This window comes from Amborella trichopoda, chromosome 6 (genome assembly GCF_054954075.1).
Source record: "Amborella trichopoda isolate Santa Cruz 75 chromosome 6, AtrichopodaSantaCruz75HAP2 v2.0, whole genome shotgun sequence".
In the NCBI taxonomy this organism is placed as follows: Eukaryota; Viridiplantae; Streptophyta; class Magnoliopsida; order Amborellales; family Amborellaceae; genus Amborella; species Amborella trichopoda.
The window spans coordinates 11696998-11759632 of record NC_142341.1 but is presented as its reverse complement, the minus strand read 5'-3'; the positions used below and the strand labels follow the sequence as shown (position 1 = coordinate 11759632).

Below are 62635 nucleotides of genomic sequence, written 5' to 3'. Positions count from 1 at the left end.
TTTAAAATTTGATATAGTTTATCTCTAGAAAATTTTATATATTTTTTCTCTCTAAAACTTCAATTTTGTGATAGTTTCTCTCTCCAAAATTTTTAAGATAGTTTCACTATCTAAAATTTGATATAATTTCTATTTTTAAAATTTTAATATATTTTATCTTTCTCAAATTCAAAATTCGAGATAGTTTATTTCTAAACTCAAAATTCAAGGTAGTTTCTCTATCTAAAAAATGAGATATTTCTCTCTCTAATTTTTTTTGGCCATATATCTTTCTAAAATTTATAATAGTTTCTCTCTCAAAGTTTAAGAATAATTTCTCTCTCTACAATTTTAATAATACTTTCTCTCTCTAAAACTTAAGATTTGATATAGTTTCTCTCTCTAAATTTTTTTGAGATGGTTTTTATTTCTAAAACTTTTTAGGTACTTTCTCTAAAATTTGATAGAGTTTCTCTCTCTAAAAATTAAAATATAAAATTGTTCCTCTCTCTAAAATTTGTGAAATAGTATCTCTAAAAAATTGAGTTAGTTTCTGTCTCTAAAAATTGAAATGTACTTTCTCTCTCTAAAATATGGTATTTTATCTCTAAAACTTAAAATTTGAGATAGTTTCCCTCTTTAAAATTTTAAGATAGTTTATCTCTTTAAAACATTTTGGTAATTTCTCTCTCTAAAATTTTAACATACTTTCTCTCTCAATTAAAATTTTCTCTCTCTAAAATGTTGAGATTGTTCTATCTCTATAAAAATTTGGTACTTTTTCTCTCTAAAAAGTTAACATACTTTCTCTCTCTAAAGTTTCAACATACTTTCTCTCACTAAAATATTCATACCTACCAAATGCCTCCTATGTTTCGGGTCCAATGAGTGAAATCTATGGGCTTTGGAAATATAAAAAAACAAGTTTTTGGTGTGAAAATAAAATCATAGAAAAATAGGTCTTATTTCCATGATTTTGATTTTCCTGATTTTAAGTTTTCTAGTCATTAAAAAATCCAAACAATCGATTTTGACAATATCCTAAGAATCCATGCTTTAAAATATATATACACAGTCCCTAAGAGAACTTATGAAGGACACTATTGGAGGTGTTATTACGAAATGGGCTCGCTTTTGACTAAAATTAAAGGTACACTCTGTCCGTCCGGTATCGCGATACCAGACAGCTGCTCCTGTTAAGTTTAAGTTCTGGTATTTACGATACTGAATAGGCGTTTTGGGTGCTTCACATAAAACGTTTTACATGATCTTTCCTTGAACAACCACACGTAGACCATGAAGTTGGGGTTTGAGATTGATTGAATCTGCTAGAGAGAGTGGTTTTGAATTGATCAAAATGGAGAGAGACCAGTAGAAATGGATGGAATAAGAGATTCCTGTGAAGAAACCCCCTTTGTACATCAAGATCACGCTTAGAGCTCTTTCTCATCTCTCTAAAATGGGAATGATTGAGGTCCCAGGTCATCTAGCAAACCCACCCATAAAAAAAATAGGGAAAATTATCCGTTATAGTTTTCGTTATTACAAAACTACATGTCATAACCAAATTTTAAAAAAGAAGAAGATAATTTTATCTTTTTTTGGTTGTTGAACAACCAAATTCAATGGATTTTCGGTGTTCAACAACCGAAATCAAGCCAATTTCGAAATCAAGCCAATTCCGATTTTTCATCAGAAAATTCAAAAATTTTCTGGTGGTTGAAGAACCGAAAATTTAATTCTTTAAGAACCGAAATTATTTTATCTTTTTTCAGTTGTCGAACAACCAAATTCAATAGATTTTTGGTTGTTCAAGAACCGAAATCAAGCCACTTTTGAAATCAAGCCAATTCCGGTTTTTCATCAGAAAATTCAAACTTTCGGGTGGTTGAAGAACCGAAAATTTAATTCTTTAAGAACCAAAATTTTCGCATAGGTACTTCCTTTTCAACAATCGAATTCAATGGATTTTCGGTTGTTTAACAACCGAAGCTTTACTCGTCTTTTCTCTTTAAACTCTTTTCAATGTTTATCCAGTCATTGTAGAGAGAATGAATAAACATAAGAGAGAGTTTAAACCTAAAGTATAGAGAAAAAACGGATAAATATCGGAGAGAGAATGAATAAACATTTAAACCTACATAAGAGAGAGAACGGATAAAGGTTAAACCCATATAAAGAGATAATAGATAAATATAGAGGAGACTTGAGAGTTTAAAGGATAAGGAAGAATTTAAACCCACCTGGGTGGGTTTAAACTCTTCCTTTCCCTTTAAACTCTCTTCTATGTTTATCCATTCTCACTCTATACTTTAGATTGGATGGGTTTAAAGTCTTCTCTATAGAGTTTAAAGGGAAAAGACGGGTAAAGAGTGGGTGAAGAAGGGTATAGAGGATTTAGGTTATTGAACAACCGAAAATTCATTTAATTTGGTTGTTCAACAACCGAAAAACGGGGAGTACCTATGAAAAAAATTTCCGTTATTCAACAACAGAAAATTTTGAATTTTTGGTTTTTCAAAAACCGAAATTGGCTTGATTTCGGCTATTGAACAATAGTAAAATCCATTGAATTTTGTTGTTGAAATTATCTTTTTAAAAATTATATATTTTTTAAAATTTTCGTTATGACATGAAAAAAAACGGACAGATAGGTAATAACAAAAACTATAACAGATATGTACGTAATCTTTTCTTCACTCCGATCGACCTTCCTCTCTCTAAATAGGACGGATATGTATGTGATCCTCTCTCCACTCAGATCGACCTTCCTCTCTTTAAATAGGATCCGAATTAGACTGGATGATTTTCAATATAACTCGGCTAGCTCTTATCCAAATCACTATTTTTAAAACATTAATAGAGACTGTCCAATTTTAGATGGTGAGATCCAAGTGTTCAAGAACTCATTATCCATATATCTTGAAAATAATCATCTAGTATTTTCAGGTACTCCCAAAATTTCAAATAAAAATACTCCTCCTAGGTAGGTCTTATGCTTGAGGGAGTAAGTGTACAATATTGCTCCTACATGAGCATAATAGATATGTGCTCAAAAAAAAGGAGTCCATTGCGACAACGGGATATAGAAAGGATTTGTAAAAAGGGAAAATTTATACGTACTTTTAATTTTTTTTCACCCATTTATCCAGCATAAAGATTTAAAATATTTTGCTCGATAAATTCTCTATCTCTTCTACCTTCAAACCCCTTAGACCTATTTGACCATATCTTGTTAACCTAAACAATGGCAGAAATGATGCCCTTTTGACCCACCATTTTTTTTCTCTCTTAACCTCCTCGTCCTCTCTCTCCCAAAACACTGTCGCGCTCTCTCTTTTTCTCAAAACATTATCTCTCTCTCTCTCTAAACATTATCTCTCTCTCTCTCTCTGCACTTTTTCCTCATCTTTCCATCGAGAAAGGCATACTCTCTCTCTGCACTTTTTCCTCATCTTTCCATCGAGAAAGGCATATCAAATGTCCAAAAAAGAGGGAACCTTTTTTTCTTGGGACTCAACAGTTGATTTTTCAGAGTTTTCTTTATGCGAAATTTATGTCCATTGAGTAAGGATTTCAATCTAAACTTTGGCCCTTTGCAGATTGATATTGAGCCTCTTTGATTGCTCTAATCTTCAACATTAACTTAAAAATTGGAAAGCCCATCAGTTTTCGGTGAAATTCCCATTGTTTATCTGTTTCTCCAACAAAAGTATAAGATATTTAAGAAGAAACGCATTCTGCTGCTGAGTTTCTTCGCTGCGTAGAGATGTGGTTTAAAAAGAGAGAGATTTTTCGCTTAGAGATGGGATTTAGAGAGAGAGAGGCAGGGAGAGAGAGACAATGTTTTGAGAGAGAGATGGAGAGCTTAATGGAGAAAAAAAGGGTTGTTAAAAAGGTGTTATTTCTCTCATTGTTTGGGTTAATGGCACATGGTCGAAGAAATCTATTAGGTTAAATGATAGAAAAGATAAAGACCTCATACCGTCAGAAATAGTTATAATCTTAAAGACTTCATACTATTATAATATTGAAATAGTTATAATCTTTGAATCTCTTGAAAAATGGGTTCCAAAAGTGGGGGGTAAAGAAAATTTTTCCCTTGTATAAATCCTTATTTCCTTATTTTAAGGAAGTTGATATATTCCATTGCTAAACCTAAAATATTGTGAAGGGAAACGTTTATATAGAGCCGATGCTCTAAACAATCAAATTGGAGCCTACCTCAAAAATGTCACTAGTAGAGGTTGTTTTGATGCTCAAATATCCTCAAATTGATCATCTTGACATCAAAATGGATAGACATGAGAAAAAAATGGATATCAAGTTTTGGAAATAATGTATTTTGTAACGTATATTTGAACCGTCAATTTTCAAGATTTTCAAGTTTTCATAGATATGTTGATCTACACTATTTTTGAAGCTTTAAACTTTATAAATAAAGATGAAAATATATTCTAAGGCTATCACAAATATTTTCAGTATTGAAACCACATTTCTTGACACTATTTGAAAGCAGGCTCTAATTTGATTGTTTAGAGGCTAGGCTCTATACCAACCGTACTGAGCTTGTAATCCCTTTTATTTTTCATGCTTGTATGGTGTTTTTTAGATTAGTGGAACAGAACTTTGCTTTCCCCGTAAACTTGCCAAATCACTTCTTATTAGTGGCAGAGATTTGTGCTTCCCCTTGGAAGTAAGACTTGCCAAACCATAAAACTTTGTCTCGCCTCTTTTCCTTGGTTTTATCCTCTACACTCGTAATTTTTATTTTATAGGTTAATAAAAATATTCATCATTCTAGAGTTGGCCTTTTGCAAAAGAAGTAGATGTACAGAATGATCAGGCGGGAACATCCCCTATATACTTAACTATTTTAATGACATCAAATAATTTCGCATAAAATATCTCTCTCCCTCTCTCTCTCTCTCTCACGCCGGTGTTGCTATATTGAGTGATTAAAATGCCGGTCTCAATTAGTCCGGCAGGAAACTCTTCTAAAATAATGGTTAAGGGTAGCAATGAGTCGCGTCGGGGTCTAAAAAAAATTATGGGACCCAAACCCAGGTTCAAAGTTATCAGACCCGGATTCAAAGTTATTAGACCTTGACTCAAACTCGAGTAGACCGGGATCCAGATCCGGACCTGAATCCGATCGTCCGGTTTTGGATCCATTTGCCACCCCTAATAACGGTTTACAAATGGTTTTAGTTGAGCTAATTAATCAAGGGTGTGGGTTGCATAAGTTGTCAACCATAAACAATTTAAGGAAGGGGAACCTCCAAATCTAATCGAAAGATGTAATTTTGGTGTCGAAAATTTTAATAAAGACCTAAAAATCTATTCAGAACTAATTGTGGAATTTAAAACTCAAAAAATATCGCAGATCGAGCATGTTACACAGACTTAAAACTCTTGAAAATCGATGGTCTAGCTAATGTTTTACAAGGTGTACATTTTAAGACTTAAAATTCTTTTTTTTCGTAGCGAGGCCAATAAAGATCAACTTGTGGGGTTTTCAGCATCATAACGGCCTTTTTTAAAAGATTTTTGAATTGTGCCTTACTTCTACAGTGCTAAGTTATCTTACATAAAATTTCTCCAATAATTAATGGGCAAGCGTTCTATACTTCCCCTATAGCCTAAAACTTCTACACTTCCCCTTACCCAACCGTCCATGCTAAAGGGACAACTTAGATGGCCCCTATCACAATGTCACCTTCTATACTATTTTTTATTTATTTATTTTTATATAGAACATTTTGACACCAAAATTTGAGCGTCTAATCCTCTCTTGAACTCGCACCTATCAAAAATATAAAACAAATATTCTCAATGAAATAAAATGACTAAAATGCCCCCAAAAATTTTACGGGTATTTTGATCATTGTATTTAATCAAAAATATTTTTTGATATTTTATTTAGGTATGCCCCATTGAGGTGATGATACATACCAGATTTCATATTCATATAGTTAGTAAAAAAATTTAAAGATAAAATACTTTGAGGTGTTAGATCTAGATTAAATGGTTAGTGGCTCACTTGAGCTAAATTGGGTGGCTGGATGAAGGAGGAAGTATATATCTTTTATGCTATAGGGGAAGTATAGAAATATTTCCCATAATTAATGAAAAAATTTTATATAAAGTTGCAACTTTAAAATGTAGAATTACATATACACCTAAAAAATCCATCGGAGAATGTTGTTTTAATGTTGAAAAATCCTCTAATAGATCATCTTGACATAAAAAAAAAAAGAAGATTATGAATATAAAAAATAATGCATCTTGCAACACATTATCTATACAGTTCATTTTCAAGATTTCCATACGTTTATAGATCTATTGGATTTTAACTATTTTTTATAATTAAATATGGAAATAGATTTTTAGTTAATCTTGAGAATTTTTTATATCAAATTATAATAAAATTTGAAGGTGTGCTTTGATTGGATTGTTTAAGGTTGCAACCTCGTAAAAACCATCTGATCTAACGTAAAATCTGACAATCACTACTTATAATCAAATTCTTGTCAACATCTAACCAAATAAATCTTTTTCTCACTAGGTTCATTGGAATGGGGGGAGTGGGCCCTTGAGAGAGATGGTAACTTCACCAGAATTTTCTCTCACAAACTGAGTGCCAAAAAGATATGCCATCCCACCTATCGCTTTGATGGGTGGGGTGCTGTCGAGCTTTCCATTCTATTTTTTGGTACCCCCAAAAAGATATGCCATCCCACCTATTGCTTTGATGGGTGGGGTGCTGTCTAGCCTTCCATTCTATTTTTGGGACCCCTCTCTCTCTCTTTTAGACAGGTCCATGCCTGCTCACCGTCACTTATCTCCATTAGGGGTGGCAATGGACCCAGAAGGACTTGAGGGGTAGATTCGATCTGCATCTGGGTATGGGTTAAAAACTAAATTGGTGGATCAGATTTGGGACCAAATTTGAGTCCGATAATATTTTTCAGGTCCTAATATATGAAAAATATTTTAATGTTGTTAAATACATAGATATTTTAATTTTTGGGTTGGGTCTGATTGGATCCAGTTCAGGGTCCCATATCATGTTTTTGGGTCCAAGACTGAGTCCGGCCGAACTTGGACTTGACCCAACCTATTGCCACCTCTAATCTCCATTGCCAGTTATGCAACAAACTTTTATTGTTACTACAAAGTAAATAAATTACTTTTATAGAAGGAGATCATAATCATTTTTGTCTGTCGGATTTTAAATCAGGTGGCTGTGAGTGTGTCTTTGAGTAGATACAAAGTTCAAAAAGAAATTTCTCAAACATTGTGACATACCCCAAGCCATCTAATTTGGCTTTTAATGACTATAAAACAATGACCTCCTTGTAACAACTCATAGTATACAATCCCGTATCAAAAGCCATTTTTTGGAAAAGCAATAAAAATAAATACATAGATTTTTGACGGCTTCATTTATTTGTTTTCCAAGAAGCACTAGTGCCTAAATTTAAAAATTTCAGCGTTTGTGGATGCTATTGTTCTGTAAAACGTATTTTATGCAAAATAAAAAATAAAAATAAAACAATTTAATTTTCTTAGACGAAGTAAAGTTGTTTTTAATGTTTTTATACTTCCATGTTTTGAATGTATTATAAGTCCATGTGTTATAAACCATAACACTCCTGCTCTTCCTACTTCATGCCTTTTTCTTAAAAAAATGAGATTATCTACAAAGAGACTATTTATCTTTTATACACGGAAGTTGTAAGAGTGTCATTGAATAGTAAACGAAAGACCCATGTGATCTCTTACCATGGAATAAATTTTTTTTTTTTTTTTATAGATGTATATTCACCCTTTTTGTTTTGACAAAAGATCACTTACAGGTGATCTTATTACAATAAGATAAAATTCAAAATAAATTCAACATAATAATAAAACCAATATTTTAAAACTTGATGCCATTGAAACAACTATGCATTATACTTGAGAATAAAAGAAAAGATTGTAAAAAATAAAGGAATAGTACTAGAGATTATCTCAATCGGGCTTATTACACCGCACACCGAGTCACCACCATCGAATGACTCGGGATCAACGGTCTAGCTTCAATCTCGAACCGAAAAAACAAATTTCGACCAAACTGTTTATGCACCCCTTTTAGATCTCAAGCTCAGAACCTAACCCCAAAATTAATTTCAGCATATCCCACGTTACCCAACCCTTAGGATCTATAGGATGAGAGGGAAAGGTTGGAGCCTAGGGTTGGCTAGAGAAGAGAGAGATAGTTGTGGGAGAGATAGAGAGAAGAGGTGTAGAGAACAGGGGGGAGGGGCATACACTCCTATTTATAATGCAAAATTAGGTTTAGGATTTCCCATAGTTTGCCTCTTTTGTTGAGATTAAATGTGAACCGTTGATCAGGGTGATTTGTGGAGTGAGAGATCTGAGCCATCAACATTATGGAAGATGCATAGACCATTAACCCCTTTTTCTTAATCATTTTCCCATCAATTGAAATTAAATAAACTATATCTAATTAGAATATCTTTCATTCCATAAAATAGCACAATCCTACTCACATTTTCCATAAGATTCTTTCAACCATATCAAGTCGATCTTCTCTTTAATATATTGTCAACACATTTCCTATTTACCTTTGACCACATGCAATACTTTATTATTACCAAAACTTGAGAGAAAAGAATCCAAAGTTGGTGGGGCATGCCACCCATGGGAGGCACATGTAGGCCCACCTTCTAGATGCACGGTGGGCCCATGTGCACAATGGGCCCTTGTGATATTTTTCATATATTTTAAAATCAATAAAATAATTTTTAAAATATTATATAAATTTTATACTATTGTAAAATTAATATCTTTAATTTTATAAATAAAATTATAAATAAAATATCAAATGATTAATAAAAAATCAAATAATAATTATAAAATAATTTCTATTATAAAACAAACATAATTAAAATAATTTGATGGGAAATGGATCCATATGGCTTAGGAATTTAATCAACAATCATGGGGGCACTCCACCTTCAATTGTGGACTACAGACCACACTTGCTTTATTGAACCGATCCAATGTTTCTCATGACCCACAGTCCAAGCAATGACTCATTAATGGGTCACCAAAGTCTGACCGATGAGCCAAGGGGTCGCAATCCCAGTATGTGGATTACAGGTCCTCCCCTAGAGCTGAGTCAAGGTCACATAAACTTGATGCGACCACAGCTCTATAGTGCATAAGAGTATCTCTCACACATACATACGCTTCACCCTAAAAGGTGGCTTACTTGTTTTCCCGAACGATCTATTGATATGCATGCCATGTGATGGATCATAGATGAGGCTTTAGCCACCGAGTCTATAAGCCACGATGACACACAAGGGTCACACAGTCCCTCGACTCACTCATCCGGGTATAAGCTCCGACCTCATCAAGGATAGCCCATCAGAACCCTTCTCGATTTATTCTTTATGCCCAAGTAACATGAGTTTTTTTCTAACCGACTAGCCTAGATCGTCACGCACAGATCAGTATCTACAAGTATTGTTTACATAGTATGGTCCACGAGGGACCACACTCTCATTTGGTTTATATTCCACTACATCAAATGTTTTTATCACACACTCATAAGGCCTTTAAAGGCCACATAAACCCAACATCTCTCACTTGGCCTTTGAAGGTCTTACATTCTCTCTTCTTCATTTTCTCTCATCCCCATCTTTCTTATATGTCTTACAAAAATATTAGGGGCAACCCCTTTAGTCAGAGCGTCTGCAATCATCAGATATGTAGGTATGTAATTCATCTCGATCTATTTCAATCTCACCTCATTTATCAAGTGATAAAAATATGGTTTGATATGCTTGGAATTATTGTGAAACCGATGCTCCTTAAAAACGCAAATTGCCGTCGTGTTGTTGTAGAAAATCCACACTGCCTCAACGTATAGGATGAAAGTTGAGCTGATTAAGAAACTTGTTAATTCATACGGCCTCCTTGACCGCTAGACAACATGCTACATATTCAGCTTCCATGGTGGATAACGCAACTATATCCTGTTTCTTTGACTTCCAAGAAACTGTACCGCTTCCAAGCATAAATACATATCCAGATGTAGATTTTGTATCATCTGGATCCGCGAGATAGCTTGCATCTGAATATCCCTCTATTGTTATTTAAGTTCCCCCTTTGTATGTACGCGCATCGTTCATGATCCATTTTAAATATCTGAGGATTCTCTTCACTGCTTTCCAATGCTCCTCTTCAGGATTGATTCGAAGACGACTAACAGAGCTCATGACGAAAGACAAGTTAGGCATTGTTCTCGTCATGGTGTGCATAAGGGACCCAACTGCGCTCCTATAAAGCACTATCTCCATGGTCCTTTTGTCAATATCTTCGGTAAAACACATTTTATTGCTCAGCTTCGTCTTTTTATCTATTGGGGTAGACATAAGCTTACACATACTCATATCAAACTTTTCCAGTATCCTCTTACAGTAGGTTGCCTGGGAAAGTTGGATAGTCTTCTCTCTCGTATTTCTTATTATCTTGATGCCCAACACATATGAAGCTTCTCTAAAATCCTTTATATTGAAGTGTTGTGCAAGAAAATTTTTCATCTGTAGTATTAGGGCAATTGAGCTACTAACAATTAGCATATCATCCAAATATAATGAAATGAAAACCACATCACTCTCACTGACCTTTTGATATATACAGTGATCCTCATTATTTGCAAAGAATCTTGTAAGGGCAAGGGTCTCTTAAAATTTTATGTACCATTGATGTGATGCTTGTTTTAAGTCGTAGAGGAATTTATTAAGTTTACACACTAGTTTCTCCTGTCAATTTTCCTCAAATCCCTTGGATTGGGTCATGTAAATTTCTCTCTCTAAATTACCATTTAGAAGGCTGTTTTGACATCCTTCTGATGGACATCAAAATCAAAATGGGCTGCTATGACTATTAGGATTCAGATGGATGGAAATTTGGCAACATGGGAAAATATCTCCTCATAATCTATCCATTCTTTTTTAGTGAAACCTTTAATAACCAGCCTAGTTTTGTATTTTTCTATTTTCCCTTCTGAGTTTAACTTTTTCTTGAAAATTCACTTACAACCAATGACTTTACGTTTCCGAGGTAGAGGTACTAAATCCCACACATGGTTTTGGTTAATAGAGGCATATTCATCTTTCATAGCTTTTACCCAGTATTCCCTTTCAAGAAAGGACAAGGCTTCATGGTAATTTTTAAGTTCAGAATCTGGATCCTCCCCAACTCTTTCAAAATGTTCCCCTAGGTAGACGAATTGTTTTAGGTATTGGGGAGATCTACTGATTCGGTTACTTCGTTTTGGTTTGGGTTTAGGTTGATTTTCTTTAGGGAGTTCGGGTTTAGGCTGAGATCGATTGGAAGTTTCAAGTTCTCGAATCACATCCTTGTTTCTAGCCTCCTCAAAGAAGTCAGTTTGTTTTTTACTCAACCTTGCTTCTAGGAATTCTTCCTCAAAGAAGTGAGTATCGCAATTCTTAATGACTGCTCCTGTTTCAATGTTGTAGAATCGATACCCCTTACCATGATCTGAGTAACCCAATGAAAATGGACTTGACAGTTTTGGGTTGAAGTTTGGTCCTATTTTGGTGTGGGATGAGGACATGGGCTGAGCAACCCCAAACTCTAAGGTGATCAAGAGAGGGAGTACGACCTGTGAATATGTCGTGAGGAGTAAGTAGGGCAGCTTTTATGGGAGTCCGATGAAGGATATAACATGCTGTTAACATGGCTTCTCCTCAAAAGTCTAAAGAAAGACTCGCATGCCCCATCATACCCCTTACCATTTCAACTAAGGTCTTATTCCGTCTCTTAGCTACACCATTTTGTTCGAGAGTATAAGGCATGGTCTACTGATGGATGATTTCGCTTTCAACATAAAGTTCTTTAAAAAAGTCAGATGAATATTCCCCCCCTCTATCGGTTCTAAGGACTTTAATTCTCATATTAGTGTGATTCTCTACGTCGGCTTTATATACTTTGAATTTTTTTAGGGCTTCAAATTTTGTGTGAATTAGATATGCATGGTCATATCGCGAGTGATCATCTATAAAAGTGATGAAATATCTCGTACCGCTTTTGGTAGCCACATTCATGAGTCCACATATGTCACTATGAATGATTTCTAAAATGCTAACAGCTCTTTTTGCCCTGGTGGTATTTCTCCGTATTTTTTCTTATTAATTTTCCTTGCACATAAGACTTGTACACTTTTGATAAATTTCCTTTATAATTTTGAAGAATTTCTTTCTTTTTCAATCTTTCCAATCGTTTGAAATTAATGTGTCATAACCTCATATGCCATAGGGTAGCATCTAATTCATTAAGAGACGAAACATAAGCAATGTTATCTTTTATTTCAATAGTAAATAACTCGTCTACAAGACGTCTAGCCATGATAACATCTTTCTCCTTCTTGACCACTACTTTCTCCCCAATGAAAGTGGTCATGAATCCAGCTATATACATCTTAAGAACCGAAATCAAGCACTTCCTCATATCAGGAGCATAAAGTACTTGTTTTAGAATCATGGTGCTCCCACTCTTCAATTTCAGCTCGAAATCTCCAACTCTAAATACATCAGTTTTTCGATTTCCTCCCATATAGATATGTTGTTGTCTTGGTCCCATGGGAGTAAAAGAACATAAACCTTCATTGGTGTTTGTGACATAAACTGTATCCCCCAAATCATGACACCAAAAAGCTCCCATGAGGTCAGCTAGTATAGTCTCAAATACCACATAAGCCAATTCCTTGTTGGTCCCTCCAGATTTGTTGAACCGACATTTATTGGTTAGGGGTCTAATAGTCAACTAAGTAGTAAATAAATGGCGTTTAAAAAAAAATGCTATAATCTAAATAGTAAATAAAATGTCGTTTTTTCAGTAGTAAATAAATGGTGTTTAAAAAAAAATGCACTACTAAGTAGTAGATGAATGGCGGGGGTTTAAAATAGCGTTTAAGAAAATGCCTAGGCGACGGGATTCGAACCACGAATCATATGGAATCTTCTCGTCAAAGCTAACCAACTTACCATTGTAACGTAACTAATACAAATTCGAAGTTATGTTTTATTTAACATTTAAAATATTAATAATCACCAAAACCGCCCAAAACCGGAACTGGCCATGAACTGGTTCCGATCTAACCGGGAGGTTAGTGGTTAGATCAACCGGTTTTGCAAACACGGGGTCTAGGGTATGAGACCCTGCCAATGGGTTGGCCCAAAGGCCTAGGGGCGTATGGAGGCATCTGGGTCATTTGGGACCCGTCCCTCCATTCCCTCTAATCTTCCCACATGGCCACCTTCTCGGTCACAATAGTAATCTCTAGGACTTACGATGGGCTGCTCTGGAAGTTCACTGTTTTTTATGGCTCAAACTCAGGTTGCATAAAGGATCGTTTTTGGGAGGAACTGGAAGGGGTTGTAGCCTTAGCCCCACCAACATGGTGTGTGGGGGATGACTTCAATGTTACCAAGTGGTCCTTCAAACGCAACTCTAACCCTTAGGTCTCTCAAAGTATGCTAGACTTCTTTGACTTTATCTCCAAGAACAACGCTATTGACATTCCCATCAAGGGAGCCAACATTACTTAGTTGCAATTACTGAAAGCTTCCCTCAAAACCTGGAATAGTCAGCTACTACGCAACTTTAGAGCATAGAAAGAACCCTACTTCAGTCCATACAAGATTGGGACTAAAGGAAAACATGAGCTTCTCCCTAGTAGAAAGACTCTAGATATATCAACCTAAATTTCTTGACCAGCAACCCCTTAAAAAGAAAGACAAAGATCTAAAGTCAAATGGTTGAAATCGGGTGATCATAACACCACTTTCTTCCACAAAATGGCAAACTGTAGAAGGCAAGATAGCACTATTACCCAAATCAAAGTCGGAGAGCATTTCCTTGACCAACCCCCTCTCAAGGAAGACTCAAAACAACTCTTTTCAGTAAATCCGGGGCCCAAGCCCATGATGAGCGATCCATCATTTCATCCAATACCTCCCGAGTATGCAACTTGGCTTGCAAGAGCTTTCTTCAAAGAGGAAATCCTTAAGGTCGTCATTGAGGTCTGGCAGGATCGTGCCCCAAGGCCTTATGGTTATCCTGTAGCCCTCTTCAAAACCATCTGGGAGTCCATCTGACCTGATATGCTTTCCTTCTTTGATGTGTTGCACTCCAGAGGGGTCATCCATGATGCTATCTTCGTCGCCCTCATACCAAAAGTAGAAGGGGCCAAGGAACTCAAGGATTTTAGACCTATTAATGATCAATAGCTCCTACAAGATGAAATCATTTCCGGACTCAAGGAAGTACTTGGTTGGGTCAGTGTTCGAAAAGTCAGTCATGTAGAAACATCCGAGTAGTTTCTACTTAGCCGAGTTACTTGGGCTCGGGCCCTTGCCGAACCCAAGTTGTCCTAAGTTGGAGGTCCAACTCGAGGATCTTAAAAAAAAATAAAAAAATAAAAAAAATACTAAAACAATAAGAAACATATTTGTAACATGTTTATTTACATTTTCTATCATTTTGGCAAAGATTCGAAAGTGTTTTGGCCATGAATACTTATTTTTACATTTTTCCATCTTTTTTGGAAAATTTTGAAAATATCCAGTCACAAACTCATTTTTTAAAATCCATTTTTTCGCTACTTTATTAACCATTCAATTTTACTTTGAATATATTGTTCCTATTTTTTGCGATTTTTTTGTTTTTTGTTTTTTAAATAATCTTCAGGTGCTATAGTATTCGGCCCTACTCGGGCTGAGTTACTCGGACTCGGGAGACTACTCAACTGGGTATGGGCTGAGTAGTGGGCCCAAGTCAACTTTTCCAACGCTAGGTTGGGTCATATCCCCTCACCAAGGGGCTTTCATCAAGGATCGTCAAATCCTTGATGGAGCCCTAGCTGTCCACGAATGCATTCATTATAGATATCTCTCAAAGGTGCCAGGAGTACTTATAAAGTTAGATTGGGAGAAGACAAACGACCATGTCCACTAGGCCATTCTCGACTAAACTCTTCTTAGAATGGAATTTGGTACTTGCTGGAGGACCTGGGTCCAAAGTTGCATCTCCAACCCCTTTTTCTGTCATAATTAATGGCACTCACAAAGCTTTCTTCCCCTCTAGGGGTCTCAAACAAGGAGAACCCCTCTCCCCCTTCCTTTTTGCTATTATACCAAAAGTCTTCAGCAAATTTATCTCTAGGACGTACCATCACAACTTGCTGGAAGGCTTCAAGTTAGGGAACCAAGGCACTACAATCTCCCATCTCCCATACGCTGATGACACCCCTCCTTTGTGGAGCAACCACTAAGTAAGGGTTGACTCCCTCATCTTGTTCCTTAAACGCTTTGAGTTGGCCACTGGCTTCAGGATAAACATGGCCAAAGGTAGGATGTACGGGGTGTCCACAGAAGCCCTAACCATTAGCAACCTTGCCGGCCGGTGGGGATGAGAAGTTGATTCCATACCTTCCACCTATCTAGGCCTGCCTCTCTGCTTCGGCAAGTGAAAACAAAGCCTTAGGAGCCACATCGTGGACAAATTCGACAAGAAGCTAGCAGGTTGACAAGGACGATTCCTCTCCTCGAAGGGTAGAATCACCCTCATCAAGGAAACCCTCTCCAACGTCCCCATCTTCCAAATATCTCTGTTCCTGATGCCCTTTGTGGTTCCCAACTGCTCGAATTGCTCATGCGAAACTTCTTTTGATCTGGTGAGGTGGGGGGCTAGGGTTTCATTGTCTCAAAAGGAACAATATTGCCCTCCTATTGGAGACATAAGAAAACCACTTGTGGCAGGAGGTCTTCCGCCATAAATACCGTCTCGATTCCTCGAGCTGGCTACCATCTTTTAGGGCAGGCAGCCGACCTTCTGGAGCATGGAGACCCATACTTCGCAGCCTCAACTTCTTCAAAGAGGACATCGGATTCCATCCCCGGATAGGTAACCAAGTTAAGTTCTAGTCAGATCTCTGGATTTGCAACAAATCCCCACACAAACTCTTCCCTAAGATTATGCTCCTCGTTTGGAATCGCCAGGGCATTGTCCCAGAGCACTTTGAAAATTTGGGAGCCTCAATAATTTGGAACCCCAACTTTAGGAGGCCTCTAACTGACAGTGAAGTGGGTTATTTCCTTTCTATATCATCTCTCCTTCAAACTACTTTCCTCCCCCTCCAATGTGAGGATAGGACAATGTCGTCCCATGCCGCCTCAGGCCTCTTCTCTATCTTCTTTTACCGCAAGCTCCAAATGCCAACCCTTCCTACCTCTCCCATTTCCATCACTTCGAGTGCATGGCTTCCTTGTATTCCACTTAAATCCAAGTATTCAATTGGATTGCCCAGTTGAAAAGAACCTTGACTGTGGACCAGCTCCAAAGAAGGGGAATGCCCATTCCAAACAGATGTGTGATGTTCAAAGCAAACGAAGAATCCAACTCCCACCTCTTCATTCACCGCAATGTGACGAGGAAACTCTGGGGAGACCTACTACAATGCTTTAACTGTTCCTGGGTTACCCTGAGATCTGTTCCACATCTATTCAACTTCTCAATCTTGCGCCCATGGTCGAAACTGGGATCCTACTTTGGCAGACCTTAATAGCAACCACGCAATGGGTAATTTGGACAGAAAAAAACATGATTTTTCTAGGAGACAAGGCTACGATAGATGCATTGAAAGACCGGATTGTGAACCTGCTCATTTGTGGGCCACAAACCACAAATGCTGTGAGAACTTCTCCTCCTTGGACTCCCACCTCAATTGGCAGCCCAAGTTGCATCTCCACCCCACCTGCATCCCGCGCTCATCCCTCTCGAGGCCGCCCAAATCTGGACAAACCAAACTGAACTTCGAAGATTGCTCTCTAGGAAAACCTTGGCCCAACTGGGATTGTGGGCATCTTCCAGGACCACAAAGGATGGACACTCTATTCCTTCTCCAAGTTCTTCAGCCATGACAACTCCAACACAACAAAATGCTCTTTTCCTTCTTGAAGGCCTCAAGAAATTCGATCCCAGTTGAAGCACCACACTACTCATTGAGGGTGACTCAAAAATGTCATCGCTTAGGGTTCCAGGTCCTTGGACTTACCCTTGGAGACTGGCGCACAATTTTTACGAAATAGTCCATATTTGGAGGGCTAAGCATGCCTCATTGAAGCATATATGGCATGAGGCCTGCAGATGAACTTGCTAAACTAGGAGGAAGTCAGGATGACCCACTCGGAACCATTTTGGCACCTTTTTGAGCTCCTGGTTCCATTTTTTGTGCTATGTAACTGGATGTAAAGTTTTTGTGATTTTCCTTTGCTGTTTTGTATGGCCCACCTTTCAGTGGGGCTTTTGTATTTCGCACCCAGTTTGTGGGGTGCCATTTTTTGTAAGTTATATACTTTACATTTGAATACAAACTTTAACAGAGAACTAAAAAAATAAGAAAACCATATCCAACATGGGATCCCCACTATTGAAACTGGATATGGCTTGTACATAGTTGCAGGAACCTTGGGGGTAAGGCGACAATCCCACCTTAGGAACTCGATCCTGCAGTTCCTCTAAGGGATCTTAGAGGGAGCTGGATTTAGAGAAATAGGGAAAACACTCCCTATAAATTGGGATCTTAGTCTATATGCTTGTAGGTTCCCTCCAAGGACCTATACTATTAACTGAAATATTGGTCCTCTCCTTGGTATTATAGATTTAATTATTTAGAATATGTTAAATTATAGTGCATATCACGGCATGCCATACTAGAATTATGGTATCAAAAAACTACAATTTAATATCATAGTAAGCCAATTTCTGATATTATTAAACTGTTTGTCTAGGAAAATAGAATGCTATAACTATGGCATTTGCAATAACTAAGGTGTACGATAATGGATCGAGCGGGTATGGCTCAATCCTAATTTTATCATACACTATTAAGTATTAACTAATCTCATTTTATGTATGGTGGAGCTTAGATCCCTCCAATCCAGTGACACGGGATCTTGCTCCCAATTATCCTAGGATCTAGCTCCTTAACTTGTTGAATGTACAGATATTGATCCTAATCCTAGGGAGCCTCCACCCTATAGCAGTTTGGTATTTCCCCGACCGAACCCGTTCCTGCCTCCAAAAACTATGGGTTTGTTGTTCCACACAAAGTCCTCCATTGTCCCGCAAATAGAGCTATGGATCATCTCCAACAACAATGGTAGGGCCCAATGGTGGAAACTGGCAACCTATATGATTGTGTAACACTAGGTCCTACAAGATCATAAGTTTCTACCAATCAAGATTTATGCCTTTCAAAGGGATTCATACTGGAACCAACATTGTGTCCTCTCTTGCATATTTTACCGTCATCACACTTCTATTCATAGGTCCTCCTTTTTCTTCTCATGATACTAAGGCATAAAACAAATCAATGTTCATGCACAGAAATTTATGATACAATCGCTTTCCTAACCCTTTGCCTCCAACACTAAACGAGTCAAAGAGAAGAAAATGTTTTCATCACCAGGCTCCTATCCAGAAGAATTCCATTTCAAAAAACATCTAATACTGGCACCCTAACAGAGACCTAATTAGGGAGGTAGAGCAGCTAGAGTGGCTGTAGCAGCATCTTGTAATTCTAGCCATCATGGGATTAGTTTATCATTGAGTGAGGAACTTCTTCCTCAAAGAATAGGCATAAGATCCATTATATCATACACCATGGAAGGTCATTATTTTCACGCTCTGGGTTTTTTACATCATTTTTTAACAAGAAAATATAGAATAATAAATCCACCACCTCTGAGCCTCTTTTTTGTTAAAAGTACATGCATAAACTTAGAAGTGTTGATGTTCTTATGCCTCAAAGACGGATATTATCTTCCAATTCTAATGGACGAGTCCACAGCTTCTGTATTTTGAATCCAAGTACAAGATGGTTTTCTAAAGACAACCTAATAGCCAGAGGCCTCAATTTCTAAGGCTGTCATATTCCAAAATACCAGGAGAAAATAAGACAAACCATCTAATTAGCAAATAGATGATGAATAAGAACTGAGGCCAAAAACCCCAAATAAGCTTAAACTTGAAAAACACTGAATAGTCATAGATGCCAACGCCCCAAACTGATGGAGTAAGACCAATATCATAGAATCCAGAATGCTGACTGGCTAATGACGTAAATAAGCCAGTCAACAAATTTCATCCAAAAAAAAAGTAGTTCTTCTCAATAGACAAATAGCTAAAAGGAACAAAATTGGAGAAATCATAACGCTATGCATTTACATCCATTTCTTTTTCATGAATTATTTTGTTTAAGTAATAAAAATAAAGAAAAACAAAATGACCCCGGAATACATGAGGATGATTAAAAAGCCTTACAATCTCTAATCAAGAAAGACAGCATTTCTATCAATGACAGTATGGAAGACCATCATTACGTCATGATTGCAGAGTTTGGTTAGCCATAGTAACTCTGAGTTTTAACCTGGAAGTTCAAAGGGCAACCCATAACAGGATTACTGATGCAGGTTTTGAATTACCATTCCTTGTAGTAAATATTTTAAAGTTAGAGCATGCTTTTTCATTAGCCTTTATTATCACAACCCATATATAAGGATGTTTCTAATACTTCTTTTTATGATCCCTCATCAAAACATTGGAACTCTCTTTTGGATAACACAGAATCATATTGAGAATTTTTAGGTTCTTTAGGAAATTTCAACCCCAAAGGTTGTCGATGGTGGATGAAGAAATTTTTTGTAGAACTATATCAATAAATACTTCGTTGTATAGTATATTGAACTTTTGCTATAGCCCCAAAGAATATACCAACATCTCTGGGATGTAAAAAACTAAAGGAATAAAATCAGCTACTTTTCTCAAATTTTTACTTGCTTTTTTTTTTTTGATAATGTTAACCTTTAATATATAAGAGAGAGGAAGAGAACAAACAAAAAGCAGAATCAAAATCCTCTTTTAAGAGGTTATAGTGAGGCACAACAACCTAGGAAAACAGGTTGTTGATTCGCAAAACACGAGAAAAGGCCAAAAAACCAAAACAAAAAGATCTAAACGTTAGCATCGCCACTGCTTCTTTTGTCAGGGACGCAACGTCTTGATTTCCTTCCCTCCAAGTATGCATCCACACGACAGACATATTCCTGCAAAGATTATCAACCTCGTCAAAGACTTGTGCCAAAGACGAAGGAGGGGGGGAGGAAGACAGACTATGTGCCCAGGTAATGGTGTTCTTGGAATCACCCTCCACTACAAGCGAATATAGTTGAAGGGGTTGTATGAGTTTTTAGCCTTCCAAGAGAGCTAGTGCTTCAGCCTCCATGGAGCCGTTGGCTAATGTGTTTAGATGTTGTAGCCACAATAGTACCGAGGTAGTCTCTGAGGATTGCTCCTATCCCTGACGGGCTGGGGTTGCCAAGAGAGCACCCGTCAAAATTGAGTTTTACGATGCTCGGACAAGGGGGTTTCCATCTGTAAGCCCTTTGCAAATGCAGTTGATGGAGTTGAAGAATATTTGTCCAGTCTTGGCTGAAAGTCGAGGAAACAACTCCTTTGAAACACTGATGATTGGTCGCCCAAAAGATTATCATGGACTTAAGCTTGTTGAAAACTTTGTAGCAAGTTGAAAATTCACCCCTGAAAATTCTGTTGATGCGCTCAAGCAAGATGGCCCACAAAGCTGCAGCCACCATAGATTTCCAAAGGAGAATTCCAGCCTTGTGCCAAAGGTAATGTTGGATGGAGGTGAGGATGGAAGTCACCTCTTCTAGTAGCACCCATTGCACGTTAAACAATTTGAGGATGGAGACCCAAATGTTAAAGGCAAATGGGCCATGCAGTTGTAGATGGTCATTGGTCTCTTTAGCTTCGAGTCACACAACGCATCGATTAGGAATCGGGATCCCTCTTCTTTGCAATTGATCTACAGTGAGGATTCTCTGGGAGAGGGCCAACCACATGAAGATCTTGATTTTGGGTGGGGCGAAAGTTTTCCAGGCTTTGGCTGCAACAGCGTTAGGAGCTAGAGGGAAAGTTGGTGGGAGAGAAAGACTGTGACAGAAAGAGGAGACAGAGAAGGTTCCGTTGGGGACGGAGACCAAATAATTCGATCTTGACCTGAGAGGGAGAGGAAGCAAGATTGAAGTTCTGCCAAGAAGGTGGCAAAGTTTCCAATCTCTAGGTCCGTGAGAGCCGTTCTCAAGACTAGGTTCCAAGAGCGGGATGAACCTGCCAAAAGCATTTCTTGGGCTACCATAGTCTCTTGATTTCATGCTAGAGAAAAAAGATCAGGAAGTCTATCCCTAAGAGGAGTATGGCCCAGCCAAAGGTCGTGCCAAAAAAGGATGCGGTTTCCTTCTCTCAAGTGAAATCTTATGCGAGATTTGAAGGCAAAGAAAGCTGAGCAATAGACCTCCAAATACTAGATGACCTGTGATTATGTTAGATCTGACAGCCAAGGAGAGTTCGGGAGATGGTATTTGTGTCTAGGGATGTCAATCCATAGCTGGTTGTTTAAACTAGACAATCTCCAACACCATTGCCCAGCAGCGCCATATTTTGAGTTCTGAGATTCTTAATTCCCAGCCCTCCCCTTTTCTTGGTCTGATGAAGTTTATCCTACGCAATCAACTGGAATTTATTACTTGAATCATCTCCCGACCAAAAACATTTCCTCATCAATTGTTCGATTTTGGAGCTAACCGCAACGGGCATGTGGAAAATAGACATTTGGTATACCGGGATATTGGCGAGAGTGGCTTTAATTAATAATCTTCTTCAAAAAGATAATAATCTTCTTCAAAAAGAGAGGAAACGCCCTTTCCAGCTGGTTAGTGTACGATCAACTTTGTCTACTATGTGGGACCAAAGGCTTTGTTTAGGTTTGCCTATGCATAAAGGTAGGCCGAGGTGCTTAAATGACAGAGTCTCTACCCGACAGCCCCAGCTGATGGCGAAGTCCGAGAGGGTGGTAGAGTCAACATTGACCCCCATCATCTTGGTTTTATCAAGGTTGACTTTGAAGCCAATTGCAAAGTCGAAACACCTAAGGAATAGAAAAAGGTTTCTAGTTTCATCGTGGTTAGCATTGTAAAAGACCAAAGTGTCGTCTACATATTGTAAATGGGTAACCATGGGGGCTCGAGGACCAACTAAGAAGCCATGCAGGCGTCCTGCCGAACACATTCTTGAAATTGATCTACTAAAACCTCAGCTGCTATAGCGAAGAGGAAGGGAGAAAGGGGATCTCCCTGTCTAGTAGAAGGGAAGTAACCTTTGGGGGTTCCATTAATGATGATTGAGAAGTAGGGATGGGAGTAACACGCTCTCATCCAAGTCCTTCACCTAATACCAAAACCCATCCTAGATTGAGATTCTTCTAGTTGGTCCCAGTCTACATGATCGTAGGCCTTTTCCCAGTCGAGTTTGGTTACAACACCAGTCTTGTGTGGATGATTCATGTACCACAAGTGCCCCATCCAGGATACTTATGGTTTAGATACAAGAATTAATGTTATTTATTTTTCTATTGCATTCATTTGGCTGGCTTGACTACTTGGACAACAGTAAAACTGGATTGGCATGAACCACATTAGAAACTCTCCACTTCATAACCAGTTCAGTCCTGCTAAAACTGACAACTTTTTGTACTGGGAAAGAAATGGTGGTGCCATATATCACACGTGTATGTGTATTATTTGACCATCAATATAATTCAATGACCAGAAAGTTTTTAAACAAGCCATCTCCTAGGCCTAGTTGACTTGAGAAATCATATGCCATTCAACCATAGAGGTGAAATTAATTCATGTATAGATCAGCTAGTATCCTAAAAGGAAAAATTAACTAATCATAGGCTTTTAAAATAACTGCCTCAGCTGAACACTAAAACTAACAGTGAATATAGCATTAAAAAGCTGATTGAGAAACATCAGTATGTTAAAAGTAAACCAGTCCAAAAATAATTGTGCATCTAAGCCTATCATGAAATTTATATCCTCCACAAAAATTTGCAAGCTAGTCATGTAATTCCTTCTAGCATGAACAATGGCTTTGAACCTTCTAGAAGATGTCATCATTTATGATATTCAGCTACAACATGTTTTCCCCCTATGAGTTCAACGATATATAGCATGTCATCATGGATGATATCCAGCCACAACATGGTTTCCCCGAATGAGATCAATTATATAGAGCCAAATATTTAATATCTCAGAGGAACTAATCAGTGGGAACAATATATATATATATATATATATATATATATATATATATATATATAAAGTAATGATCCTATGAGACAGTCCCACACCCATGTGTGTAGGACCCCAATGGATCACCATTAAATTGGTACAGATCTCTAAAAAAATCAAGTCTCACACCCATGTGATAACCTTTCTAGATATCTGTGCCAAATTTAATGGTGATCCTTTGGGGTCCTACGCACACGGGTGTGGCAAGGTCTCATAGGATCATTACTCTCATATATATATATATATATATATATATATATATATATAAAGTTACAAATGCGCTAGCAGCAACTTTTCTATTTTGTCAACAATGAGGACAACTGACTTTGATGAAGCCCAATTACACTGGCATTCATAATGACCTTAAACAGTAAATCTTAAAGCATGATTTAGGTCCATGGACTAGTGATGTTCCTAGCATTTCAACCCCAACACAAAATAACCATATAGGAAGCTTTACATGTATTACTTAGAACCAGTCAATCACTAAGTACATCCGGCCCTTGAGCCCAGATCATAGATCATCTTAATAGCCTCCCCTATGCACTGGATCATGGTAACTCGTCTCAGAATTCTCAGGAGTAAGAGGCATATCTCTTGGGCTCGGTGTCGAGGGTTCTCTCCTTTCAGGCTGGAACGAATCCCTTCTATCCATAGGCATTGGCTCCCTATTTCTTAAAGGAGGTCCTGCCCTTTGGTAAGGTTCTTGCATTGTTTCCCTGCGCCTATCATATCTTGGCCTTGGCCTATTTCTAGTTGGCTGCCTCTCGCTGTAACGATATTGAGGCCTGTGAATGACCTTACCATCTACAAATAAATCCCCTGGAGAAATTCAAAGAAAGAAAAGGGGGGAAAGGATAACCATTTAGTACACTGGCATAAAAGCTTAATCACAAGTGAATTTAGAAATGAATTTATTAGAGAGAAAACTAACCTCCATAGATAACCATTTAGTACACTGGCATAAAAGCTTAATCACAAGTGAATTTAGAAATGAATTTATTAGAGAGAAAACTAACCTCCATAATCCTTATTTGGCACATCAAGATAGGAATCAGGCAGAACCCATAGAACACCAGGTAGTCCTGATAAAGAAAATTTATGTAAAACTTTGAACAAAATAATATAAGAATTCTATCAAACCACTCAATTTCTCAGATACGACGTAAATGCTTAGAAACACAGGAAGCATCAAAGGGAGAAGTAAACCACCTTAGGAAACATCGAATGTAGAAACAATGACATATTTCATTTATAGTTTATTATTTTTAAATCGCCATAGTTTCTCAACCATTTCTTACCGTAATCATGAAAACAGAAAATGCAGACTCACTGTTTCCATATATGTGGAGGTTTTGGGGGTCGGTTTGAACGCTCTATGTGAAAAACAATCTATTCTGAAACATGATGAAGTCCATATCTAAACGGCAGAGAAGTACCTTAAAAAGTTAGAAAATAACTCATTAGTCAAACCTTTAACTTTGTAGGAGAGCTCCTCAGAGATCAGCGCGCCGAAGCCCGTGTATGTGGTCGTACAAACAGAGTATATCTTCTTCTTTGCTTCCTCCTCACTAACGAATTAAGTAAAAGAGCAAATTAAGCTAAAAAACAATACGAGAGAGAGAGAGAGAGAGAGAGAGAGAAAGAGAGACTCCCCCAAAAACCCAATTTAAATTAGAAGCAATCATGTGTGAGAGTGTGAGAGAGAAAGAGAGGGAAAAAGTTAACTTGGATTACAGATAGAGAACCAAAAACCCAATTTGCATTAGAGGAGAGAGAGAGTACCAAAAACTCAGTTTGCATTAGAGAGAGAGTACCAAAAACTCAGTTTGCATGAGAGAGAGAGTACCAAAAATCCAATTTGCATTAGAGGAGAGAGTACCAAAAACTCAGTTTGCATGAGAGAGAGAGTACCAAAAATCCAATTTGCATTAGAGGAGAGAGAGTATCAAAAACCCAGTTTGCATTAGAGGAGAGAGAGTACCAAAAACCCAATTTGCATTAGAGGAGAGAGAGAACAAAAACACAAGTTTCAATAGAGAGAGTATCACCTTCCAACTACAGCAGCAAGAGTTTTAACATAAGCAGCGATCATTTCATCCTCAGATGGTTTAGGGTCCTCAGGAAACTCCATAACAATGAGCCAGTGCTCATAGTCACAACCATCCAACATAATGGTCTCTTTAGGGGGCCTGTTACTCCAGTTGGGTGATGGATCATTAAGAGGAGAATAACCAGAACCCGAGGAGCTCAACCTCATGGGGATTCTCCACAACGAGAAAGGAAGAACTGTGGAAGAGGAGCGAAGAGTAAAATGAAGGCCATGGGAGAGAGAGGAGCGTGAGGACGAAGAGACAGAAAGGGTCATTGAGTGGGAGAAGGACCGGGAGATTATGGAGCCCAAGCATCGCCTGGCACTAGAAGCCATGAGAGAGAGATAGAGATGGTGACGGGTTCTAATGGGGGAGAGAGAGTTCGGCGATAGGGGGCTGAATGAGGGTTGGCGCGGCTGAAGGAAGCGAGAGAGAGGGGTTTAGGCGGGGGTTTTCTGGTGGCGGAACGAGACCAGTTTTAGAGAGAGAGAGGAAGATGGGGGCAATGGGCACGTCCGGTTTCGGTCGATAGAGCCGGACCCATCTCGAGTCGGAAATTTCAACCCGGACTCCACCTGATTCCAATTTGACTTCTCGTGCTGATCAACTACATTTTTTTACATCATCAAAACATCCTTTGTCAAAGGATTCTAGGCTCTAAACAACCATCTACTTTCAAATATCATCAAAACATCCTTTGTCAAAGGATTCTAGGCTCTAAACAACCATCTACTTTCAAATAGTATCGACAAATGTAGTTTTAATATTGAAAATCTTGGTGATAGTTTTAAAATATATTTTTATATTTATTTTAAAGTTTAAAGTTTTAAAAATAGTGTAGATCGACATATCTATGAAAACTTATAAATCTAAAAAATTGACCGTCCATAAATGTGTTACAAAATACATTATTTACAAGACTTGAAATTCATTTTTTTTCGTGACTATGCATCTTGAGTCGAGATGGTCGATTTGAATATATTTGAACATCAAAACAACCACTTCTAGTGAAATTTTTGGGTAGGCTCAAATTTATTTGTTTAGAGCCTCGGCTCTATATAAACTTTTTTTAAATGCACTTTATTTCTACATTTTTAAGGTGTCAACTTTATAAAAAATTTTGGCTAAATTAATTTTTGAAAAAATTTCACCATTCACCCTAATTTGGTGTACTTTGAAAATTGGAACATTTATGATGACATTAACTTTGTCACTTTCCTACCTTTTAACCCCTCAACAGTTTTTACCCGCCCTAAACAAATTCTACAAGGATGTGTATGCCCATCCCCCTCGTGCCCAATCTACCCTAAACCCATCCTCTCTCTTCCTCCCCCCCTCTGCACCATACTCCTCTATCTCTCTCTCTACCCCACACACCTTCTCGGCCCCCAGTTTGAATTCTATGCCATACCTCTTTGCTACCCCAACCCCCCTTTTCTCTCTCTCGCCTCTCCCCCCAATTTGAGTTCTGCATCATACCCCTCTCTCTCTCTCTACCCATTATCTCTCTCTCTCGATATTTAATTGTTAGATGGATAGACATTGCTCTTCTAATCTCTCTCTCTAGACACAAATGTGGTGCCTATATCTTATAAAGAATAGTGACAACCATCTTCTTCGACATCACCCTTTGAAATGCTTTCATGTACAAGTAGTATTTTCTCTCTCTAAAATGAATTTAGCTAAAAGTACAGTCTCTCTCTTTAAGAGTAATTTAGCTCTCTGATTGTGAGAAAGGAGAATAGACGTAGGTGATGTGCCATATCAGGGCCTTCAAACTTTGACATGTGCTCAATTAAATCGCTGAAAGTGATGAGCTCATCTGGTTGCAACATATTTTACTAAGATGTATCCTCACTTTCTCTCTCTAGATTCCCTATTGATTATAAACATCCCAAACCCCACTTCCACTATTCACTATTGGTTGAGGCCTTGAAATAATAGTGGAGGTCGAGCCTAGACGCCTGAACCCAATAATAGTGGATGATTTCTCTCTATAATGAATAGGTTTGGGGTTCAAAACCAAGTTGCTCAATAAAAACCGGATTTGTTTAGGGCTCAAACCAAGTTGCTCAATAAAAACCGGATTCGTTTAGGGCAGAGCTCAAATTGAGGAGGAGAGAGAGAGAAATAAGTGGAGGTATGGCCTAAAGCTCAAATTGGGGAGAGACGAGAGAGGGGATGGATCTGGGGTAGAGAGATGGATGTGTCTGTCATTATAAGATTTGTTTAGGACAAACAAGTTCAAAATGATCTGGTTTAGAAAGGTATATAGATGAAAACTGGGTATTAAATTAGTTCTTATTTAGAAAACTTAGACGCAAAAATTGGAAAAAACGAGGGTACTGAAAATTAGGTATGAATATATTATTTTGGATTTGGTCTAAAAGAGTGAAAATATCAGAAAGGTATAGATGATATAAAATAAAGCTATAATTGATGCGATTGTGCAATGTAATGATTTTTTTAAGAGGATAACAAGAGAGTTATTGAACAATAATTTTAGGCCTTTCCTTGGTTGCATTGGGGTCCTATTTGACAAACTATTTTGTTTTTCAAATTTGTATTATACTCACCAATATGGTATGTTGAGTCATGAAGCAAAACATACAATCATTTTATGAGGAGTATACAATGAATTAACAACACTAAACACAACAATTACATCGAAAAATAGCAAGAACTACAATCCGAGGTATAGGATTGTTGAAAAAAAAAAAACAGTATTGAATTGCAATTTACAAAAATCAAATACGAAACAAAGTCTATCCACATTGTTGTGTTTTGCACACCAATGAATAAACAAAAAACTTAAATGTAATTAAACTTATTTATACAAGGAGAAAGTTCTGTATAGATTTCTTATACCATGTAATTTGTATAAACAAACATAAATATTTGAACCTTAATCTCCGGCTACCTAAATTTTTCAGTTGTCACTAAATCAGTCAAATGGCGCTCTTGATTTAAATAAATAAATAAAATATTTTTTAATAGTGGCTCGTCCTTTTCTCCTCCTTTTTTGGTGTCGATTTAGTTCCACTTTTGGTAAGCTTATCTCAAATCTAAAATTTAAAATTTTCAAATAAATAAAGCTAAGAGAAGGTTTTTAATATTCAATTTCTTAGAAAGTCTTTCTGAAAAAGATGAAATAAGCGTTTATGTCTGTACCATGAGAAATGCAATTTCAAGAACTTTTAAATACACGGATGTGAGCTTGAAGTGCAAGAGTGTGGCTCAAGTGCCATTTGCACACAAATCACATGCTCTGCCCAGGTCTTCTTTCCCTTATTTCTATGACTACAGAGGAATAAAGTGTCTACATAAACTTAACTCTCTCTTAATTTTTCAATGTAGGACTAAAATCCACTACTCTACAATAAAAATTGCTTTTCCAAGGCTACAATCTTCAAGATATTATTTTGAAATAAAACATCATATTTTTCTAAAGCAAAACTACTTTTAAAAAAAAACAAAGAGCAGTTGCATGAATCATTTTTCAAAGTTTGGTTAACATCAATAAAATCGAATGGTATCCTTACCCTATTGTCCACCAAGAAAGTTAACTTTGTTGAGTGAAAACGTTACTCAATTCTGAATACTTATTTACCTATGGTTCATACTGAACATGGGAAAACTTAGAAGATTCTTCTCCCTAAAAATGACAGTAAGGGCTTGGAGCTACAAACACATACTAGGCACATGCATAGCATGAGAGGGGAATGAATGCATGCCTCATGTAAATGTTCATATCGCCTCTAAAGTCCATAATGAATGATGGATTTTGGATCCAAATTTTTAAGTGATTCATAATCTAGGACATAGTGATCTTGAATATTAAAAATAAATAAATAAACTTGCAAAATTTGGAAGTATTTTGCCTATTTGGGTGCCTGTTTCTTAACATCCATCTTTAAGATGAACACTCGCTCACAAAACACTTTTCTGTTTTAAAATAACTCAGAATAGCTTTTATACAACCTCAGTAATGAAACAAAAGACTCGGGCCTCATACCAGCAGAAAAGGAGGAGAAAAAGAGAAAAGGAACACCAATCAATAACTCAACTCCTAAATTGATAATATAGAAGGTTTTTCCGCGCCAAGTTTTCTGAACCTAGATTTCTACCATGATAAGAGTGTGAAACAATGTTATATACTATGAAATGAGATTTAATTCTCATGTACTATGAAATGAGATTTATTTCTCATGTACAAACTACAAGGTATATGGGGGTGCTCAAGAGAAGGTGACCCCTCCACAAATACTATGTACACGTGAACTCATAATGCAAAAATATAAAGAGCATGTACAACAGAACAAACCTTGTGATAAATTCTAACCATTAAGCTCCAGTTACATAGATTCGCTGCGGTGTTGATGTCTAGAATTAATTTTTGCGAGCTGGATTAGCACTCATTGCCCGTTTCAGAAGCGACTTGTACTCCTGGCTTCTCGACCATTGATCTATTTCACGAGCACGTAAGACTGGCAAGGGGTGGGATAACTGTCTTGTCTGAGCATTCCTGGAATTTAAGAAAAACAAAACCAAATAATCATGCTGACATTTTTCAATAGACTTTTCATAAAACAGCCATATCTCAGGTAATGTTTCAGAAACTTGGCTTTGAAATTTGTTCACTTTTTGTTCACAAAGAAGGAGAGCATGTTTACAAGATAGGATCTCAACCAAAATCGAGCTTAAATCTGAAAACTGGAACTCCAACCACAACAACAATCAAATTAAAGGTTCGGTTAACAGGTGCAATATCTCACCTTATATACCAGCCAATTGGACTTGAGGAAGCCTCATCATAAGAGCGAGCTTGCTCAAGAAATGCATCCACGTTCAGTTGATCTGCCAAGGATGGGCAGCCTCCCGCAAGTTTCATCAGAACAGAGATGACCACCTCTTGATAGAACACGACATAGATACAATAAAAATTAGAGAATGACAGCCAAGGATATTCAAAAAGAAGCAACAAGATTTATCACCATTTCAAAAGAAATTGTTTTTCTTTTCTGTTTATTCCCCTTTTCCAAAAGTTGAAAGGTTTGCTTTGAAAGTGTTAACATTCATGGCAGCCGTCCCAATATTTGGCTTGAATAATATGCCCATTGAAACCCTGAAATAATTGAATAACCCTTCAGAATATGAACCCACCCTCCAAATAAGATGGGGCAGAAATAGCCACATGAAATGGCCAGAATGTCTTATCTCTTCAATGCACAGATAACCCAGAATGAGAAAAAAAGGAGGGGGGGGGAAGAACCTCTTCAATGCTGGTGAGACATCAAAAAAAAAAAACCAGGGAACCTCTTCAATGCTGGTAAGACATCATTCTCAATGTCAGTCACTGGATTCTATCATAAGATGGAAAAAAACCCCACAACATATGTTGGGAGCAGTATGATTTTTGCCAAAATAACCAACAATCCAACTTCCTGATTCCTGAACTTGTACAAGGAAGGAAAACCTCTCTTCTCTCTAACCAAATGAAAAAAGAGAAAATAAAAGAACGACTGTGAAACACCCCCTCTGATTCATAAAAAAATCACAGAAACCTTAATTTAATATTAAAAAGTTCTGGAATATTTTGGAAAACTAGACATCACATGCAATTTCTTGAAGAGCAATGATGTGCATTTGAGTTCATTCTTATATATGGCATTTTTTATAAATATAAAAAGAAAAATTTGTTTTGCATGAATCCTTAAAAACTTATAGGATAGTGCCTTCATCATAGGAACCTTATGTTGCACCACTGTGATATAGATATCAATGGTGACCCCCAGCCCTTCCAGGAATTCTGTCCCAAGCCATTTGTCAAGGATTCACATATCACATTTCCAAACAAGTTGTCTTTTAGCAGGTTTTATTCCTTTTAAAACAACTCCATTCCTACACATTATCATTAATTTATGAAAATAAGACATCTTCAATGCTCTTTTAGTTGTTTCATTTACTTCTCAAACCTGTAGGACAAGTTGCATCCCAGCCCGAAATATCCACATTAAAAAACCTACCATAACTTTTTGGATAAAGGACCCAAAAACCCCAATAATCCCAATAGAGCACCAAAACATCACATCTTTCTTAACATTAACAAATGGGATGTCCAACATCTCTTTCTACTGGGGGGGTCAAAAGTGCAGTTGACAATGAAAAGCTGCCCCTAATGTCATATGAACATGGTTCTTTTTAGCAAACAACTCCCTCACATGTGGACACACGGGCATACCAATTTTCTAATTAGTAATATTTATAGATTAAATGCTACATCCACTCCTTTATATATTAACCACGGATCACACAATAATAATAATTTTGAACAAGCCAAAATTTAAGATAACTTATTTTGTACAGCCAGTTCAATGAAAAGACCCACAAAATACTAAAAACATTAATAACCTACTTTTATCCTTATTGAATGTGAATGTACATATTTTCTGAATAAGAAACTTCTGCGAGAAGACATTTGACCAGCCAAGACAATAGTCCCCATCAATCTGTGCACTCACATGCATAATGAAATCAATCTATGGTTTGAAGGTAATATTTTGGACCAAGCATGCACGTACTGACATTCCATGAATCACCACTAACATAGCTTGTTCCTGGTAGAGCAGCATCGTTTACAAACTTACCCATGGGTTTTGTTGAGCCCACCCCACTGAGTTGACATGGGAATAGCCTTAGTCAAACCTTCAAAGTATATGGGGCAATGACTAAGTAAATATGATATAAACTATTGGGATAATGATCTGAAGATGATGATGATACTATTGGGAAAATATATTACGACCCATGTAATTTGGGGAATACTATGGCCATAGGGGTCATCATCATCGCACTACTGGCTTGAACAGTGACCGTAGAGTGTCCCACCAAACATGTCATTAATTCAAAGTGCACAAACCCCCAATTATTATCTAAATAGGGTCCGTATCTAAAGAGAAACGTGGCTGCACACATACATCAAAAATGCCTAAATACCTAGTAAAATAAAGATTACTGGACAAGCCAATAGATCCCCACGATAAGATTTAAACTTCCAGTATATTTGGCTCAAAGAAAGGCAGTTTCAAAATTCTTCAGAGTCGATTGAGAATTATTTGGGAATTATTAGGGATTGTTATTCTTAGATTTTTTTTAGGATGGAAAATTACAACCAGATTGCAAATACAAATAAACATTTCATGCGTGTATGTTATTTCCTAAGGATACTTATCCAAATGGAAGGGCAAAATTCAACAATCTTTTCCATTCACTGAAATTAACGTTTGATAGTTAATCCTATGGGGAGCTCATGTCAGAGGGTGGTGCAGTACTCTACACTACAGTCACGCATTATGAAAATGGGCTAGAAAGGTGAGTACATCTGCATTTAACATTAGAGGCAGCTTTAACTCCGTCAAAACCACCTTATTGAACCATAGAATGAAAGTATATACTTGCTTGAAGTATTTTAGGAGAATGGATTACTTTTGTTCAAGGAAACTTTTGTGCTTTGGTCTTTTCAAATAAAATTCTAAGAATGGGCTTTCAAAGTTGGGTACCTTTGGATTTTGGGTAACAAGGAGAGCAGCTCTATCACAAGTAAGCTCGGCAGCTCTAACCCATCGAAACAACTGTTCCTCCATACTCCGAGCAATCAATACACCTAAACCTGAATCAGGCATCATTAGCCCCAGAATATTGTCAAATTCAATTCTATTCAAGGCAATCAGAAAAATGGAATCCAGCTCCATATCCAAGTTTTTCTTAAGAACTTACAAACGTACCAGGCAGAGAATTGGCACCCAATGTCAAAATGTTGGCAAATGTAAGCCACACACCATGATCACATTTTAAATGACCTAGCTCGTGGGCCAGAACAGCCTGTATGTTATAATTCAAATTATATCTCAAGAAATATTGTTGGGTAAGGGACAAATTGTTGGGTAAGGGACAAAAATGTCAAGCATTGGAAAAACCATTAAACTTCACTCGACATCAAAGAGCAAAAACTGAACTTGTAATTTTTTAATTGGAAAGGACTATAGGCTAATAAAATTAACTTAAAATAAATCTATGCGTAAAATGCCAAGCCACTAAAAGGTTACACGTTTCTGTTTTCCCTAGTAACTGTAACATTGCTGCTTGCAGCGATTGGGACTCCAAATTTAGAAACAGAAGAACACAAAATGTAATTAGGATCACAACCACCCAATTTATCAATAAGCATGTCACTCATACAACAGAGCAAGGTGCCAAGGTGGTACTCAACACCTTGTTAAGAACATAAACTCCTATTCAAAGATCTCAAAAGAATGTTCCTTATTTGAATATTTGTTACTCAAAACAAATACAATTTAATTAGAGCACACTTCATTAATTTACTTTGTTCCTTTAGCTATGATGTATGTCCTAAAAGCATCATGTAAGTTGCCAGAACTGCACTCTCTTACGCGTTCTACAAAAAGTTTCTGAACTAAAGCAATTAAATTTTTTCCTCTACATTCCATCTGATTGTTTGCCCCAAATGGGTAACAAATTCAGCCTGAACCATACAAATGCTAAAAAGGGCTTTTGTATTTAATCAATAGTTATGGGAAGAGTTCGAGGAGCTTAAATTACCTGTTTCATTTACATCAAACTGTATGCAGGCTTGTAAACCCTTGATTTGGGTCTCAAACTTATACGAACTTTTAGAGAGACAAATGATACAAAAAGAACAAATGCTCCTATACCTGTGTATGATGCAAGCATGCTGGCCCAATCTCACTCTCTTGGGTCTAGACTTCAAATCGAGTCTGGCAGCTCTGGCTACAAGATCTTCTCGCCCTACGTATGCCATTGACATCCCTGGAGTTTCAAAGTGTATGTAAGCACTCTTAGCTCCACAGGCAGTCAAAGTATCTTGAAAAATCTCACGCACAAGTTCTCACTCCAGCCTCTCAATTCAGTTCTCAGGTTCAGTCCTCCTGCTCTTCCATAAATGTGCATTTATATAAAGGTTTTTTGATGATAAGACGAATAGGTGAGATATTTGTCCAAACCAGTCGGTTAGGGTCCTCCTCTCTCACTACACTGGTCATAGGAGACGTATCAAGCACATTAGGATTGAAACAACCCAACTGAATAGGATTCACCCCGAGAATAATCTCAGGTCAGTTATTTTCTGCCTGCAGCAGCGGCCAAGCCTAGAGGCGAGAATCCTCTATTTTGTGGGCAATGTCGCTTTCAGATGTTAGTGTCTTTTGATCTGAATTTTTGTGTGTAGAGGACTCGAAGTGGAATCCTTTCACTCAAACATCAGGTCAAATGATCAGAAAGATATTCCTCATCAAAGTTGACCTCTCACTACTCCTAGCTTTCTGCTGTATGTCGACTATCACAGCTTTGATTGACCAGAATCCAGGGTATGATAAACCCTAGAATGAAGACTATCTCACAGAGGATCACATGAGGAATCCTTCAGCAAACTTTCAAGCGAAAACTCCTTATAGCACCAGAGATCTCGTCACTTCACTCATCACCAGCAGCCAGACTGCTATGTGGTAGGAGCGCTTTCCTCTGTCAAATTCATGAGGAACAACCTTCTCATTGTTAATAGGGAGTTAAATGAGGAATCCTCCCTCCATATTTCATATGAAAACTCCTTATAAATTAGGAGAAATCTCAATTTGATTGATCAAAGGTCTCCTTATGTGATGAATACGTGCATGGCAGCCAGTGGGTATGAGCCTCTGGACACCTTTGAGAGTAGGAAAAGAACAAATCATCTCCAAAGATCTATGATTTTGGAAGAAAGCTTGTCATGCCTTAGATTAAATCCCCAGCAAGTTTCATGCCAATCTGAAGTGTTTGAAGGGGGACCGGCTGCTAAGCTATCATCTAGTGAATGGTGACTCTGAATGCATAAAGTGACATCCAAATGTTTTGAAATTTGGATGGTAGGCTTATAATGGCTCAAGAGGGTAATCCGCAAAGTTTCACTCTATTCCAGTAGCAAATTAGTAGGATCCTTGTGGCGCACAGTGACTCATGGAGAGGCATCACATCTCATCTAAATTTATTCAAATTCTGCCAATGGGTTTATGCTGCCGTATGACTGAGATATCCAAGATTTGATCTTATTTTGAGGTCATGTAATATGGTTGGCAAGTGACTGGCCATTAGGGCGTATCTGACGAACGATCTCCAGGCTTGCGTACTATACCCAACCTGTCATGATGATGTAAATATTATTCCAATTTAAATATCCAATAAATGGCCAATTGCACTTTTTTTATGATCTTTCTTATTGTTCCTTAGAAAAGCCCATAGAAATCATTGGTCATGGTTTCTATCAATTAATGCACAAGGTTCAAACCTTGCCTTACCAAAATTTTCACAAGGCTGCCTCTAAGCAGTGCCCGTGTAACTTATAGCTCAATACCTACCCATTGCCTGAATTTCATAGTTACCTCTTGTAGTTAAGCTTCTCTTAATGATAATTTATACGTCATTCAACAGAAATCAAGAGGTAATGAAGTTGCAATTCCACGAAAAGAAGAATTGATGTATTGGTGAATTAGTAGAAACTTGAAATATGGAATATTGATGGGAACATGCCACAAATGAAAATAATGGCCTTACAATTAAATTAAATGCTGACCTATGATACCCATGCTCAGCGTAGCTGTCTCAACAAGATATGAAACTACTACCAGCACAGAATACTCTTAAGCTAGTAGCAAATATGGACCGGTATATGTATTCCTTGAAAGTAGGGACATCTCCCCTAATAAGGAAGAGAACAGCCTTTGGGCTTAACTACCACTAAATATGTATAAATATATATTACATAAATATGAAAATATAATATAAACAATCTTTTAAATTATGCATGATGATATTATACATTTAACGTTACAACAACAAAAGTTAAATACATAACCATCATCGTCTCCGAGGCTTATCGCAACTAATTGGGGTGAGATCTGATACAGTGCATCACTTATAGGGTACGCTCTAGCATGGGTATACAACATAGGTTCACGATTCACCACAAACAGTGGCAAAGTTTTACGATAGTTGACTAACCTAACCCTCCTCCCTTATCTGGGCTTGGGACTGGCATGACCGGCTTAGGACCGGCCATAGTGGAGTTAGTTAAATACATAATATGATATTTTTAAAATAGAATATTAATAATATATTAATATATACATTGATATTCATTGAAGAAACAAGCCAAAAAATACAAAATTGGTCCAACAAAGGAACGTTATGACCTACGGCTAGTTCAGATACATCATTCAACATTCTTCTCATCAAAAAACCTACAAACTTTTTCATGTTGAATTTAGATATCTTAATGTTTTATTTGTTATGTACATGGTTTTGTTTGATTGCATAGGAAGAGAGAGGCAACAAGAGATATCCCTCCCCCCCCCCCCCAAAGAGAAAAAACGCACTAAATCCAAGTTCCCCATTTCTATCTTATCTCCCTCTAAGAGAGACTTAGATGAGAGAGAGAGAGAGAGAGATTATGATTGTAGTGACTCTTAAGGGCCCCACGCCCATCAAAGAAACCTGCATGGGCCTCATGCCCATCATGGAAACCTACATGTGGTAACGATATGTATAATCATCATCATCAGAGCCTCAACCCAACTATTCGTAGTCGGCTACACAAATCATGTTTCGTCATTCCGCTCTATCAAAGGCCACACCCTCAATTAGACCATAGAAGGCAATCTGTTCTCAATACTTCCATCCATATTCTTTTAAGCATCCCCCTTATCCCTTTAGAACCTTCCACTTGAACCAAATCACCCTCCTAACCGGTGTTGTTCTAGGTTGACACTACACATAACCTGATCACCAAAGTCTACTTTCCCTCATCTTATTGCCTATTGGAGCCACCCCTAAGTTTCCTCTGATATATTTATTCCGAATGCTATCTTTTCTTGTCTTATCTCTTGTCTTATCACTCATCCATCTCAACATCCTCATCTCAACTATACTCATTCTATGCATATGTTGTTTCTTGACCCCCCCAATATTCCATCCCATAAAGCATGACTGACAGCCATCCTGTAGAACTTCACCTTCAGTTTCACTGGTATGCGATGATCAAATAAAGACTCCGGAAGCACATCTTCATGTAGTCTACCTAACTCTAATTCTATGTGTGATGTCAGCCTCAATCTCTCTATTCTCACTGATTATCGACCCAAGATATCTAAAATAATCACTTTTTGGCCATCAATCTTAACAAATTCGTCGTTTCTACTCCTATTATTACTAAACTTATATTTTATATATCCTATCTTAGATCGACTAATTTTAATATCTTTATAATAATCACATATCTAATAATCCAGCCAAGAAACATGTGGAATCTACTGAGAAAAATTGAATGTGAACACCTGAAAAAAGAACAAGGGAAAATATGATATAAATGATCAACCCCAACTCGTTGACTCATCAGGTACTTCTTTTAGTTCTACCCCAATAAATTCTCAATTCAATTTATGTATTGTTGCAAGAAAAGAAAAAAAGATACTTCCCACCCGATCAGCAAGTTTGTTTCTTATGCTTCACTTTTAACTTCCTTTCATTCATATCTTTGATCTACTTCCTCTATTATTACTCCAACCAAAGTTGCAAATGCATTGGTTCATCCAAAATAGAAAACAACCATGAATGAGGAAATGATTGCCTTAGAGAAGCAGGGAACTTGGGATGTGATGGCCAAAAGAACAACATGTCGTAGGAAGTAAGCGGGTGCATACCCTGAAGCATAAACTAGATGGTTCGATTGAGAGATGCAAAGCTTATTTGGTTTATATCAGGTAGATTGTAAGGAGCTTTTGCTCTTGTAGCAAAATTGAAATCAGTAGGGGTACTTTTATCTATTGTAGTAAACAAGAAATGGCCACTCCACCAATTAGATGTGAATTTAAATGTAAAGAATGTGTATCTTAATAGCAACCTGCAAGAGGAACTGTTTATGGCAACTGGGGTTTTATTCTCAAGGGGAGAAAGGGAAGGTCTGCAAGTTTAGGAAAGCTATCTATGGACTAAAACAACCACCTCAGGTTTGAGTCAAAAAATTTAGTATGGCAATATGTTGGTTAGAATTTCATGAAAGTGTTTCTAATCATTTTATATGCATTAATAGAGATTATTGTTCCACCACAATACTGATAGTGTATGTAGATAATACAATAGTCACAGGAAATAATGATCACGAAATTAAAAAAGTGAAGATTTCTTGGGAATATATTTGACATAAGGATCTTGGAGTATTAAAATACTTCCTTGGAATAGAGATGGCTAAGTCTAAACAAGGATTTTTTCTTGTCTCAAAGCAAACATATTTTGATCTCCTCAATGACACAAGAATGCCTGGAGCCAAACAAGTAAAATCTCATATAGAGGTTAATCACAAACTGTATCATCAGCATGCAGAGCCTCTGAGTAACCTTGGTGTCTATCAGAGATTAGTGAATAGACTTATTTATTTGACTGTCATGCGACCAGACATTGCATATACTATAAGCATGGCAAGTCAGTTTACACATGCACCATGCTCCCATCAACGTTGTTTATCGCGTTTTACGATGTTTAATATCTACTCTAGGGAGAGAGCTACTTTATACCAGTTAGTCAACTTGACGTACAAAGTTTTTGTGATGCAGATTGGTCCAGGTGCTCTCTTTATCGACGATCTACCAGTGGCTACTTTATGACAGCGGGTGGTAATTTAGTCACCTGGAAGAGTAAAAAATAGAGTATTCAACTAAGTATTGAGCAATCACAAGTGCTACATGTGAAATAACTTGGCCCCGTTCTCTTCTTTAAGCGATGGGTGTTAATGCATCATCTAATGTTCCTCTACATTATGATAATCAAGTGGCATTTATATTGCCTCAAATCCGATATTTCATGAAATAACCAAGCATATTGAGGTCGACTATCACTTCATCAAAGAAAAGATCGTTGCAAAGACAATATATACTTCATTTGTTCACTCCGAGAATAAATTGGCAGACATACTTACCAAGGCCTCTAATCGAGTCCGACTAAATGTCACTTTAGGCAAGATGGCATCTATGATATATATGCTCCAGCTTGAGGGGAGCGTATTGACTGTTATGGGCCCCATGCCCATTAAAAAAACTTGCATGGGCCTCATGGCCATTATGGGAAACCTGCATGTGGCGATAATGTATATAATATTCTACTATATATGGACTTTCCTGATGTACAAGTTATCATATTTGGGTGATTTTTCTACTACCATATTTGGGTGATTTCTTGTTATAATAGTTATGCATAATGCATGTGACTCCTATACATGTTGACCTACCCATATTGTAACTCCCATGGGGATCTATGTGTATATATAGGGCACATCACCCTATGATTTGTATATGGTGGAAAAGACATCCATATTTACTTTATGTTGTGCTTGAATATTCCTTTCTCTATCTTCTCTCTCAATATTAACAATAATCAAGTTAATGCATTAGTTTAGTGTTGTTCAAGAGAATTCCAACACCAGATAAACCAGTATTCCATTGATGACAAGGCAAAGGAAGATGGAACCTCCAAGGCCAACACCTCCTAAAGATCTACTAGGGCTCTCGAACTGAGCTTGATGTGTTATTTGTGGGATACAAGAAGTTGTGGAATTAATCAATGAATATGATGGAGCACCATGAACTAGTTGGATGATGTGGTTAGCCTGCAACCAATAGCTATTTAGGGTTTGATCATGTGAACAACCCAATTTCTTGACAAAGATTGCTTCTTTCCCCTAATTCTCCATTCACAACCGTCTTACCCATCAACAAAGAGAGAGAAAGGCCATAATCCTTACCCTGAAGAAAGAAGGGATTGATTGTTGAAATCTAGCTAGAAAGACAAAGAGAGGGCTTTAGAGAGAGAGAGAGAGATAGAGATAGTTGGGAGTCTTGAGAGAGGAAAGGTGGGGAGAGAGAGAGAGAGAGAGAGAGAGAGAGAGAGAGTTATGATTGGGGTCTTGAGAGAGGAAGGGTGGGTTAGAGAAGAGTGTGAGGCCCAATGAGTGAAAAGCATTCAACTTGGACTAGAATTTTTAGAATCTGAATTTTGGGGCACATTTGATAGTTTTTACTATGGCTATCCGGAAATATTGCATACTCCAGCATGTTCAAGCCCTTCAAAAAATTTTATTTGCTTGTAAAAAGCTAACAGATTTGGGTACATCCAATTCAAACAGCCACATTATGGAAAACAGTTTCTTATAATTGAATACATATCGCGATTGAATGCCAACTTGCATATAAATTTGCGTACTCTATTATTTCATGAAGCACATAAAGGGTAATATTTCAAAAAAAGAATAATTTTCTGGTCCTTTTTCCGCATATAGTGAGGACTTTGAACATATAAGGGCTGTAACCTGGTGCTGGTCCTGCCTACACAGGGTCCCCGGGAGGGATGAGATGGAAACAGTCCTAACCTTTGGCTTTTTTATGCACAAAGTGGCCACTCTCAGGACTCGAACCCGTGCTCTTGCACTGGCTACCCAATCCTTTTACCATCACACCAAGTGAGGACTTTGAACGTATACAATGTAAAAATAGCATGAACAGGAGAGAAGCAAAGTAAAGCCAATAAGCATTTTGTGGTTACTTGTGCCGAGAAGAAAATGTTGAGCATGACTAAAATGATTCGACAGTTGCACATCAAAAGTAAAAAATAAACCAAAAAGCATACAAAGTAATGTCTCTGAAGGAGCCTATATCTTATTGTAAGGAAAGACCTGCAACTCTCTTCTGGTAAGAAGCTCAACAAGGCTTGTGTGTACAACGATAAAGGGCTTTCTGCCTCCAATAGCTAAAGTGTATGCATTTGGAATGGGATTTTGACGCACATAGAGATCAGGAGCTTCAATGTTTAGAACTTCAGCAGCCTCAGCCATCAAATGATGGAGATCAGGCAGCTGTTAAATCACATTTTTGGTTCAGTATACATTACAAAGTTGTAGCAAGATAATAATGAAATCCCATATATGCTAACAAGTGAGAGAAAGAAAGAGAGAGAATTTTAAAAATCAAAAGAGAAAAATCAGTTCATACTCGGTACAAAATATAGGTTAAATTCAACCAATGCATATTCTGATAAGTATATGGGTTAATTGATCTAAGCATTGATATAATAAATTCCATAAGTATAATGACATGTAGCAATAGAAAACCAATCAACCGAAACATCTTCATTAATAAAATTATTGGACAAAAACAAAAAAGACAGCTGTGGAATATATATCCTGCAAGTGGTAAGAGTTCTTGATTCCAACAGAAATTAATCAATGTAACCACATAACAAGTAAATAATGTCTGCATAAAAAAGAAACACCCAAACACATATATGCATGGCTGATCACAATTTCATAACTAAAGTTTTCTGCTTGTGTGTGTGTATAAAATAGGGATATAATCAATAATGACAATAATACCATCAGATGATAATAAGAACCCGGACAAAGAGGCCATGAAAGGAAGTCTGCATATACATATAAATCATAGCAGTATTGTCACAAAAGGCAGACATATGAGCCATCAGATGAATGGTGAGGTTAAGTACTCAGCAGGGGATGGCATTGGACACAATTTCAAAACTAGAGTTGGGTAAGTATGTTGCTTCTTAGTACTTACATCTCCAAGAAACATGATTAACACTCAAAACCATGCACATGGGACTAGTAGATTGTTAGCCATTAGAATATTCAGCTAAGTCTGCACTAGTGTTGGCTTTCAAAAGTCAAAGACGAAAGCATAGCAAAAAAGAGATCGTGACTTGGGTAGCGCAGTGTAAAATGCAATTTTTTTTTTTTTTTTGGAGATACTATCGTGGAAAAATATATTTACATATTCATGTGTTATCTGCATATTCATAGAGCCAAGTAAATTTCAACCAAAACCAAGGAAAAACTCAGACATGGTATAGACAAACATAACTCCCTAAATAATAATACAAACTTGAGATTTCCATCATATATCTTTGTGGAAAGGAAAGAGGAAATGTGGGTATAACCTGATTCGTAGCCACAAGAACTGATGTTCCTATGTTCTCAAGAATCATCACCTGTTCAGAAATTGGTCCTAAATTCATAATATGTTTCCAACAGTTAGCATTCACATCATAGTTGCAACTGAGACTGAAACTTAGCAGCACACTACATTCTGTGTTCATCAATATAAGAACATGAACCAAGCGACAAAACATGAAAAGGTCCACTCATCACAACCATTTCTACTTAGGAGTTGAAATAACTCTTAAGAGGGGATCAATCACATGTAAGACCTGTATGAGCCCAAAGCTTAGGACTTTGGTCCTCACACCAACACAAGTTACTAGAGAACCATGCTCAGCAGAGTTTGAGACTGAATTAGGAGCATTTCTAAAAAGCCTAAACCAAGAGAAATGTTGGGGTTTTCTTTATTCGCATATGTGGAGAATTGGAGAAGGGTGTGAAATATAAAAAAATTTCCTCTGGTAAACATTCACAAAACCACAGGCAAACTATAGGGATCAAAGTTTATAGTCCTAGTGTCTCACTCTGATATGAGTTATTATTATGTAGGATGTGTGTGTAAAGACAAATGCATGCACCAAAAAAAATGAATATTATACATTCCTACAATTCAACAACATATTAACAATATTATCTCATGAATGTTCTAGGTCCCCAGATTAAACTACAAAATATGAATGCCTTAAGAGATCCTGGTACATGAATTTGTTCACCAATATCATGGATAACTTTCGGCAGGACATATCCAATAACAACACATATTTTTTGCCCAAAAAAATACACATGTACAATCCTATATGTTCTCATAAAAATTGGCATTCATGTATCTAGAAAATGCCAGCAGACTTCACCATAGCCCCAGATCATAACAAGGAAAATACATCCATTTAATGAAAAATTGTTGTAGTTAGATTGACAACTTCACTCATCTCTCAAAAGTGACACATATATGACAATGAAATAGATAGCTTCAAAATATATCAATGGATCTTGCAAAGGTGAAACTCCAAGTCATATGGCTCCCAGTAAAAACTAATAGAAAGATAACCTTTTACTTCACATGGAAAACACAATGCAAATTTTACATCTAGATCAAGAGAAGGGAAAAAACAATCCAATTGATGCAACCTAAAATCTTGGAACGAAATTATCTAGCAAAAATAGGCTCTGGATAAAATTATCTAACAAAAGAACAAAAATAGAGCAAACAACTACCGCAACTAAGATTGATGATAATTCAATCTTGATGATGATAATTACTTGTTAGGGAAAAAAAATGATGATAATTAACAAGGAATGACTTATGCAAAGGAAGCACACAAAAACCCTAGGTCTGATATGATTGCTCTAGGAACCATATTACAATATTAAACAACCTAGCATACCAGCAGGCATCTTCCCTAGTTTAACCTCCAAATCAAACTCATTGAAACACTTCGCATCAACACACTCATAGTTACATAATGTTGGAAGGTAGTAGGGAACCAACCATTTGGTATTTCACAAAAGCATAACACATAAATGTGATTCAAATACCCAAAAAATAAACACTTCAATTCTCAGACATAAGAATATGTCACCATATTAAAAATTAATTAATAAGAGACATCTCATCATTATAAACAAGTTAAAGACAACTACAATAAACTCAACTAGTAAACAGTTTACCTAATAAAGCTTTGCCTAGCTCATTTAGACCTGGAATAGCCCGCAATAGCGAAGTATTCTGAAAGAAAGTTCGTACATATTAATTAATGTGTTATGTGACAGTGCAAACAAAACTAATCAAATCACTAGGAAGATTGGTGAAAAAAAGATAAGTCATCAACAAATGCTGCAATTGAAGAAAAGAACATCTAACAATTACTTTACACATACAATCAATTCCCCTTAGAATGATTGACATCATACAAATCACTATCAAAAACTAATACATATAAAAGATTTCCCCGCATAATTGCTAGTGCCACCTAGCAGTCAAGAACTCAAAATATTTTATCTGTTGTCCATTGCCTTTCATAAACTTACCGCAATGCTTATACTCAATAAAGAGATCAAGAAAAGGGTTGACTTTTTTGTAATTGTTGCAGCAACCATCAATCCAGAAACATTAAGTTGTAATTAAATGGGATACTCACACAAATGGTTATATCAATGATAGACTGACCACTTAACTAGTAACGTACATACGTTTTCAGAAGTAGCATTTCTGATACATAGTTTATTGCCGGATGCTACAATAGCATCTGCATGTATTTATTACTAACACACTATGCGTTATGATTTTGCTAACAAGATTCAAAAGGAAAGTGATCAACACAATAGATTACGAAGTTAACTATAAGTAGGCCATGAGTTGAGGAACATTGATACAGATCCAGATCTGGTTGATTCAGAATCTTAATTTTATATTTAGGGATGTGGGTTTACTTGTTATATGTTATTAGGGTTACATTTTGTTTTTTGGAACAGTTGTCTTTTGTGTTTTTAGGGTATCTTCTTTTTTTATTTTTTTATACAGCTAGAAAATCTTTGGTATTGAAGAGTTTACCGTTTTTTTTTCAATATGAGTTTACCCTTTTTTGTGTTTTTTAGCAAATCTTCAGCTATCTTTAGAAAGTTAAGAAAGATAGGATGAGATTAATGTAAATAGGAGTTCATCTATTTTTAGGATGAGATTAAAGTGAATAATTTTTTTTTTTTTTTTACGATTTGTTTCCTTATCTTTGGATAAAGGAAATGAGATAAGCAATCTTTAAGAAAAGGATGGAAAGGTGGTAATAGAGGGTGGGACATCAATGTCAAAAGGAATTGTTTTGGTGAACGAAAAAATAATAGTGTGATGTGCACACACACACACAAAGAGCTTCTCTTAATTATCTCTTGGTTGTGGTGCGTGGTGGAGGCCATGGATCCCCACGTTTGTGCCCTTTTCTTGTTGATTTCTTTGTCTAGAAATGCGGTAGTACTGCTGCTTGTTGGCTGCTGGCTGCCGGTAATTTTCAGCTTCGTTAGTTGGTATCAAAGCACTGTTCTCGTGGGATCATGGTGTTGCTCGAAAGGGCGCCATGGTTGGCGGACATGGTACCGAGAAAGAGCCCATCTAGTAAAAACAAGACCTCCGAGACATTGAGATTGAAGACTTAAGAAGGTAAGTTGAGAAGTTAACCCAATGCTTGGCGCGAAGCCCAGCCTCGACACACTATGATGATGGTAGTGAGTCGGAAGTTGCTTTCATGAACCCTATCTTTGTTAGCGCTCCGCGTTGGGAGCCTCATTTTTAGGAGAGTAGATCATGGGCTTTCAACAATAAAGTTGATCTACGTAAGTTTGAAGGAGAATAACGAGGATCCAATATTCAATTGGATTCAATATTCTTTGAACTAGTCGATGGTCTTATCATTGATAGTGCAACTATCTTTGATACTGATGTTATTTTAGATAAAGAACAAGGTGTTCCTACCAGTGTTCCAAAAGAGGTCCGGTGGTGCCTAAGCGCCTGGCGGGGTCTAGGCCGCCCAGCGCCTAGGCAGGCGGGGACCTAGGTTCAAAGAGGGGCAAGGGGTGTTCAGTAATCCTGTTTTAGGACCAAATTTTGCATAAAAAATGCACATTCATGCAGAATTTATAATCTGAACAAAAAAAACCAAAAATACCCCACTCAGTGGGTAGTTTTGCACCTAGGCGGGTGCAGTCCCCTAGACGCCTGCTCAGGTACTTTGGGCAGCCGCCTAGACGGGTGCCTATGGTCCCTAAGCAAGTGCCCAAGGACAACCCGTCTAGTTGGTCCGCCAAAGCCAAGCTATGGGCCTAGGGCAGCCTAGGTTGCTGCCTAGGCACTGGGCAGACCGCTTTTCGAATCAATGATTCCTATCTTTGATGGTGATCCTATCTATGACAAAATAGTTGTTACACCACAAGGATTTCGTTCCTCTATTGACCTGCCAGATGGCCTATCCTGTGGTTATGTAATAGAGGTGTTTGGTACCTATTTTCAACTACCTGAACTTGGGCCAGTAGAGGCAAATGGTTTTGCTGCCTCAAGAAATGTTTTGGTTGGGGCAAATGGTCTTGCTGCCTCAAGAGATATTTTGGTTCCAATACCTTTCTTTGAAGGAGAACATCGACTAGGTTACACCCCAGTGCAAAAGTTTGGGGTGAACTGTTTACAAAGCAAGATTATTCTCTCTTCAATGTGGTTGCTTAGCATGGGAACTACGTACCTTACAAGTATGATCTGAGTAAGTTCTGCCCAGTCAACATTGTTTTGTTGGATCGTGGTGATCCTTCAGTGAACATAATACTAACACCACCACCTGAGAAGCTTGGCATGGCCTTAGTTGATTTGTGATTTCCCCTCCTTGTTTGTTGGTGGCTAAGCCTCCCTTTCGCCATCCTTATTATCACCGCAATTATATGGGTAAATTTATGGCCTAATTTATGATGGATATGAGGCCAAGGCTTCTTCATGGAGGTGTAAGCTTGCGTAATTGAATGACTTCTCATTGGCCTCATATCAAAACCTTCAATAATTGGTTTGAGGATATTTTAATTAGACCTATAACCCAGGGCCTCAGGTTCAAGCCCCAGTATCAATGCGCAATATTCGGGTAGCGAGAAGGCTTGTGTTTTGATGAGGATTCATATTAACTCATTTCAAAACTCGAAGACAAGTTTTCTCCAACCAAGGGAGTATGATGCAAATCAAGATCTAGTTGATTCAGAATTTTAATATTATTTTTTTAGGGATGTGGGTGTACTTGTTATTTGTTATTGGGTTTACATTTTATTTTTTGGAAACGTTGTCATTTGTTTTTTAGGGAATCTTTTATTTTTCTTTGAAAGCTAGAAAATCTTTAGTTATCTTTAGAAAGTAAGGAAAGATAGGATGAGATTAATGTGAGTCGGAGTTTGTTTATTTTTAAGGATAAGTTTTTTTTTTAACGAGTTGTTTCCTTACATTTGGATAAAGGATGTGAGATGAGTTATCTTTAGAAAGGAAAGAAAGGTAATATTAAAGGAGGGTGGGACGGCAATGTAAGCATGAACCGTTTTGGTAAATGCAAAAAACCAGTTTAACGTGTAGAGAAAGAGAGAGAGAGAGAGAGAGTGATTGAGAAAGAGAGATTCTTCTCTTAATTATCTCTTGGTTGCGGTGTGTGGTGGAGGCTTCAGATCCCCACGTTTATGCCGTTTGACTTCTTCTCAGTAGACACTGCTCTCTCTAGAAATGCAGTTGTACTGCTGGTTATTGGCTACCGATAATTTCAGCTGTGTCAAATATACCTCAAATAAATATGCCACGAACCCCGGGCGATGCTCTTATATCCTCCCTAGGGGGTATCCACCATCCATTTAGCGATGGATGGAGGATATCTGATAGACTGGCACAGCCTGGCCATGCAATGTATGAACCGACCATACTAGTTTGTCTAATGTCTACCATCAATCAATGAAAATATAGTGGATGGCCATGCAATGTATGAACCGACCATACCAATCTGTCTAATGTCCACCATCAATCAATGAAAATATAATGGATGGCCTAAAGCCTAGGGAGGATATGAACAGTATCCTCACTACAGGGCATGCTAGGAATCCCACACACTTCAAGCAACCTTTATAGTCAGAGGTGAGACTACTAATACATATCAGTGGTATAAGGACCAGGTTGAAGCAATCAAGAAGTGGGTTCAGTAAGAACCAATCTTGATGCAAACAAGGTTTTTATGATTTTTGTTTTTTGCTTCATTATTGTTTTAAGAGATTAAAATTTGGGTTTGGGAAAATGATGTAATAGGTTTTTTAATTATTTATTTTACGATTTCCTAGACTTTTAGATTTGGGGTTATATTAGGTTTTTAATCTTCTTTAGGAAGTGTTCATGTCTTTTTCTTGGTTGTAGAGATTTGAGGGGAAAGGCAAAATTGGAGGAATTTATATTTATTCGGATTTCTTAGGGAGCAAGTTAGGTTTTAGGTTTCTTTCTTCTATAAATGTGTAACTGTTAGTTTAGAAAAAAAGAGAGAAGATAAAAGAGTTTGTTTTTGGATGTTGTGAAGAGATCTTTAAAGTGGACTCCCTTGCAAACCTTAGGAAAGGGTACATTCTATCAACCATTTAATTTAATTTTTATTTTTCTGATTTATTATTTTTTCTCCCTACATTAATTGGTATCAGAGCTTCTTTCCCTGCATCAAACACCTTTGCCAAGTTTGGACAAACCAATAGATCAAATAATCGCAAAAGTGAAAAGAGAAAAAATAGACCAGTTGGACAAACCTCTGTAGCTTAATCACAATGAATAGGTCAGTTTAGTGGCTAAGGAAATAACAGTCCATGCAAACAAGGTCTTTTGTTATTTATTTTCAGACAATTTTGGATGGATCCCATTTCTCTATATCTTTTAGTTACTCTGAAATTCATTTTTAACCCCTCCTCCAAAACTGGATTGCTAATTTTTTATGTGGACAACAGGGAAAAACAAAGAAAAAAAAATGTGTGCATGCATGCATGTATGCATTCCCTTAAGTAATCTTGATTTTCCAACATGGATTACTGAAATCAACGTCCGCATCCTAAAGATCACATTTGTGGGTGATCAGAGCCTCAAAATTGAGTCATGCACTCAAGATTGCAAAGGTTTGTTGTATTCTATTATGGAACTTGTACAATTGGGATAGCAAAATTTTAGGTTGAAGGGTTCTAATTTGAGTTCCCATGATAAAAAAATCCAAGAATTTGATTTTCTGTTGAGAATGGATGGGCCCTTCTGATGGAATTACAATGGGAGAGCTGGCAACCAATGATCTGAGATGCTCGACCCAAAAACACAATTCTTTTATTTATAACGTCAATCCAGTGAGGCGGTGAAAGGCTAACCACAACTAAAACACTTATCATGTAGGCTAAAATCAAATTCAAAACCAATGTTTTTGGACTCGGCTTCAGCCGAGAAGCCTAAAGGCCGTGGTATACCCTACTTTACGGATGTAGAGTGAATATTACTCGGGCGAGTACTAATAAACTCGGTCGAAATCACTACTACTTGCCCGAGTATGGAATGTTTTGTGATAGACTCGTGCGAATCTTATCAGGAAAGTTGCAGGATTTTGACAGCAATATTTTTCTACCCACTAGAGGCTTAATCAGGAAAGTTGTTGGTTGTTGGATTTTGATAGCAACATAAATGATATGATTTGATTTGGGTTTATAAAAACCCAAATTCATCACCTTTAGATCACTAAAAATCATCCATTTTCGTGTTCTTGAACGATGGAAAAAATTTCTGCCAAACTTCTTTTTTCTCTTTGATTTATTCACGAAATTGCATGACAGTTATAGTTATTTTTGAAGCTAATACACTCAACTTCAAAAGCCATTAAGTGATTCTCCTTTTTAGGCTCAAATACCCACCGATTAAGTGCATCACTGAGATATATCATCAAATTATGTAAAATCTGCTAAATCGGTTTTTTCTCTCTCATTGCTCAACCCTTTTCCTGATTATTGGTTTGTTTTGAAGCTAATGCAATCAACTTCAAATGTCCTCTACTGATTCGTGTTTTTCTAGCTCAAATATTCAGTGATTGAGTGCATCACAGAGGCGTATCGATGAACCGTGCAAAATTCGCTAAATCTGTTGTTTTTCTCTCATTGCTCAACCATTTTTTTTTATTCTTAGTTTGTTTTGAAGCTACTGCAATCTATTTCGAAAGCCCTCAAGTGATTCTCGTTTTCTTTGCTCAAATGTGCACTGATGAGAGAAAGAATGGGTGCCTTCCGAAATTTTCTAAATTGTTTGCCCAAGCAATATCAAATTGTCAAAATCTAAGATGTTTTTATATTTTAGATTGTGAACATACAAAAAATGGTCATAGAAACAAAATTTCCATTTGTTATATTAATTAAATGATAGATTTAAAAAATCAAAAAATTTAAAAATCAAAAAAATTTGTCAATGACCATTTTCGGATTCTTGAAAGCCGAAAATAAAAAATAAAAAATTTTATGGACTTCTTTTTTTTTTTGAAAGTGAAAAAAAATTTTATGGACTTTGAAAATCATAAAATGCTCATGCCCATACTTCCAACAAACAATTGCAAACAAATGGGGTAAATGAAATTTTGGATTTTGAAGATCCGTCAATTGCAATCGATCTTTGAAAACGCAAAAAAAAGGAAATTTAAAAAAAAAAAAGAAGGAAAAAACACTAATGGGGGACATGCAGGTAATTTACTCTTAACGTAATTTGTAAGTGTCAATAATTTGTAGGCGCAAATAATTTCTATAAGCAATACGTGTAAATATTTACTAAATTGGTAATATATATTAATTCCCAAGTAATATAGTATATTGAAAGAAAATTAAAATTGCAAAGTAAGATTACTAAATAAAAGTAATTTTCAAGTAATTTTCAACTAAATAAAAGTAATTTTCAAGTAAGATTACTAAATATAAAATATATCGAAAAGAAGATATAAATTTCTGAGCAATATAAACCTAAATTTCTAACTCTAGGTAATATAGACCCTGTTTTGGAAATAATTATGACGTATACTTCATTATATATTTTACTTGAGATAATTTTCAGCCTTTAAACTAATTGGCCTAAAAGATGGCGAGGGAGTATCGATTTTGGTAGTATGGGGAGAAGCTTGACGATAAAAGGAAGGGGTGGGTCCGATGTAATTTATGTGGGACGGAGATGACAAGCAGTATGAATTAACTGAAACATCACCTCGCTAAAATTCGAGATAATGTAAAGCCATGTGACAAGGTGTCTGTGGCTATTAAGGAGGATATTCAAAAGGCAAAAAAGATTGCCAAAGAGAAGAAGGCACAGATAGAGAAGATCATTGAGGATATAGGGAGGGAATTTTATGAACCCACTTCCCATGACAAGGAGGAGGACTTTGAGGCTCAAATGCAACAGGCTAAGCAGGCTAGTTTAGCAATGTATCATGATAGGTAGATGCATATCGATGAGATGTTAGCTAGATGGGGCAGGCGTGTCTAGTACTCACGCTCTGAATCCTTTAGAGTTGAGACAGTCTGTCTCGTCCCAGCCTACTATCACTGGCCAGAAGTCTACTACCTATCAACCCTGTCTCGACCCCAACCCTCGATTCGGTATCTATCCCAACCCCCAACACGAGACCTCTAGACTTGACCCCCATGTACGCCAATATCATCAAAAGAAACTTAATCTCTCATTAGGGGAAAAAAGAAGTTGAAGAAGGCAATTGGGATATTCTTTTATCATCTCGACAACCCATTTCTAGCAGCTAAGTCCCCCAATTATCCAAACATGGTGACTGTTATAGCTGAGGTCAGGCTAAGAGCCAAACCCCCGATGGTAGAGGAGCATGTGGGGAAGCTCCTTGATGATGAGGTTGCCTAGTACAATCACACATCAAATAATTAAAAAGGATAATATTGGGGTCACGCTTATGTTAAATGGCTGGAACGATGGACGAGGGAGGCATATAATTCATTTTTTGATCTATTGCGCTAAGAGAATTTTTTTCCACTCTATTGTAGATCTTTCCCATAAGAGGAGGACACTGAGATTATTGTTCAAGGAGCTCGATGAGGTTATAGAAGATATTGGGGAAGAAAAAGTGGTGCAGTTATTCACAGATAATCACAAAAGCAATATAAAGGCGGGGAACCTCTTGACATTTAGTTTGGACCCCTTGTACTACGCACTCTGTAAATCTAATTTTAAAGTACATTAGCAAAATAAATGAGGTGAACAATTGTATTACGAAGTCGCAAAAGATCACTACATTTATACACAACCACCCCTATATTCATGCATTAATAAGAGTGCATTGCAACGAAGATTCGTCAGACCTGCCATCACAAAGTTTTCTACGAATACTTAACTATAGAATCGATCCTGAAGCAGCAATGGGGATTGAGAGAATTGTTGGCATCAGCGGAGTGGGCAGCCTCAAATGAAATGATGAGTGAGGCTGGAATGGAAATATAAAAAATTATCAGTAGTCATCGATTCTAAGCTAGATGCAACGAGGTGGTTTGGACGATTCAACACTAGTGCTGGTACTGTTGGTTGATTCCGATCAGATGCCAACCATGGGATTACTCTAAGAGCCACTGGACCGAGCAAAACAGGTTATCAAGGACAATTGTAAATTTTATGAAACAGTTTGGGATAATATCGACTTTAGGTGGGCCAAGCAATTGCATCGCCTTATACATGCGGCAAGTAACACTAATTTTAAAGTTTTACTTCACAATTTATTGTTAATTTCTTATTCTTATTGGAATATCTATGTTATGTTTATGTTATTGTATTTAGGTTTCTTCTTTAACCCAGATTTCCATTATAGACCGGGTCAGAGAAATCACCTAGAAATCTTGCAAGGTGTGAAGTACATTATTGAGAGATTGGAGTCTGATGAAAATGCCCAAATTAATGCGTTGAAAGCGGTAAGCTTCAGTCAATATATTTCAATAGTTCGACAATAATATAGTGTATTATGCATTTCTATTGTTACCTATGTTGAATTTTTATGTCTTTTAGCTTCTCATGTACATGGATATACAAGAGGAATTTGGTATTACCATGGTTAGAAAGACGAGAAACACATTTGATCAGGTTAGCTAACAAACTTCATCAATACAATTTCTAAATAAAACTAATATATATAATTTCATTTCTTGTTTTGTTATCAACTAAATAATATTCTAATTTATTTTGTGATAGTTGCATGGTGGGAGTTATATGGACTTGATGTAGGAGAACTTGAAGAAACCAAGAGAAATCAGCAAGAAGCACACAATTTTGAAGAAACCCTAAGGTTTTCTCCCACCTAGGGTTTAATCCTTAGGCTTCTTTTACAAGACAAAGTCTTTCTTTTCTTAAAGAGGAATACATGAATAACTCTCCAGCCCAACCATGCCCCTATTTATATTGAAAACTTGTTGTTTTGGACAATATTTATCCATACAATTTAACTTTTGATCAAAAGGTCCTAACTTAAATATAACTTGAAACTAAAGTCCCTAACTTTAATTAAAATATCTAAGAAATCCCTAATTGGTCTAGCAATAAAATAAATAAATAAATAACATCTAAAATAGCCTTAAAAACTAAAAAAAAAACCAAAACTATTTCTTGCTCTTCTTGTTCTTCTTGGAGGCCCTCCTAGGGTTTTCATCCTCCAAATATAATTGAAAATTAGGAGGAATATGTCGCTCCCATAGAAGATACTCGTGACTACTTGTGCTCTGATCTCCATCATTCTCCCTTGGTTGAGGAGAACTCACCCACGAGTTCACATCTTCATCTTCATCCACCTCCATACCATGAGACTCTAACAGATCAGCAATGTTGAAGATGTTTAAAGTCTCTATGTGTGAAGGTAAAACGACCTTGTAAACATTGCTGCCCATCTTCTTCAAAATCTTGAATGGTCATTCAACTTGCTGTTGTTTCCCACTGGATGTCGTTCCTTCCTTAGATACACCATTACCCAGTCTCGCACGTTAAACTCCTTGAAACAGCGATGTTTGTCCGCTGCTTCCTTGTATTTGGTTGTATTGGCTTCCAAACTAGCACGTACTTGTTCATGCACTCCTTTCATTTGTTCAACCAAGTCCTCAAAAATAGCATGACTCCCCCCCTTCCCCCAATTGGCCTAGACAGGAACCAAGTCAAGCGAATGAATAGGGCTTTTCCCATCTACCACCGTGAAAGGACGCTTGCCAGTAAATCTATTGCAAACAATATTATAAACAAACTCAACTTGAGGCAGTGCTAGGTCCTACTGTTTCTTCTTTTACCTCACAATACTTCTCAAAAGATTGCCAAGAGTACGGTTTACTACTTCAGTCTGGCCGCCTGTCTGTGAATGATAAGCGCTACTAAACTGTAACTGAGTGCCTATTTCTTCCACAAAGTTTACAAAAATGGCTAAGAAACTTCATATCCCAATATGAAGTTATCGTCTTTGGAACACCATGCAACCTCACCACCTCTTTGAAGTACAAGTTAGCAACATGTGTGGCATCTAGAGTCTTCTTGCAAGGTATAAAATGAGCCATCTGTGAGAATCTATCCATCACCATGAATATAGAATCCATACCTCTTTGAGTCCTTGAAAGTCTCAGAATGAAATCCATGCTAACATCCTCCCAAGGTGCATTAGGAATAGGAAGTGGAAAATAAAGCTCGGTATTTTGTCGTTATCCTTTTGCCGGTTGACACGTACGACACCTCTCAGCAAACCGCATAACATCTCACTTCAATTTTGGCCAGTAGTGCTTAGACTCCACCAATTATGGTTTTGTCTCGACCAAAATGTCCACCAAGACCTCTCCCATGAAGCTCTGCTATTAGGGTTTCTCTAAGGAAACCTGCAAGAATACAAAGGCAGTTTCCTTTGAAGTCCACTACAACACTGGTCCCTTATCTCCCTGAAGTCATCATCATCTACATAAAGATCCTTCATAAAGTCGAACCCAGTAACGCAGTCACCATGGTAGTTAATAGAGTCGACCTTCTACTCAAATCATCTGCCACTCTATTCTGACTGCCTGCCTTACGCCGAATAACAAAAGTGAACTCCTGCAAATAGGTTACCCATCGAGCATGTCGTTGATTTAGTTTATGTTGCCCATTAATATACTTCAATGCTTCATGATCTAAGAATAAAATAAATTCCCTCTGAATCAAGTAATGCCACCAATGCCTTAAGGCTTGAATAATAGCATAAAACTTCACATCATAAGTAGAATAACGTCGGCAGGTGTCATTCAACTTCTCACTAAAGAAGGCAATAAGACGACCTTCTTGGCTCAGCATTGCACCAATTCCAACATGTGAAGCATCACAATCCAACTTGAAGACCCTATCAAAGTTTGGAAGAGCCAACACAGGTGCCTCAATCATCTTCAACTTCACCAACTGAAAATTTTCTCGGCTTCAGCAATCCATACAAATCCCCCCTTCTTCAGACAATCTATGATAGGTGCTATGATCTAACTGACGCCATTGATAAACCTCCTTGAAGCAAGGGCCACAAATTTTCTATGCAGGCACTGAGAAGAGACATGTCCAATCCCCGAACACTTAAAGCATTTTATGATGCTGCAGTTTGGGCGATTTGGGCGACTAGAACCAGCTCTAACACCTACAGTTTCCTACTATTTTGATGAACCAGCAGGCCGTGAGATCTGTCCACCCACAAAATTTACACCTTTTCCCCTAAATTTGCTTCCCGACCGCTTGAGCTACCCTGGATTGCAGACGACTTTGATGAGGGACCCTCAACTGACCTTCAACCTTAACTGCAAGGTTCTAAGCGTCATCTAAGGTCCAATATCGCTGTAAAACCACCACATCTTGTATAGACGATCTTAGCCCACTAACATAGCAAGCTAAGGATTGTTCTTCCCTTTCAACCAAATCATTGTGAGCCATCAACTCATAAAATTCATCGGTTTACTCCTCCACACTCTTTTTACCTTGATGAAGGTTATTCATCTTGTGAAAGAGGGATTGCAAATAATTTTCAGGCAGGTAATTTTCTTTTAATTTATTTTTCATCTTCTCCCATGTAGTAATTTTGGGCTTTCCCGTACTCTCTCATCTAGCCCTAAGTTGTTCCCACCATGCCGAAGCACCTTATTTCACTTCTATGGCAATAATTTTTACCTTTCTATTTTTAGGTACCTCCTTATAATAAAAAACCCTTTCTATTGTATTTAACCAATCTATAAACTCCTCGGGTTGAGGCTTACCATAAAAATCAGGTATATCCACCTTCAAACCGACATCCTTAGAGTGACGCACCCCACATCTAGGTCTCCAGTCGCTATCCTCATCACTCGACTCCACATGCGGAGCGCGATGGTGAAAGGGGTTGTATTCGAGATCCTTTTAGGTTGAAAAGATCACCGTCTTGCCCATTATTGAGGGTCGCGAATTGTTGTGTCAACCGCTGAACTTGTCTTTCAAGTTCCTCAATTCTCTCATCTCTAAGATCACGGAGCGGGTCCACCAAAATCCCCCTTCTACAACCCTTTCTTGCTGCTATGGGTTCACGAAATCACAAACCCTAGGCAAATGATCAACAAAAGTTGTTGAAATCAACAAAATCTAGGTTGTTTATGAGAAACTTTGACCAAAATCAGCAAACCCTAGATTCCACCATGACTTCCCCTCTTTGGTGTTGACCTAGGGCACCAAAAAGAGCGTTGCTACAGTAACCCCGTACTTGCTACAGTAACTTCCATACTTGCTACAATAACTTGAAGAAACAAAGAAAAATCAGCAAGAAGCACACAATTTTGGAGAAACCCAAGGTACCTAGGGTTTAATCCTTAGGCTTCGTTTACAAGACAAAGTCTTTTTTTTCTTAAAGAGAAATATATGAATGACACTCTAGCCCATCCATACCCTTATTTATATTAAAAACTTATTGTTTTGAACAATATTTGTCCATACAATTTAACTTTTGACCAAAAGGTCCTAACTTAAATATAACTTGAAACTAAACTCCCTAACTTTAATTAAAATATCTAAAAAGACTCTAATTGATTCAGCAATAAAATACATAAATAACAAAATCTAAAATAAACTTAAAAACTAAAAAAAGCACCAAAACTATTTCTTTTTCTTTTCATTCTTCTTGGAGGACCTCCTAGGGTTTTCATCCTGTAAATATGATTGAAAATTAGGAAGAATATGTCGCTCCCATAGAAGATACTCTTGACTACTTGTGCTCTGATCTCCATCAAGACTCCAAACCCCACACTTAAAGAAGATCGCAGTTAGGGTCCTACGCCAAACCTGTTCCTCCTTTGGATGTGACAAAAATTGGAACACATTCCAATGGATTCATACCCCAAAGAGGAACAGGTTGAAGACAGAGAGGCTGTGTCAGCTGGTTTATGTGCACTATAATCTCAACCTTAGGCAGAGGATGCTAGAGAGGGAACGCGCAAGTTACAACCCAATCAACCAAAACTACATATTCCATGAGGACCTTACAGAGGAATGGATAGTAAAAGGGGAGCACCAGGAGGGGCAGCCACTGACGGTGAACATAGAATATTTAGCAGAACAAGTTTAAGATTTAAATGATGATGTGGAAGCCTTGGGGAACATCCAGGAGGGCGTGCAAGAAGACGTGCAAGAGAGAGAGGTTGGGGGGCAATGGGGACAGGCTAAGGGAAGTACCACTAAACAGGAGGACCGAGGTGGTCAACAACCATATGCAATAGAGAGACGTAACTATGGGCATCGGAGCCCATTTGGTGAGTGCCACAGCCAACGTTTGTGCTAGTGTCACGGCAAAAAACATAGCCAGCTACCTAGTCAAGGTGCTAAGGAGCAAGGCAATACTAGTGAGGGAGGCTGCGATAACGATTGGACCGGGAGGGAGTATTAGGGTTGGACGAGTCTTGGGGGCTATAGCTTAGGGACCAATTTAATGAATTTTCCTGCTTGGCAGAGAAGCACATCAGGAATAGGGACTACTCCCTCATTGTCATAGATTTTGGCCGAAGCCCCCACTCTGATAGTGAGAACCAAGAAGAACCTCAAGCCCACCATCAGGAGTTCCCCTACCTTTATATAGTTTTTGTGATTATCTGTGACTAAGTACACCACTTTATCTTCCCCAATATCTTATATAACCTTATCAAGCTCCTTGAACAATAATCTACATGTCCTCTTATTGGAAAGATCTACACTAGAGTGGAAAAAAATCCCTTAGGGCAATATATCAAAAAATTCACTGTATGCATCTCTAGTCCCATGACCTTTTTAATTATTCGATGTGTAATTGTATTAGGGTAACCTCATCATCAAGGAGCTTTCCTGCAAGCACCTCTGCTTTAGGGGCTTGGCTCCTAGCCCGGCCTCAGCTATAACAGTCATCATGGGTCAATGATAGGGGGACTTAGCTGCTAGAAATTGGGTGGCAGTATGATAAAAGAATCTCACAATTTCCTTTCTCATAGCTTCTGTCTTTTACCCCCATGAGAGATTAAGTTTCTTCTGATGATATTGGGATTCATGGGGGTCAGGTATAGAGGTCTCGTGTTAAGGCGGGGGTCAAGTGCTAGGGTCGATATTCGAGACGAGGTCAATAGGTAGTAGATGGTCGGCCAATGGCAATAGGCCGGGATGAGAGGGACCACCTCAACACTAGAGGCTCAAGGGGCATTATAGGCTCTGGAGTGTGAGTAGTAGAACTTCTTGCCCGTTTAGAAAGCATCTCGTCAATTTGCATCTGCCTATCATGATACACTACTAAACTAGCCTACTTGGCATGCCTCTATCTGAGCCTCAAACTCCTTCTCCTCGTCCTGTGAAGTGGGCTAATAAAATCCCCTCCTTACATCCTCAATGATCCACTCTCTTTGTGCCTTCTTCTCTTTGGCAATCTCTATTGCCTTTTGAATCCTCCTTAAGAGCCACAGGCACCTTGTCACATGGCTTCACATCACCTCGAATTTTAGCAAGGTGATTTTTCAGGCGATTAATGCCCCGCCTGTCATCTCCCTTTCACATAAATTACATCGGACCTACCCCTTCCCTTTATCATCAAGCTTATCCCCATACTATCAAAATCGGTCCTCCCTCGTCATCTCTTAGGCCTATTAGTGTAAAGGCAAAAAATTATTTCAAGTAAAATATATGATGAAATATATGTTTTAATTATTGTCAAAACAAAGTCTATATTACTTAGAGTTAGAAATTTAGGTTTATATTACTCGAAAATTCAAGACTTCTTTCCAATATATTTTACATTTAGTAATCTTACTTGAGAATTACTTTGAAATTTTTATTGTCTTTCCATATAGGTCTATATTACTTGGAAATTAATATATACTACCGATTTAGTAAATATTTACACTATTGCTTCGAAAAATTATTTACACCTACAAATTATGGACACCTACAAATTATGCTAGGAATAAATTATGCACAATTCACCCATTCACTTTTTATTTTGTTTTTTTTTCAAAATAGCCACTCTTTACATTCTCAAATTTTGAAATTTATTTGCAATTTACGGATTCTTCAAAATCCAAAATTTGATTTTTACCCTACTTTTCGCAATTTTTTGCCGAGAGTACGGCCATGAGCATTTCATGATTTTCAAAGTCCTTGAACTTTTTCTTATTTTTGGATTTTGAGAATCCGAAAATAGTCCTTAACAAATTTTTCTTTCTGTAAATTTTTGAATTTTTAAAATCTAACATTTGATTAATGATTCAAAAATTCTCATGGGAATTTTTTTTTCTATGACCATTTTTGTATTTTCAAATTCAAAAAATTAAAAAATTTCAAATTTTGACAATCTGAAAATGCATAGTCAAAAAATTAGAAAATTTTAGAAGGCCTTTCTCTCAGTGGTGCACATTTGAGCAAAAAACGAGAATCAGTAAAGGGCATTTGAAGTTGATTGTAGTAGCTTCAAAACAAACCAAATCACGAAAAATAGTTGGGCAATGAAAGAGAGAACAAATTTAGTGGATTTTGCACAGTTTATTGATATACCTCTGCGATGCACTCAATTAGCGGATATTTGAGCCAAAAAAATGCAAACCAGTAAAGGCATGGAAGTCAATTGCATTGGCTTGAAACAAACCAAGAATCAGAAAACATGGATGAGCAATGAGAGAGAAACAACAGATTTTGTGGATTTTGCATAGTTTGTTGATATATCTCTGTGATGGACTCAATCGGTGGATATTTGAGCCAAAAAAACAAGAATCACTAAAGCGCTTTTGAATTTGATTGCATTGGCTTCAAAAATAACCAACTATCACGCGATTTCGTGGATAAATCAGAGAAAAAAAAGAAGTTCAGCAAAAAAAATTTCATCATTCAAGAACCCTAAAAATGGATGATTTTTAGTAATCAAAACACAATCAATTTGGGTTTTTATAAACACAAATCGAACCATACCAATTATATTGCTGTCAAAATCCAACAACTTTCATGACTAAGTCTCCAATGGGAAAGAAGCTTGCTGTCAAAATCATGTAACTTTTCCTTATAAGATTTGCAAAGTCTATCACGGAAAATGCCATACTTAGCAATGATTTCAACTGAGTCTATCAGTACTTGCCCGAGTAATGTTTACTCTATATTCGTAAGGTAGGGTGAACTATGGACTCGGGGGTACTCGACCTTGCCAATAGGCCAAGGCCAAGGAAACTGGGCCGAGTCTAGGAACAGTATCTACAAATATCAAAACCCCTCACTTCTTCTGTAAACACTAAACGGTAAGGTAAAACAAGTATGAACAATTAATTTAGATAGAGATCTTGGTCGCTTCCACTATTTAATATGGTTCATTAATTAATTTTAAACTAACATGTCATATCGTTGAGAATTATAATCCATTAAGAACAAGACGGTTACATTCAATTATCACACATAAGATAATCAGCCACAAACTGATGGAGAAGACACAATTATAGCAATTTTATTGACCAGAACAAAAATGACTGAAACCAAACAAATTGATTCACAATTGCAGAAATTATGCAATCAGAAAATGAGAGCGAGAGAGAGAGAGAGAGAGAGATGATAAGTACCTGTCTATCGAGAGGATGCCTGAAATCATCAGCTTGGAGGTCACGGAAAACAACAGCAGCATGACAAGCAGAAATCCTGATCCCATTTCGTCTCTTTCCCCACTGATACAACAAGGAAAGAAAACCTTTTAGCAACAATTCCATGGTGTAATTCTCTCACCCTCAATCTCTTTCTCTCTTTCGCTCTCCGAACCTTTTTAGAGTGGCATATAGGGGAGAAATTGCAGGCTGATGGAACGGATAGGGTTGCCATTGGAGAAGTTTCTTGCAGGAGAGAGAGGGAGAGAGAGAGAATTAGGGTTTAATTAGATGCTGATGAATGCATTGCTTAAAGGAAGACCACAAGCGTGCTTACGGCGAGGTTTGGAGGCCATTTCGCTTTCACGAGAGACAGAGATTTGACTTCTGTACACAGGAGATTTTTTTGACATCCATTGGGTTGCGTTTATGTTGCAGCCAAGTTTGAATTCCCACGTTTGTGATGAATTAGGCGGCTCCCACGGCCAATTGCTAACGGTCAAGAGGGATGGCAATGGACCCGGACCCGGACCCGGACCCGGACCTGGATCTGGATCTGAACCAAGACCTTGGGCCCGAGGGATAGATCCGAGCTAGGTTTGGGTATAGGTTTTAATGTTGGACCTAACGAGTCAGGTTTGGGTCCAAATCTTGGACCCGACCGAATGCTATTCTAGTCTAGGTCTGGTTAGGTATGATAGTATTGTTCAGGTCCTAATATATAAAATATATTTAAATATAGTTATATATAAATAAATTTTAATTTTTGGTTTGAGTCCAATCAAGTTCGGGCCTAGGTCTCACACTATATTTTTGGGTCTGTTGGATCCGACGACCTGTTGCTACCCCTGGCCAAGAGATGGGAAAGCTTCCTTTCTTGTTGCTATTTTAGACAACCTTTTTTTTTTTTTTTTTTAAGAAAAAAGGTTGTCACATTAATGCATGCTTAAAGTACACTTCATAAATCTTTTGAAAAAGGTTGTTTGATGTTTGAAAAACATCTAATTACTCGTATCAACATCGAAAAGTATACTTATGGTAAAAATAAAGATTTGAAGTCCCAAAAGGAATACATCGTGCAACATATCACATGGACCATCCATTTTTAAGATTTTCATGTATTTATGGATTTGCTCAATTAGAATCATTTATGAAATTTAAAATTTTATAATCAGTGATTCTCATGCCATTTTAAAAATTTTTTACATCAAAATTGAATATTATTACAAAATTTGGAAGTGCGCCTACTTTGATTATTTAAGGTTGCACACCTTAAGCAAACCGCACGTTTTTCTTTTTTGTCTTTTTGTTGCTATGTGTACATCTAAATATGGGTGCAAATTCTAGAGGAGCGCAATTTTATTTTATTTTATGTTTTTTTTGCTAAATAGACAAGCACGACCGCTAAAAACCTAAGGTGCATTTAATAATGGAGATGGTTGCTATGAGTCCATGTAAAAACTCTTAAAAATCTATTTTTGAGATGGATTTTCAGACCAAAATTTTAAAGACATGTAATTTTTAATATGGAGATCATAAATATAAATAAATAAATAAATTTTAAAAAACAAAAT

General features: G+C 37.3%; 2 protein-coding genes and 1 pseudogene across 11 annotated transcripts; 1 reads left to right on the top strand and 2 right to left on the bottom strand.

The window, feature by feature from the left end:
* Positions 1–23622: 23622 nt before the first annotated feature.
* Positions 23623–25780, bottom strand: MORF3 (plastid developmental protein DAG). Its single transcript, XM_006848306.4, has 4 exons — positions 25349–25780; positions 24771–24868; positions 24317–24382; positions 23623–24119 (listed from the first exon to the last, which is right to left on the bottom strand). The coding sequence occupies exons 1-4, from the start codon at positions 25723–25725 to the stop codon at positions 23824–23826; spliced, it is 837 nt and encodes a 278-aa protein (XP_006848369.2). The 5' UTR covers positions 25726–25780; the 3' UTR covers positions 23623–23823.
* A 3668-nt stretch (positions 25781–29448) lies between these two features.
* On the bottom strand, positions 29449–61751 carry LOC18438115 (Peptidase family M48 family protein). 10 transcript variants are annotated; one of them, XM_088868599.1, is made up of 10 exons: positions 61399–61502; positions 61237–61307; positions 61044–61145; positions 44121–44178; positions 42452–42519; positions 41178–41357; positions 33175–33271; positions 32950–33059; positions 30166–30299; positions 29449–29915 (listed from the first exon to the last, which is right to left on the bottom strand). In XM_088868599.1, exons 1-10 carry the CDS (start codon positions 61472–61474, stop codon positions 29780–29782), a joined length of 1032 nt encoding a protein of 343 aa, XP_088724725.1. In that variant the 5' UTR covers positions 61475–61502; the 3' UTR covers positions 29449–29779. The 10 variants fall into 10 exon arrangements, 7 of the variants coding, with proteins under 7 accessions (XP_088724725.1, XP_088724727.1, XP_006848368.1 ...); XR_016056790.1 differs by lacking the exon at positions 33175–33271 and having other exon boundaries at positions 61399–61511; XM_088868601.1 differs by lacking the exon at positions 61237–61307 and having other exon boundaries at positions 61399–61751.
* Positions 36131–36253, top strand: LOC148781566 (U6atac minor spliceosomal RNA; annotated as a pseudogene).
* Positions 61752–62635: the final 884 nt, after the last annotated feature.

Coding starts and splice junctions, on each gene's coding strand:
- LOC18438115 (XM_088868599.1), bottom strand. CDS start 61,474: ATGTCAAAAAAATCTCCTGTGTACAGAAGTCAAATCTCTGTCTCTCGT. Junction 41,358..42,451: donor TTCTTGTGGCTACGAATCAG/GTTATACCCACA, acceptor GTGATTTAACAG/CTGCCTGATCTCCATCATTT. Junction 33,272..41,177: donor TTACCAGAAGAGAGTTGCAG/GTCTTTCCTTAC, acceptor TATAACATACAG/GCTGTTCTGGCCCACGAGCT.
- MORF3 (XM_006848306.4), bottom strand. CDS start 25,725: ATGGCTTCTAGTGCCAGGCGATGCTTGGGCTCCATAATCTCCCGGTCC. Junction 24,869..25,348: donor CTTGCTGCTGTAGTTGGAAG/GTGATACTCTCT, acceptor TTAATTCGTTAG/TGAGGAGGAAGCAAAGAAGA. Junction 24,383..24,770: donor GCTCTCCTACAAAGTTAAAG/GTTTGACTAATG, acceptor TTTCTTTATCAG/GACTACCTGGTGTTCTATGG.